General features: G+C 37.8%; 5 protein-coding genes and 1 pseudogene across 5 annotated transcripts; 3 read left to right on the forward strand and 3 right to left on the reverse strand.

The window, feature by feature from the left end:
• The first annotated feature begins 19,094 nt into the window (after positions 1-19,094).
• LOC137722262 (uncharacterized) lies at positions 19,095-23,380 on the forward strand. The gene is made up of 3 exons (XM_068461230.1): positions 19,095-19,248; positions 20,057-22,755; positions 22,852-23,380. The coding sequence occupies exons 2-3, from the start codon at positions 20,203-20,205 to the stop codon at positions 23,128-23,130; spliced, it is 2,832 nt and encodes a 943-aa protein (XP_068317331.1). The 5' UTR covers positions 19,095-19,248; positions 20,057-20,202; the 3' UTR covers positions 23,131-23,380.
• A 127-nt stretch (positions 23,381-23,507) lies between these two features.
• LOC137722061 (F-box protein SKIP8-like) lies at positions 23,508-24,182 on the reverse strand (annotated as a pseudogene).
• Positions 24,183-33,455: 9,273 nt separating this feature from the next.
• On the forward strand, positions 33,456-37,939 carry LOC137722263 (phosphatidylinositol:ceramide inositolphosphotransferase 2-like). Its single transcript, XM_068461231.1, has 12 exons — positions 33,456-34,141; positions 34,300-34,389; positions 34,879-34,965; positions 35,084-35,152; positions 35,910-35,990; positions 36,550-36,621; positions 36,784-36,841; positions 36,929-37,031; positions 37,134-37,229; positions 37,336-37,382; positions 37,480-37,607; positions 37,707-37,939. The coding sequence occupies exons 1-12, from the start codon at positions 34,109-34,111 to the stop codon at positions 37,785-37,787; spliced, it is 945 nt and encodes a 314-aa protein (XP_068317332.1). The 5' UTR covers positions 33,456-34,108; the 3' UTR covers positions 37,788-37,939.
• A 3,747-nt stretch (positions 37,940-41,686) lies between these two features.
• On the forward strand, positions 41,687-46,807 carry LOC137723002 (serine/threonine-protein kinase BSK6-like). The gene is made up of 10 exons (XM_068462155.1): positions 41,687-41,895; positions 41,998-42,273; positions 42,366-42,586; positions 42,697-42,966; positions 43,154-43,259; positions 43,640-43,725; positions 44,260-44,448; positions 45,529-45,693; positions 45,860-45,973; positions 46,341-46,807. The coding sequence occupies exons 2-10, from the start codon at positions 42,192-42,194 to the stop codon at positions 46,581-46,583; spliced, it is 1,476 nt and encodes a 491-aa protein (XP_068318256.1). The 5' UTR covers positions 41,687-41,895; positions 41,998-42,191; the 3' UTR covers positions 46,584-46,807.
• Positions 46,808-48,214: 1,407 nt separating this feature from the next.
• On the reverse strand, positions 48,215-51,295 carry LOC137723597 (uncharacterized). The gene is made up of 2 exons (XM_068462794.1): positions 50,384-51,295; positions 48,215-49,010 (listed from the first exon to the last, which is right to left on the reverse strand). Exons 1-2 carry the CDS (start codon positions 50,818-50,820, stop codon positions 48,773-48,775), a joined length of 675 nt encoding a protein of 224 aa, XP_068318895.1. The 5' UTR covers positions 50,821-51,295; the 3' UTR covers positions 48,215-48,772.
• Positions 51,296-55,517: 4,222 nt separating this feature from the next.
• On the reverse strand, positions 55,518-57,954 carry LOC137723595 (transcription factor MYB1-like). The gene is made up of 2 exons (XM_068462793.1): positions 57,504-57,954; positions 55,518-56,824 (listed from the first exon to the last, which is right to left on the reverse strand). Exons 1-2 carry the CDS (start codon positions 57,793-57,795, stop codon positions 55,950-55,952), a joined length of 1,167 nt encoding a protein of 388 aa, XP_068318894.1. The 5' UTR covers positions 57,796-57,954; the 3' UTR covers positions 55,518-55,949.
• Positions 57,955-70,753: the final 12,799 nt, after the last annotated feature.

Here is a 70,753-nt window from a genome sequence, read left to right on the forward strand (position 1 = left end):
CACTTAAGGTGGACTTAAATAGGCTTTGAGAGAAATTTATTTCCCTTTCCTAGAAGGATCTAATTTCCTATTAAATAAGGAATCCACATCAAAATAGGAAGCAGTCCAAAGTTTCCTAAAGCAAGAAAATCTCTACCCCTGTCGCCCTTTTCTGCGAGCAATCCAACAGGTGTGGGGTCATTTGTGGAGCTAAAAATAATCACAAGGCGACACGTGAATTTTTGGATAGAAGAGGACAAAAATACCCTTGAGGCATACCAGGATTCCTACGCGCGAGCAGCGGGCAATCATCCCACAACCAAGTCAAAAGTGCCCAAAATAGGTAACAAATTCAAAACTATTTCATCCACCCTCATCCTATATTCTCCACAAGGTAATTATACCCGTATTACAGGAGACCTTTTTATATTGGCGGAATAAAAAGTGCTACTGGTCACGACAAAATAAGTTCATTAGATGTATCTACATGTTTGAATATTGCAGGACATGACATATTTTCTTTGTTTTGTTAATGAGACAATTCATCAAATTTTATTCTATGACGAAATCAAGCAAGTAAAATAGACAATTTGTCTTCCTAATTTTAGTAGCCTCTCTTTGATTCTCAATTGCCTAACTCTCTAATGCTATATCGTAAAAATAAAGAATAAAGAATTGCAAGATTTTGTTGTCAAGCATCAATATGGTTCTTTATATTTTGATTAACAACTATTATAAAAGAGGTTTGAACTCAAAGAGTTCATCTCATAAAGTGGAAAATAATCATGTCCTATGATATCAAAAATGCTACTCTAATCACATTTTCTATTTGTACTAGTTTATGTATTGATGGGCTCTATCTTCATTAAAAAGATGATACAAATGTGGTATGAAAAATACAATAAGTGTAACATTACTCATTGTTGTAGATGTGTAGCTATCACTACATATTTTATTATTGATGCTAAAAAAGGTTACGTACCCTTAAAAATGTTATCATTTTGACACGTGGCATCACGATGTCCAACTCCAGCAAAAATTTTGTTGAATTAAAAAGAAATTAGGAAAAGAAAACGAGAAAAGAATAAGTGTGTCTGTGACGTGGGAAAATGATGTGGCCTTGTTGAATGAGATTTGGAATGCAGGAGTAACACCAGAAGCCACAACCGTTAATGATAGAGATAGCCATGACGAGAACGATGACCTTCCCTGCCATGTCAATTGTGAAACACATGATTTCATATGTTATGACACAACTCAAAGGAGGACAACGAGTAGTGGTCGAGCCATACAACTCGTCGTTCTTTTTGGTTAAGGTTATGAGCAAATCACGTTGTTTGGGTTAGTATTTGAATAATGGGCTAAACTGAAAGAAGGCCCAAAGATGTCAAAACAAGGAGAATCTACCCGAAGCCCAGCATCAAGCCCAGAAGCAAACTGAAGCCTTCTCAACCAAAACATAAGCCACGTGTTTATGATAAAAGTGACAAGTGATGGAGACCAACCTACTATCAGTCAAAAAACACTTTCTAGTGGCACTACAAGTAAAAAACTGATGACTCACAACCTTCCAAGAGCTTTCGGGCAAGAATAATGCCCTGACCCTCAAGCCAAATCACTTATAAAAGGAAGAAGAGACAACAGAGACAAGGATAATTAACCAATCAAACAAACAAACATACAAACTCTACTTTTAAGCCAGATATGCATTCAAAAAGCTGAAATCTACTAAGATTCAGTCATTTTAGCGATAGTTTCCTTAGAAAATCTATCTTTTATCTAGTATAAAAGCTCTGGTACCTCCTTTAATGTTGTAGTATTAATTCCCTCGTGTAAACTTGTTTACCATCCATCCCTTTTAGCATATAACCCCTGTAAACTCAAAAAGAAGTGGATGCAAGAGGTTCAACCTTGCCAGACAAGGTGAAATCTTGCCCGAGTCTCTTTGTTTGTTCTCTAAATTAGTAGATCTATCGATTAGTGCACTCTTCAGCATGTATTTAAGTCATTTCCACCTGTTTGTCTATTTTAAAAGCCTCATTTACATCTGAATCTGGTTAACTTAATAGATCTGTTGTCATTAAAAATAACTTGGAACCAAACAAATGACTTAAAGGGCTCTGGACCTCCTCCATTCGAACATACAAGATCATGAACTAAAAGTCCTTGTTTACAAGGCAAGAAAAAGATCTTAATGCAAACTTAACCCATCTGTGACAATCATTTGATTACAAGAAGTTTGAGTAAGTTAGGGCCCAAGTAATCAACTTGAAACACACTTGTTCTACATCTGTTATACTGGGATAACAGTGGCATGCCTAAGCATTTAGTTAGTTTTGATTGCGAACCTCAAGGCCTACACCTAAGGCCCCACAAAGGCACCTTTCATAACTAACTTCAAACTCTTATTGCAGCACACAAGGCAAGCAATAGCCCGACCACCAAATATACACATCCAAAGTGCCAATCCCTTGGGGAGCTGTGCTGAGGTCCAGAGATCTTCTCCAAAGAAATCTTGCCCGTACATAGTTTTGGCATGCCCAGTGGGATCCCATTAGTCTTAAATGCCAAGGACAAAGAACAAGAAGCGAACCTTTAGGTGGAATACAAAACACGGGTCACCCCAGTGTTTACCAAGATTAGAAATGGCAGATCATCCACAAGATTTCCCTTCCCTATGAGGACCAGCTATTCTAGGAAGCTCTACTTCATCTGAGAAGTCGGAAGGAAAGGTGACCAATGAAGACTTATAAGCCACCATGGTACAAGTGTTGAAAAGTATGAAGAAGATCTCTCTGGTGACCAGATGATAGGTGAGCAGACTCTGTTCCTTAACAGGAAGTTTACAGAGAAGACTAAATCTAGAGTACTCTATTCCAAAAGACAGTTATACTAGAGTGATGATGAGAGAGGCAAACCCTGAGAAGGAACCAGTTATTCCCCTATTTCCCTTACTTGAGGAAGGGAAGAAAAAGAGGAAAGGAGAAAATAGGGCTTGTGGCCAGCCAGCCAATATTAGAAGAAATCCTGGAGACAGAGTTGGCCAACCCACTATTATCCTTACTACAGGTCGGGCAAGACAAGAAGAAGTACGGAATGAACCAACAAGTTAGAGAATTCAGTGGAAAAGTTGTGTCCACAACTATGGGCAAACTTCTTCCTTATAAGCCACAACCACTGGCTAATAAGGGAGAAGGGGCCAAATGGAAATAGCCAAAACCAATTAAGGAGACTTTCTCATGAAATGAGTGTAGCCCGAAGTGGGAACCTCCTTACAACCCACATAATAATACAGCCAACCAGCAACTTAGAGTTGAGTTAGTTAAGTTAAAAAGAATGGTGGTCCAGAATGCTTAACCCCAGGCCTGCCTGCTATTCAGGATCACTTACCAGAAGCCTACCCTGAGTATATTGATGAGCAAAATCCTTTTCCCCTCAACTCCAAGATGCCTGCGTTTCCAACTTTTAGTGGAAAAGATGGCAATGTATCCTCTAGATATCACATCTTCAAGTTCTCCAACAATTGTGTGGCATTGAAGACAATCCTAATTATAAGTTAAGATTGTTTAGGAACTTGTTGGTTGGCCTAGCATTTCAGTGGTACTCTCTGTTACCCCCCAATTTTATTGTTAATTGGGGGCAAATGGAGATAGCTTTTCATGACCAGTTCTATAAGGTGGAGCCTGATATGACTATCAATGATCTAGTTGAGGGGAAGCAGTATGAGCATGAGTCCATAGAGGACTTCATGATGAGATTTAGGAGGACAAGGATGAGGTGCCAATTTCCTATCAACCATGCCCAACTTCTATCTATTGCTTAGAAGGCATTGAGGCTACCTTTGAGAAAGAAGTTTTATGATGTACAGTTCAATGAGTTGCAAGAGTTGGTAATTGCTGCCACAAAGTATGAGAATCTATTGATTGAAGAACAACAAGTAAAACACTCATCTAATGTACCTCATTTCTACAAGAATAAAGCTGCAATTCACCAAGTAGAGTTTAAAGGAGCAGAGCCAAAAGAAAATGATGGTCATGAAGGAGAGGGAATTGAAATGTGTGTAATAGAGATGACTACTCCCTTTAAACCTTTAATAGTAAAGGGGTTAGTCCAGCCAGTTAAGGATCAGAAAATGATGATGAATGAAGGTGGATTTGTCCCCATGAAGCCCCATAAATACCAGAGTTATTCTTTTCATTTAACTAAAGCCTCGGATATCTATGAAGATTTGGTGCGGGCAAGAGTGATTTGTGCCCGATAGCACTAAAAATATACCTAAGCCCGAAGAATTAAGAGGAAAGAAGTATTGTAAGCTGCATTATGCCTTCAACCATTCCATAACCAATTGTGTCTAGTTCAGGGACTGGATACAAGACCTCATAGTCAAGGGAAAGTTGCTCTTGGAGAAACCCCAGGCCAATATGATGATTGACATAGATCCATTCCTAGAGGCCCCAATAAACATGATCAACCTGACTTGGGCTGAGAATGTGAAGGGAAAAGCTATTTGGGAAGTGAAAGCAGAAAGAAGGCAAGTAGACAGACTTACAAAATGAGCTATCAAGTTGCCCGGAGACCCAAAGTAGCTACAGTTAAATAGCTGGTGTTGTGTAGCAAGTGCCAATGTGAATGTAAGCTAAAAGTGTCAGCATCATGAGTTGTTATTGATTAAGAGTAAATTAGAAGAATACAGAAAGAAGGGCAAGAAGCCCGCAGATGCATCATGTGGGTAGCTAAGAAAGAAACCTCCAAAAATGTTTTACAAAGATTATGAGGAAATTCTGAACCAAAAGGGTTGCCCGAGGTATTCAGAAACTATGAAGCCTCAGAAGAAGTGGAGGATATATAGGCCAAAATGCCGAAATTGATGGATGTAAGGCATCCCCAACCAAGTTATAATGATGTCAGAATGAAATGAAGAACAAAGAACCCAGTATCCCCAGTCACTAAGAAAGATTATGCCCGACTCGGGTGAAAATGGTATGTAGTGGGGAATGATTGAAAACCAGTAAAGGAAATGAGAGCTTTTATGATCAGGAGGGTCCAGAGGCAACACAAAGCCCATATGAAATCACTAAAAGTCCCTGTTACATCAGAAACCTCTGAAAACGTGAAGTTTGAAAAAGTGCCTTATAGAGGAAGAAATCAACTTCAATGGAGAAGCAAAAAAGAAGTAAAAAGAGCCAATAGAAAGACTGAAAGAGAGGGATATCATGTTCTACAAAACCCTCATCCTGGAAAGTACAGAATCTTAATGAGAGCTCAGTAAGATATGATAATGATGCCAACCCCAAGATATAGTCCATAACCAATATGTTTTGGGACTATTTCACCTGAGAGAATAATACCTTCACCTTTGTTGTTTGAAACCCTTTGTGAGATTCCAGGGTAAGTGCCAAACTTCGGTATAACTAGGGAGGAAGAAATGCTTGAACTAATGTTGCCAAAAGAAGCACATTCCTGGTTAGAAACAGACCATATTAGAGGAAAGAATGAGGATATACCTAGACCTAGCAACTTCCACGTAAACATGACATATGTACTATCTGCTATGTTTTGTGTCGAGCCTGATCAACCTGCCACAATGGAAGGTGATTACTTGGCCACAGAACCTATGATGGCACATGTTAGCGTTGAAGAAGCAAAAAAAGAAAAATCCAGCTAGACAGGTTTGCCTGCACTCTCAAGGAGGAAGCCCGAGAAAGTGTATTCTGACATAATGGTCTTCAATCGCCCGAATATGTCCCTAGCTAACCATCTCAAGCCCATATACGTAACTGCTCAACTGGAGGGAGTACTCTTCAAGATGGTTCTGATTGATGGAAGAGTTGCAATCAATGTAATACCACTGAAACAAATGAAGAAGTTAGGAAGAAGTGAGGAAGATTTTATTCCTACTGACTTGACAGTTTCTAGCTTCTCTAGAGCCATTAATAGAACCCATGGGATACTGCCCCTTAGAAGTTTACTTGGGATCCAAGCAAATCATGCTAGCTTTCTTTGTGGTGGATAGTAATTCCACTTATGGAGCTTTACTTGGCAGGGATTGGATTCACCAAAGTCTGTCTGTGCCATCTACACTATATCAATAGATTACAGTTTACCATGAAGCTAAGACCAAAGAACCAGGGTTTTGGGAGATAGTAGAGACCGAATCACGACCATTTCTCCCTACAGCCAATGTTGCAGAAGCCAGCTTTTATATCCTAATGTTACGATTCTGCAGTACCTAGGAGTTGATAAGAACAGCTGCCCGACTAAGGTGACGACCTAAAAGCTCTTGGAACAAGGATTGTTTCTCACTAGGGAATAAAGGGATAGACCCCATGTCGTCCCAGCTCCCCAACACCAATAATGTCAGAACAAAGAAGAAATGACCAAGTAATTGCAGTCAAGTCCTTAATTAAAAGACTGTTGGTGTCTGGGAGAAAGGAAGCAAGAAAGGGAGAACTCAACCTTAAGTAACTAGAATGCAGGAGAAGAATAGTTTTTTGAGAAAGAGATAGAGGCAGCCATACACATGGCTGAGTGTATATATGACTTGGATTGGCCCGATGACATGCACAAGGGCCCAGAGTCAATTGAATTTTTGTGTACAAAACCTGACAAGCCAACACCAGAGGTACAAGACCCATTAGAAACCACTAATTTAGGAACTAAGGAGGATCCAAGGCCTATACAGATCAGTGGCCTGTTGGAAGCACAAGATAAGGCAAAGATAGTTAGCCTTCTACACGAGTTTACAGATTGTTTTGCTTGGCATTACACTGAAATGCCAGGTTTAGATTCAACCTTAGTAGAACACAGGATGCCTATTAAGGAGAGATATAAACCTATAAAGAAAGCATCATGAAGAATGTCAAAAAAAAGATAGAAGAAAAAGTTAAAAAGAAGATTGAAAGGCTAGTAAAGGTTGGATTTATGTGACCTGCCAAGTATGTTGAGTGGTTGGCCAACATTGTACCTGTATTAAAAGTTATAACTAATGCAGTTCGATGTTGTGTTCACTATAGAAACATTAATGGAGCCACGCCTAAATATCAATACCCCATGCCCATGACTGACCTATCCATAGATGCAGTTGCAAAACATAAAGTTCTATCTTTCATGGATGGGAATGTTGGTTATATTCAAATAAAAATGGCTAAAGAAGATATAAATAAAACAGTTTTTAGATGCCCAGGACATGTCGGAGCAAATGAATACTTGGTAATGCCATTCGGACTTAAAAATGCTTGTGCAACTTATCAAAGAGCAATGAATGCCATTTTTCATGACTTGATTGGCCATAGCATAGAAGTATACATTCATGACATCGTGGTGAAGTCTAAAACTGAAGAACAGCACCTAGTAAACCTTAGACAATCTTTAACAAGAATGAGGACCCATAAGTTGAAAATGAATCCTAAGAAATGTGCTTTTAGGGTAAGATCGGGCAATTTTTTGGGGTTCCTTGTTCATCAAAGAAGGGTGGAGGTCGACAAAAACAAAGCTCGGGCAATAATGGAATCACCTCCTCCTACCAATAAAGTACAACTACAAAGATTGCTAGGAAAAATCAACTTCCTGATGAGATTTATTGCTAATTTGGTGGGCAAGATTCATCTGCTGACTCCTCTGTTAAGATTAAAAGACAAAAAAAAGTTCAAGTGGGGCCAACAACACCAAGAGGCCTTTGACAGAATAAAGGCTTACTTAGCTTTTCCACCAGTGCTCATGCCACCTCATAGAGGGAAACCTTTAAAGCTTTATGTTTCTGCCTCGAGAAGTCAATAGGAAGCTTGTTGGCTCAAAGCAATGAAGGTGGGAAAGAACATGCAATATATTACCTCAGTTGAATCCTTACTGAGGTAGAAATAAGATATACCCCAGTGGAAAAGTTGTGCTTGGATCTGTTCACTGCTTGTAAACTAAGGCATTATATGTTGCCTTGCCACATCCACATTATTGCCAAGGCATATGTAATCAAGTACATGTTGTCAAAACCAATGCTAGTTGGGAGAATTGGAAAATAGATTATAACACTGTTAGAGTTCAATTTTCAATATGTGCCTCAAAGAGCAATGAAGGGACAAGCAATTGCAGATTTCTTGACCGAGCACCAAGAACCACGAAATGAACTAGTCAACGTCCCAAGGATTCTAGAGGTGGCCAATCTTTGGATCCCACCAAGCAGAGCTCTTTCAGGCAAAGAAGAATGGATTCAACAAGAGATAAAAAGGATAACCAGCCTCTGGATCACTCCTTGGAGGTTGTATTTTGATAGATCTTGTACTCAAAACGCTGTTGGAGCTGGGATCGTCATTATTGATCCCAAGGGTGTTCACCACTATTATTCCTTCTTCCTGAATTACCAAGATACTACCAACAATCAGGCAGAGTATGAGGCATTGATAATTGTCCTGGAAATCTTGATAGAGTTGGGGGCAACTAAAGTTGAAGTATTTGATGATTCAGAATTGGTGATCAATCAGTTGAATGAAGAATACAAATGCAGACACATCACTCTGGCTGGTTACTATTTCGCATCAACATAGCTATTAAGCTTTTGGGGCACTGAAATATCAATCAACCATATCCCCAGAGAATCAAATTCCATTGCCAATTAGATGGCATAAATAACTTCTGGAGCATAGAGTCAAGAAAGAGAGTTTAAAGTAGATATGGAAGTTCAAAGGAGAAATCTCCCCTCTATCTTTGAAAAAGGATTTAGCCTAGATGTGATGACTAAAGAAATAGAGATAGAAGACTGGGGAACACCTATTATTCAATACTTGAAAGATCATTTTTTCCCCATAAGTAAGAAGAATAGACAATAAGAAACTAAGCATGTCATGTTAGATAAGTCTATGCTAAGAAAAACTCCATATAGACTATTGTTAAATTGCCCAGGCCAAGAATAATAAGAGTGATGGCCGAAGTACATGAAGGAATCTGTGGAGCACATCAAGCTGGAACTAAGATGAGGTGGCTGCTAAGAAGATATGGCTACTTTTGGCCCGACATGGAGAATGACTGCAAGGCCTATGCCTGAGGGTGTGAAGAGTGTCAAAGACATGGACCTCTTCAACACGTGCCCTTAGTAACCTTGAACCCTGTGGTCAAGCTTTAGCCATTCAGAAGATGGGCCATGGACTTTATCGGGCAAATTTACCCAACTTCTAGCTAGGGACACACATTCATAATTGTGGCAACAAATTACTTTACCAAGTGGGTAGAGGCTTCAGCTGTAAAGACTATCACTTCAACTGCTGTCAAAAAGTTCATTGAAACCAATATCTTACACAAGTATAGGGTGCCCGAGACAATTGTTACAAACCGCGAGACAATTGTTACAAACCGCGAGCCATCTTTTATTTCAAAAGAAGTAGAGGAATTTACAAGTAAGTTCAAGATAAAGATGATCCAATCTAGTCTTTACTACCCCCAATCAAATGGTTAAGCAAAAGCTAGCAACAAGATCTTGGTGAGTATTATTAAAAGAATGGTGGCAGGTAGTCTAGAGAAATAGCATGAGAAGTTGGGAGACACTCTATGGGCTTATAAAACCTCCAAGAGGCTAGGAACTGGAACTACTCCTTATGCCCTCACCTTCAGGCAAGATGATGTGCTTCTTATTCAAAACTAATATGATCTGCATAGTAAAGAATATATTCAAGGTATGTGTCAAGGAGTCGAAGATCTAGATGTAGCACGAATTAAAGCTTTAAACAAGATTCAAGAAGGGAAGAGAGTCGTTGCCTGAGCTTATAATAAAAGGGTAAAGTTAAAAGCTTTCCAAGAAGGGGAATTAGTATGCAAAGTGATTCTGCCCTTAGGAGCTCAAGTTAAAGGCTTTGGGAAATAGAGTCCCATTTAGGAAAGCCCCTGCACTATCAACCAGGTACTGGATAATGGAGGATATTACTTGGCAGATTTAGAAGGAAACTTGCAAAGACATCTAATCAATGCTAAGTTTTTAAAACAATATCATCCAACTTTATGGGATGTAAGAGATTGTTAGATCGAATAGAGTTAAGCAGATCAAGAAAAAATGAAGTTAGTTTATAAAGGAAAATGAGACAAGTAAAAGTGAAGAACGAATTTATTTAATTCCATAAGAAGAGAGGTTACAATGACCCTAGCCTAACAAATTTACATCTTTACCCAAAGTGATTGTTCTGGAATAATAAGTTTGCATAATTGAAAAGATTTAGGTAGGCTCGGCTAAAACAGTATTACTATTGGTAAGTTGAGACTCAACATCCTCTAGCTCTAGGTTCTTCTTCTTCACTTCTTCAATTTGCTGAGAAGAGTCGCTTGTTCAGCCTTCAGCACAGCCAGTTGCTCCTCTAATTTCTGGATTTTAGAAGCCACCACCTTGATCCTATATTCTGTGACTGAACCTTCATCCATCAATTGTTGAATATGAAACGAAGTCCTGGATTGTTTCTCTTTAAAGCACCTCACTCGATTGGCTTGCGTATCAACCCGCTAATGCTGATCCATCAGTGTTCGCAAGTTCTCAAAATAAGAGAGGAATGACTCATACTGAACCTTTGATAATTGATCAGCCTTGTGCAATTCAATAATGGCCTTCTTTACATCGTAGAGAGCCTTGAGACTAAAGGAAGCTGAAAAATCCTTCCTAGCCCACTCTTGGAAGATCCAACATTAATCCTAAAAGCCTTGAGGCTCGGAGAGATGCTTTGAATACCTTAGCCTTGTATTATGTTGCCTAAACTCTTTAAAAAGTTCGAGCAATGATGTTGTTACAGAGATGGGTACAAGGGGCGAATGCACCTTTCCAGCTCCTTCAGAGGTTGCAACGGTGGAAGCAGTCTTAGCAGGAGGAGAAGCCCGAGGAGTAGAGGCAGTAGTCTTGGCTTTCTTCTAAGGTCGAGGGATAGGAATCCCCGTAACCCTAGAAGCCAAATGAAGAATGGGAAGATCTGCCATGCACACTAGAGGTGGAGGAAACTAGCCTGAGCCCTCGCCAAGACCCTGTTGCAAACAAAGGGAAGGTAGATTAGGAAGATAGTCTACAATAAAAATAAAAAATAAAAAATAAAAAAGCTACAAAAAAGGAGTTGGTATACCTAAATTAAGCTTGGAGCCTTGGAAGGTAGAGGATGAGTTGTTTCCTATGATGGTTGATAGGGATCATTCTCACTTACTGGAAATGAGGAATGATGCCCGACCCTTCACCAGAGGCCTATAAACAACAAGAGAAAAGACAAGTGTTAGTAAGTTAGTTTGTACAAAATAGAAAATAGAAGTCTAAGTGCTCGTATACCTAAGGTAAGACTTGAGAGGATAGGTGAGGCGCTTCTGTTGCCACATCAGTCTCGGAAGCCCAAGGGCTAGTTACCTCTGAGACCACTGGGCTCTCAAGGACTATTGGTTCTCGAAATGAAATGGTTGGTGGTTGATTGGTCTCCTGTACTGAGGAGGACTGAAAAGAACAAAGTATAAGTACAAATAGAGAGAACTTTAAGCACAAAAGGGTCAAGCTGAGAGGCTCACCGAGTTACTGTTGTCCTTCACAAAGTGTAGCATATCCCCAGTTGAAGGATTGAACTGGGAAGTTGGAGTCACCACTAGTGAAGGAGGAGGAGTCGAGGGGATAAGAGCATAGCTTTGCCCGATTGTAGGCACAGGTTCCCCAACTTTGGCCTATAGAAGAATAAAGGTCGATCATTAATTTCAAAAGTGATAAAATTGCAAGCTTAAAGCCAAGAATAAGAAAAAACATACCTTTGAAGGTTTAACCCGAGAATAAGAAGCATGTACTATTCGGGCTGGAGAAGAAGAGGCTTCAGGGTGAAAGATCCCTTCTTTCCTTGTGTCCTGTTTCAAGCAATCGGTTACAAAATTAATGCAAAAGGAAAGAAAGGGTAAAACTTCGAAGGGGTTACTTGAGATACAGGTCATACTTTCAACTCTTCAAGGATGGTATCAAAAAGATCATTGTTCTTCTGGTACATCTCCGCACCAAACGGTTCCTCCTTGAAACAAAAGTAGGTTTCTTGGTTGCTAAAGGCCCTAGTTACAAGGAAGAAGAAGTTATTAGTTCATGGAGTGAAGATTGCAATTAAGAAAATAATAAAATGGAGTTAACTTACTGGATGACTTCTGCTTCTTTCTGCCCACTTCAACTGGATGAGCAGTGGAAGACTTGGAAGATTTGGATGCTCTGGAAGTTTGGGCTCTGGTCCTCTTCTTCGTAGGGGTTGCCCGCGGACCTGGTGTAGACAAGAGAGGCTGAGATTAATCCTCGGGCTCAGACTCAAAGGATTCCACCACTGTTGCTCTTGTCTGCCGTGTTGCCTGAGTTTCTGCTACAGGCTTAGCTTCATCCTCAAAATCTCCAAACAGCTCTGAAAGGTTTGCTACATGGCTAGATCCAGCACCTTGCCTCACAGCCTCTTGAACAACTGAGGCATTTGCTGCTTCTTCATCCAGCCCGACGTCCATTTCTTCAGTGATGCCTTAGGTTGCAAAGATCAAGTTAATCAAATAAATGTTAAGAGAAGATAAATTATGGAATGTTATAAAATATAGGATAAAGTAATGGAAGGTACTTATTAGAAGAAGCTGGTTATTTTGGTAAACTATATCCTTCCAGTTTTTAAGTTCATCGGGCTTGGGATAGAACTTGATGGTTAGCTGCCCGAATAAGCGGTCGTGAGACTCCTTGATATCTCTTATGTACCTCTTGGTCCATTTGGCTTCCCACCAAGTGGAAAAGAAGTAAGTACACTCGAAGTTTAGTGCCACGGGTTTGTGGACGATTTTGCTCATCACTTCTAAGCTACGTTGAGCTGCCTGAAATGTAACTTCTGAAATAGAACAGAGACGGTAAGAGGTGCCGCAATTCACAGAGTCAAAAAAGGGGACTGGAATGGTTGCCTGCTGCAGAAGTTTAGGTGGTAAACCTCTAGCTCGCGTTGATAACAGTGGCTCCTCACCCCCCCCAGGCCAGGTCTCTCGGCTGAATGCAATTATGAACCTCTCTTTACAGAAGGCACCGGCATCATCCCTGAATGCACTCTGGAAGATGTGGTGTAAAAACCAAGGGTATCTTCTTAGTATTGAAGCTCCTCACTCTAAGTCTGCCCGAGTGCAGCAAGTTCTGAAGAAGAACATGCAGGAGAATGTAGAATGGTTGGTGGGAGAAGCCTTGGCCAAGATTTAGGCAGGAGCAACACCCTCAGGGAACTCCAGATTTGGTGCCCGAAGCTCAAGGAAATACCATTGCAACCACAATTGGACCATCCAAGTTGGCCCATTAAGGTTGGTCTGGAAGGGTTCACCCTTAGTCATCTCAAAGAGAAGGTGATAAAGATGAGCGAATCAAAGTGATGGAAAGCTTCCACAAAAGGGATTCACTCGACCTTTACTCCTTTGGATTTGTTGGGGAAGACTTGTTTGTTAAGCCAGTACAAAAGAAAGTACATATGCTCTTGATCTCTGTTGGCATTACAAGAGGATAAACCAAAGTTCTTCTTAACAAACGGGATAAAGCACGTGAAAAAAGTCTCGTAGCTCTTAAAAATGAAAGACTTGTACTTCAGCCAAGTCATGAGATCAGAAGTGTCCAAGCTCTCAGCAGTCAGGCGAGAAGAGGGAGACCAGTCGTGGGTAACATCCACAACTCTGCCCGAGGGCCTTAACCCGAAAACTTGAGCCATGTCAAGGATGGTTAGAGACATGGTACCTATCTTGAAATTAAAGGTGTTGGTCCCTGAATTCCAGAAAAGAAGAGTTGTGGTTAGTAGCTCGGGCTTGGCAATCACGGTGGTCTTGGAAAGCATTATCAGCTCGTATATGTCGTTATTCATCCACTTCTTCTTGAAGATGGGCTCGAGCTCATTTATCCACTGCGTCCAACAATAGTCTTTCATCAAAGGGAAGCCTCTTCGATAGTTACACCACTTGGAGGCCAAAATACCAGCCTCGACCGAATATGGGTTGGGAGTGAACCAATTGACCTTGGGCATATTGTTCTCTACTGTAATTGGGGCCTGAAAGTCCATGCAGATCCTAGGGAGTGCAGTACTCCCTCTTCGAAGAAAAGTGAAGTTTGCAGGCCAGCTCGAGGGTGATGAAGGTCGTTGAGCAAACAACGCATAGTGGCAATGCCCTCGCCAGATTCACAGGAAGATTGGGCAACTTTAGGTTTCATTGGATGATTTTGAAAAGAAAATGAGAAGAAAATTGGGACTAAGGAGCAAGAACTGAGAGAACAAGAGAGTTTTGGGAAATTTGGAAATTTTGAAGACTCTGGAAATTCGAAGGATTAGGATTGCTAAGGTATTTTGGCCGAGAGTTTCAAGTGGAGGTTATATAGTAGATAGTTAGTTAACGTTTAAAATCATGGGTTAGTGCAAAGGTTTAGTTAACAAGCGGCTTTTTTGAATGGCGCAAATCCCGAGTGAAAGTATGCGACGGCTGTTTAATCATCATTAACGCCTCAATTTGTAGACTCAACAATGATTAAAGGGGGCACTGTTTGGGTTAGTATTTGAATAATACGCTAGATTGAAAGAAAACCCAAAGATGTCAAAACAAGGAGAATCTACCCGAAGCCCAGCATCAAGCCCAGAAGCAAACTGAAGCCTTCTCAGCCAAAACATAAGCCACGTGTTTATGATGGAAGTGACAAGTGATGGAGACCAACCTACTATCAGCCAAAAAACACTTTCTAGTGGCACTACAAGTAAAAAGCTGATGACTCGCTACCTTACCAAATTGTAAAAGCACTAGAGTTCCGCCATCACCTTAACAATCCTATGTAATTTTACTAACTACTTATGAATTACACATGCAACTTTAACGGTTAGGTTTTTCTAATGCATATTTTCCTCCTGGTATTCAAGTAAGAACGTATATCTAACATTCAATCCGTCTGTGATACTCAAATCAAATGTAAACATGCAAGACTCATTAAATTTTGTCAAAACCCTTTGAAAAACCATGCAACACAACACCTAAGAGTGTGATATTCGCCTTAAATGAAATTACAATTATCAATCATAAGAAGCCATAGTCACTCCTTCGGCAAAATTGCGACCGAATTGCATCCAATTACTTATCTAAACATCCTAATGGTGATCAAGCACTAAGAAATAAAGATAGTTTAAACACAATGATTAATAATTCAAAATATGCATGCATAATATCATAAGCAATTAAATAAAGACTACCTATTCATGCTAAGGCTCATGGCCTCACCCTAGCAAAAGAAATTAGTTATGCACAACCATACAACAAAATATTATTGAAAACATAGATAAAAAAACACCTAGTAAATAAACTTCAATCGGCAAAAGCTCTCTAAGTCGAATTCTCCAAAGTAGTACGTAGAGAACCCTAATGGCTAAATAGCCTTATTTATACTAATACAAAATAAAATTCTTTCAAGAAAAAATCTTCTAAAAAGTAGAAAACAAATAACTTAAGAGAAACTAGGAAACTTAATCCTAATCAAATATGGAAAATCTGCTCAACCACAAATCAGTCACGTTTCTGGACCTTCAAGGTTCCAAAACAGGCCCAAAATGACTTGAAGTAAAGATTATGACATCCTCTCCAAGTTCCAAGAAGAGCCCAAGACCAAAAACCATCATCTTCCAGCCCAAAAGTTGCAAAGAAACCCAAAAACGTCATTTTGATAGTACTGAGCACTGTTCCTTTATTTCATCGCCATAAATTATCCACTTGGTAGAAAATTTTGAAACTTTAATACAAACAAGTTGAAAGACTAACGAACAACCTCCAATTAGAATCACTCCAAAATTCATCCGTTTGATTACTTTTTGCTTAAGAAGAACTCGAATGTGCTACATTGAGAATATAAATCAAAGTATCAAAATCTCACCAAAATAATTACTAACATATACTAAGAATAGGGTACAATATATAATATGAAATCGACACATCAACAGTCCACCTTATGGGAACCGGAAAGATTCACAGAGACATTTCGGCCTTTAACATTGAGTTGAGTAGAAATGTCTGCAAAATTTATCAAGGCTTAACGTTGAAGCTTGTTAGAGGGTTAAGAGAGCTTAGAAAGAGTTCATGATTCTCTTTTTTAAATAATTAATAGTACGTACCAAACAGGTTTTTATTTTCACAAATTGTTGGCGATATAGTCTATGAGAACAAATCTTTAAAATGACATGTTCTTGTTTTAATTCTCAGAGAATGTTATAGAGAAATTATTTCAGAAAACATCGAAGACGGTCCCAATTATTACTTATTTTCAATTTTTCTTGGTGTATTCAATTGTGATTTTGATGGACTTTAAAAGAGTTGATATTTTAAATGGTATTTAATCAAGATTTTTAATTAGCGAGTCCATGAAAATATAAGAGTATGCAATCAAGATTCTATTTATGATTTGCCACTTAGTACTATGGTCTAACGGTATTCCTATGCACTTGTAAGTAAGAAGTCTTAAGTTTGATTGTCGCTAAAGGAGAATTTAAACCACATTATTACTAGCCTATTATGAGGAAGAAACATAACCATTCCTTTCCGCCATCATGAAATGATGACATTTTGTTTCTCATTTTAGTTTCTATTTCACTTTTATTAATTTTTAGGACAGCACTACACGAAATTATAATGAATTTTAAGTCCTTGTTTGCCGAGGAACATAAAATAACTTAATCAAACCAGCGTCCTACTCGATACACAACCATTTGGTTAAAAAGTCAAATTAACGCTCAACTTTCACACACACACACACAAAGACTTAAACACAAATATTGTCTGTTGGCAGCCTTCAACAGTGGCAAGCCTATTCTCTCTTTCTCTCAAGCTATCTCATGGCATTGAGACCAAAAGCAACACTCAAGATAAATACATGTTAAGCCAGTCTAGACTCTATCCGAGTTTTGACACCAACATAGATGATCTTAGTTAAGTACTATATAAGATGACAAGTGGGAGGCGCTTTTTACTTCTAAAGAATTTTTTACATAGGCTTGCTCATCTGTCTTTGTTAACGTTGTATTATGTCATTATGTTTATTGCAGTTGTTTGCTAGATCACTTGAATAAAATACAACAAAAAATACAGTATTTTTATTGAAGATTTGTATGTAAAATTTCAATCAAGCAACAAGAATATAGATGAGAGAGAGAGAGAGAGAGAGAGAGAGAGAGAGAGAGAGAGAGAGAGAGAGAGAGAGAGAGGAGGGAGACTTGATCCCCATGTACATGTGCAAGAATCCACAAACTCTCGTTGGTTTTCTGTGCAAAAGAAATTCCTCTATTTACAATTAATGGTTGGTTTTGGTAGATTAGGAGATGATAAATTAGGAGACCACAATCTCTTAAGCATTGCAATGATATATAACGCTTAGTGGTACGAGTCTTACAAAAGATCTAATTATTGGTAAAGTTCATTAAATCTCTTATGCAAAATCTAACTGACGATTTTCTAGATTACTCAATAGTGCATACCATGGAAGAAAATTTGATAAATAGAAGCATGTCTTGGTTCACTTCTCCTTGCATAATGTTGCCAAATCTACAAACCAAAAGCCTAAAAAGTCAAGTGAAGCTTGGAGAGGAGAAGCTTTTGCGGTCCTTGTGTTCTTATTTCAGCTTTTCACTTTAAGTTATATGCTCTTTAATCTTTCCCCTTTAATCATGGACAGAGAGATCTTGCTTTACTATGCACAAAAGGGCAAATACCGAATGAAAAATGTAAAGACCATCTACATGGTAAAGTTAATTGGAAGAGGACGAAGGCTATGGGAAAAAAATTTGAATTTAACACTTTTATTTTCTACTTACGACTCTTTCTTGAGTTTTGAGCTAAAACTAAAGGTCGAAGAAGGACAGAGATCCTCATCGAATCTCACTGTCCGTAGCTCAAAGACCAGACAATCTGCACCACTCAAACTGAATGCGACGGTCCCAGTTTAGGACTAAAAACGAGAAGTAGCTTATAAGAAGAAAATGAATGTGCAGAAATCAGTTTCCATAACTTTCTTTTGACTGATTTGTGAGTGGTTTCCATAGTCTTCTAGATCTAGAGTTTTTTTTGGTTGTAAAAAAAAAGAAAAAATTAAAAAAATTAAAAAAGATTGAATGACATCAAATTTCAACACTGTCACATGCACGGACCAGTTCCTACCAGTGGAATAATGGACATGTAAAAAAGCAAAAACCTCAAATGAAATGTGGGAAAATAACTTGGACTGATCTTAATCTCATTTTTCGGGATCCATTTCTTTGTGTCCTGTCCTTGTCACATTCCAATCTTCTATTGCTGGTAACTTGTATGTATTCCAATTTGGGAATATTGGGTAGCTTCATTCACACTTTTAGTTTCTTCTTCTACGCTCATTTTCTTTTCTTTTATTTCAATGAATTTGGATTGTATCGGGATTTTACTGTCCGGAGTTTAAAGACAAAAATTTACTTTGACTCGATTATGTTAGTTTGAAGGTTAAATCAAACGCATCTCAATTGTGACGTTACACTAATCTAATGTGTAGCATAAAGTCTAAAGTGAACCCCAGGTGTAATTTGATACCTAAATTGAACTCGATCTGTAATTTAGGCGTAAATTGAACTCAGTATGTAATTTGAGACCTAAATTAAACAACAATGGACAATATTCCCGCTTATACAAGATATAAACCAACCAGAATAAGGCAAACGCACCTTTATCTTTCTTTAATGGTTTACATAATAATTGGAAATGTATACTTTGGGCTAGATTATATAAAGAAAAGAACAAAGGTTAAGTCAATGTTAAGGAACCCTAAGTCCGAATAAAACCAAAACAAAGCAAGAAAATCCCCTAATCCTAAAACCTAATCATACAGCAGGCGCCTAAAGCCATAAGCCCAGCTCCAATCAGAGCGGCCCGCTGACGTAAGCCAGGAGAACTTTTCGGGGCCCACACACATCGTAGGGATCCGTGATAAAGAAAGAAGTCGCCTTGTGGGACCCCCCCCTACAATGATGTGACCCCCTTTAACATCATAGCCTCATACCCACACACGCTTCGCTCCATCTCAGCCGTCCGATCAAACAACCCTCTCTCTCTCCCTCTCTCTCTCTAGCTCAGGCTGAGAGAGTCAGTAAAAGCCCAGTGACAGTGTGAGAGTCAGCAGATTTGTCTCTGTCCTCTCTCTCTCCCCCCTCTGAATCCTCGCCTCCGGTGGAACCAAGGCGCACCATTTCCCGCGCACACGGATTCCACGAACAGCCGTATTGAACGGACCGCAACAGCGGCGGCGCTCGCGGCTTTTTTCTGGCGGTAAAGTTCTTTTCTTTGCTTATAATCTACGTCGCTTCGCGGTTTATTTACTCTTGGTTGTTAAGTTTCGGATCTGTATCGGAAACGCCGCGTTTCGGCAAATGCGTTTCGTTGCTAAAAGAACTTGTGCTTTCTTGAGTTCCCAGAAAGTTCGTCGCGAAATTTATTAAGCGCATTTGGAATTCTTTTGTGTATTTTGCGCTCTGGTTGGTTGCTGAGAAAGTGGATAAAATAAAAGGCTTATTTTGTGCTCTGTTTGGTTGCCGAGAAAGTGGAAGGAAGACAAAAGACGATGAATTGTTTTAGCTTGGAATGTCGCTGCTGCGAACGTAAAAAACTTTATCTTGATTCTTGCGCGTTTTGCATTTTCCTTCGTTTTCTTTGCAACCAAACAGAAAATAAAAGCTTCAAGTTTTTTCTTTTTCTGCTGTTTGGTTGCAATTTGTGTTATGCTTTTTAAGATCTATGAGTTTCTTGCTGTCAATGTGGCATTCATGTGCTTTGATCTTGCATTTAATCTTCGAAATTCCATATTTGTAAGATGAAATAATAGTTTCATAGAAATAGTTATATTTCCTTTTAGACAGATCTCTTATTTTGTTCTTAATCTGTGACAAAATTGGAATGTGATAATCGTTTTTCGCTGTTAAACTGCCATCTGAATTTGATTCTTAGAACAAAATGCTCGTAATACTGTAGTCTCTTAACTGTATTTTAGATCCCTGATTTGGTACCTGTGCTTAGGATTTGATTAGAGGAAATGTATCTCACATCAATGTGATTATTTGCATATTTTTTTTTTTTTCAGAATTTAAGGTTGGATTAGAGAGAGAGAGAGAGCAAATTTTCGCAATGATTTCCTCAGTAATATGTGAAAGTGAAGCTCGAAAGCTACAATGCAATCGGATGTATGTCTAAGTAGTCACTTTGTAGAAATAGAATCTGCTGTTGGATATGGGATTCAGTTTAGAGCAACGAAATACTTCAAAAGAGCAGAACAAATTCAGCATAGAGGACAATGTTGTACAGCCCCAAACGAGTCGAAGAACAAGGCATATAGAGAAGGCGAAAGTGAGAACTGGAGCTGGTTTGAAGCAGAATGATCTGCATCAGAAAGCAAGACAAGATGCAGGTGATGGTGCTTCAGGCCAAGATAAATTTTCGGGATATCAATATAGAGAGAGTATGGAGGGGAATAATGCAGGTAAAGTTGATGAGCTTGTCAAGCACATGTCAAACTTGCCCGGTTATCTTCAGCGCCCTGAGAGAGGAGAAAAGATCCAAGAAAAGGTTTTGAATGTTGGAGTTCTGGATTGGGGTCGACTAGAGAAATGGAAGCACAAGCAGAAGCCTTTTCCCATAAAAGGTAGCGGTAGTTCATCCTCGGAAAGGATTACTGGAAAGTCTACATCATCTGTTGTAGTTCGCAATGGGACAAATGCTGAAGAACTCTCTTTAGGTTGTTCTAGTCTCAAGTCGTCTCAAAAGGATGGCCTTTCGCAGGGTGTCAAACCATCTGTGCATAAAGATGTGCGCTTCCAAGACTCTAAAACTGCTTCGAAGAATGCCGTTTATGGGCAGAAAAAGATATCCTTTCCCTATCGGTCCCTTGGAAGAAATCACTCAGATATGATGCTCGATAAGGGGAAGGCAAAAGATTCAGATCAGAAGTTCACATCAGAAACGGGCAATATGGCAGCAAACTTGAAAAGCTATGGAGTCTCCCTCGATCAAAAGCACGAGGTGAGCAATAGGGATGGTCGAGCTAAAAAAACCAAGGACCTGCAAGAATCGGATATCAAGAGGAAGGATATTGATCAAGGAATCATTACGGAAAAGGGAGTTCCTTCATCTAAGCTCAAAAGTTTTGATGTCTCGCTCATTTCAGAGGGAAAGACACTTGCTTGTCATGGTACAACCGAGAAAAGGGTGGAGGAGCTGCACAAATCAGATACCAATCTAGCTCATCAACACTGCCCTTCTGCGGAGAATCCCGTTGTTGTCTCACCACCAAAGGAACTACCCCAAAATGACTTTCCAGAGGTACTCCAGCTTTCAAAACCAAGAGCATCATGGGATGAGTGTATGGCAGAAGCTGATAAAATTAGCTTCTCAGGCAACTTTTCGACCAAAGAGATGGACTTTGCCGAATTCTCTTCTGAAGTTTCACACTCATGCCCACTGCCTTCTGCAGTTGAGACTAATACAGTATCAAACATGTTGCTAAATAGCACAATCAACGGTAACAGTGTGGGGCTTTCCTTTGTTCCATCTCACATGCGTCGATGCTCAACACAAGACCTCCTCTATGATGATAAATTTGTACATAAGAAAAAGTCAGAGAAAATGCTTACCCGTTCAAGCTTTGATACTTCGAGTACATTGGATCAAGAAGATGTTGAGCTGGCAACTAGAAAAGGTAGAAGCCCAACTCCCATTCGCCGGTTTAACTTCAGCTTAGGCCGGCTTGGTAGAAGTCTAAGTTTTAAGGAAATTTCAGATATTCCACAGTTGAGTTCCACATATCTGACGGTCAAATCAGGTCCTGTGAGATCTGGAACTTCCGATTGTCCGGATAATCCAAACAGAGAGAAAGCAAGTACTCATAACAGAGCTAGGTCAAGCCCGTTAAGAAGGCTACTAGACCCAATATTAAAGCACAAGGAGGCAAATCTACACCATTCTGCTGAAGCTGTTAGACCCCCGAAATCAAATTTTAATTCCTTGATCCCCAAGCCAATTAATATCAGTGAGTCATTGGAGAATCTGAAGGCTGAGGCATCATGGGTTAAAGCTTTTTTGCAAATAACAATCAAGAATGGACTTCCTTTGTTTAAGTTTTGGGTTGACAACAACAGAAACTGTTCTGCGGCAACCATGAAGAATTTATCATCTGGGAAGGATGATTTCTGCCAGTATTTTACATTTTACTGTATTAATGAAGTTAAGAGAAAAAGTGGTGGCTGGATGAGTCAAGGAAGTAAAGGCAAAAGTTGTCGCTATGCTTACAACGTTGTTGCTCAAATGAAAGTTTCTAGCTCTGACTTATCTGATGTTAACGGGCAGGACTTGAGCAAGTATATGGTAAGAGAGGCTGTTTTGTTAGATGTTGATCTAACACAAGCAGATCAAGAAACACCTAGCGTCGTACCACATAGGGAGCTTGCTGCTGCTGTGGTCAAGTTACCTAGGAAAGACTTGAGCCATTCTGAACAGCAGAGTGGCGAGGAAGTTATGGAGAAGGGCTGCGCAAAAGGTTCATCCGAGGATTACAGCTGGGAAGATAGTGCTATAGTCATACTTCCAGGTGGAGTCCATAGCTCACCGAACACAGGAGAACCTTCACCATTACTTGACCGTTGGAAATCTGGTGGGTTATGTGATTGTGGAGGCTGGGATGTTGGTTGTAAGCTGCGTGTTCTCTCCAACCAGAACAAATGCTGTCAGATTCCAAAAACATCCTCCGCATGTTACCCTTTTCTAGAGACTTTTGAACTATTTGCGGAGGTATGATTTTTGTTTCAGCAAAGCACTCTGTCCATATCACACAATTGATGGTGGTGTTTTAACCAATTTACATGTTGATTTTGTATTTCATTTCAGGAGGGAGCTCAGCAGAACAGACCAATCTTCAGTTTGACACCAGGGAAGGATAGAAGCTACTCGGTCGAATTCAACACATCACTTTCTTTATTACAAGCATTCTTCATCTGTGTTGTCGTAATCAGCAGTTGCAGACCATCAGATCTTTCAGAAGTTAGTAAAGTGTCAGAGGCGAAAGAATTCCAGGAACCGAATCTGAATCAAAGTAATGGAATCCAGGTGACAGGTCCGGCAAAGTATGCTCCAAATCCACCCATGTCACCTGTTGGGAGGGTCTAGCTTTGTCCGAGGAAATCCTTTTTGCTGTTCGAGTCCAACAATCGATGGTTTCAAACACAGCGGGAAACATCTCGTAGCCAACAAACCATTGTCGTGTGAATCCATGGATGCTCAAGTTTTTTAGGGAAACTTGCATGTTATTACAGAAAACATGTATGAGTTCGGCCGTTGCTCGTTTTGTGCTGCTTTTTTACTGCATTACCATGTGTAAAGGGAAAAAACTCAAAAACCAAACTTCAACATCTTCAAAGAATGATGGTGTAAATATGCCTATGCTAGGGCATTTCAGATACGATAGTACCAATTCTCCATATCGTGACTTCAAGTCATTATGTGTAGAAGGAGAAAATAGACGTGCGGAAATCATTTCCTGCACAAATTTTTTTTAAGTAAAGGTTCTCAAAACCACAAAAATTTAGTTTAACTGAAATTTGAAAATGCAATATAAACCGTGAAGTTGTACATTATACATGTATTTGAGTTTGTACAATTCACAAGTCAAGAACTGAAGCATGGTGAATACAGATAAACCATTTACCATCAATTTTCTCAAACACATTTGTTGCAAACAGTCCCCCCCCCCCCCCCCAACTGCTACCCTTTGTCTTCACCAACTCGACACAAGAAACATACCCGACATCCCCTCTAACGTAAACATTAACATCTTTCAGCTCAATCTCTAGTGGAAATTCGTAGTTTGCCCACACCTAGTCCCAGCTAGTCATAACATCTTCGTAACCATAGATTCCACGAGCACCCGGGTGCACGCAACAGACTTCTTTCCTTTGGGCCCAAAGGGCTTGCATTGCAGCTAAATCCCCAATCCTGAATGCCTCGTAGAATTGTGCATTTGCTGTTCTAACAGAAGTTAGACTGTCCTGCATCAGAAGTTTGAGGCTATCACAAATTTGTGCTGCTTTGGCATCGTCCTCCTCTGCAATGGCAAAGCCTAGATCACGCTCCAAGGTTTGCGCATCCAATACGATGCTTTCGCCACCACTTGAGCTTTCCCTTGAGTCATCGCCTATCACATTACACGGTCTTAGGGACCACAATCAAGAGGCCTGAACAGAGGATACTGCACTGAAAAAAGTAAGAATTAAAAGTATTCAAGATAATGCTACATTGCATTAAACGTCAATGGACTCCATTTATGGATCACGCCCTAACAAAGGTGCTCGAGAAAAGCACATAGTTTGTTGTTGCAGGGCAAAATAAACTTACTGGATTCTTCAGTTCGCAATTTGAGCTGACGATAACCAGGAAAGAACGGAACTTTATGCCCCCTTTCGAAGGTCTTTGCTACAACTAAGTTGTTTTTCCTTGAATAGGGTGAAGAAGGATGATGAAGCATCCCAAAAGTATAAATACAGGAACACAGCAAGCGATTAAGCTCTCCACGAGAAACATTGCCCTAAAACATATAGATCAAAATAAGTCTAAATCAAACCAACTTGAAATCGGCAACGAAATAACAATGTAAGCAAATATGAAGGAAGTCGTCAACAAATTCAAACATATTCCACTCGTTTCTTTCGTAATCTTCAAAAATCCAATCCAAAATATGAGAACACTCAATCATAACATGGAAATTCAGAATCAATGTGAGCTCGTTTCACAGTACAAAGATCAAAACTTGAAATTATATGCAGTCGAAGCAGACGTGAGTTAGGTCAGTTGTCTAGGGCAACGTGCCCGCCACATTGCACTAGAGTTCGAATCTCACTCCCCGTAAATTAGAGTAGTTTGAAGCTAAATAAGCGTCCTTGGATTAATCATCATTCATCATCCACTTTGAAGCTAAATACAATTGAATTTTAGCAAATAGAAACTTAATTAAACATTATGAACTAATATATCTCAAAACGGGGAAACATACAGAGCTAAATACAAACTAAACGACATTGACAATTAAGCACAACTCACATTTAAGCAGAAAAAACCAGATCCATGAAGCGCCATGAAAACAGAAGGATTTCTGCAATCCAAGCACAACCCAGAATTATATATTAGAAATATGAAAAGGGTAAGGATAAGGATTTAGGTTTAGGGCTTGGAGCCTAGAGCTAGGGTTTTGAGCTGTCGGAGCTCCTGCTTTTAGGGTTTTCGCAGAGATGAAGTTCTGCAGGAACTGGAAAATTTAGAGTAGTATGGAGGGCACAACAAAATCGGCCCAATAAGAAGATATAATGGGCCAAGCAAGGAGCCCAAACTTTAGCCTACTTTGGACCTTCCAGAAAAGAGGAACTTTCCAAGAAACTTCCAAGGCCGAATAACATGTTAGCTTCATCGTGTAATGGCTCCAGAACATTCCAAATATTAGTTGATAATTACACAATTAAATAGGAATAAACACGTGAATGTCCACCATTTTCCTTGTCAAGGACAAAATTGCACCATAAAAATAGCATAAGATATATCCATTTGCTTTGTTTTTTGTTATCTTTTTCTAGGAAATTTCAATTGCTCAAACTTACTTCATTGACAGCCAATTTTCTTGTTATTTTAAACTTCTAAGGGATGAACTATGAGGGACGAAGCGTAGTTCTTTATCTTATTTTAGTTTTTTTTAAATTAATATTTTTCCATTTCTATGTATGCAGGGTTATATTTTATTACTTGTTAAAGTCAAACTTAACCTACTTTTGAGGCTACATTTTGTTTGCCCTAGGGTCAAACTTAGCATGATTCTTTTAGTCCGATTTTTTTAGCCCTTTTGTTGGAGATTGATTTTGAATATTTTAGGGCTAAATGTGACCTATAGCTTTTGACTGATAATGCCTAATCCCATATTCTTTTTTTTTTTTAAGGAAAAAAAAGGGACTAGTCGGTGATTTCGCCACGTCAATCCACCCTTCTCATGATCGAAAAGACTTCTAGAGGCATTTTGGCCTCCCACTGACAACCATCGTGCAATTTACCAGCAGCAAAAATCGAATTCAGAACGTGCCATGTGAAATACGAGTCTGGAATTCATCACTAACCACTAGGGCATTCCGTGGTTGTTGCCTAATCCCATATTCCAAGATTTCTGTATAATCGAACTTGTGTATGTATATGTTTTGACCAAGTAACTTAATTGAGTTGCTGAAATTGTACTCTGCCATATGTCAATTATGACATTTTGGTAATTGAAATAGTTTTGTAAAGAGCACCAACCGTACATCCGTTGTCTGGATAGACCATGGTCTTTGAATCAAAAATATAAAAAAGATAGAACATGGTCAAAACTGGAAAACTATTGAACCTTGAACGGAATGAATGACATCTGGTAAACGAAGATATTTTTGGCTATTTTTGTAAATATGTTCTGTATGTTACAGTCTCCGTCATTAAGCGGCAAACACTAGATTGTTATTGTTGATATATTTCTGTTTCTTTAAAAAATTATCAAGTGTCGTTCACTAATACTTCATTTGTAAGTGAAAAAACCTTAAGTTTGATTTTTATTAAAGATAAATTTGAACCATAGTATTCCTATCTCATTGTGAGACTAAGTTCACTTTTCTTCCTTAATAATATTTTTTGTTAAAAAAAAAAAAATGATCATGAGACTTGCAAGAGCAGAGCTCGCTATAGGCACTCCTAGGTTGTAGCTTAATGCAATTCGAAAAAAAAAAAAAATTATTGTAGAGGAAATTAATTTGACAGAGAATTTCACATATTACAATGTGAGGCATAGTCACCTTTATATAGCAGTGTGACTATCCTGGTAAATTACACAAATACCCTAATTCAATAGAGAGAATTAATTGCCTAATCAATTGAGGAATCAATGGCCTAATGGTTACACCAATAAGTAGACAGACATATATATCCTTCTACATTTGAAATTACTACTAATATTTTTTTGACAAATGATATTATCTACTATTATCAACACTAATGAGAGGGGGTGGGTTAGCCTCACAATGAGCTACCAATAATGTGATTCAAATTCGTCTTTGGCGAGAATCGAACATAAGACTCTCACTTATATTTGCAATTGCTACTAATATTTAGTCTAAAAGAAAAACCAAAATCTTATCCCATCTTAAATTTAGTCTACACTTCATGCTCCAGCAACATGTAAATATTAGCCTAGTCCTACACAAAGTGGGAAACGAAAAACACAAAAATATTTAGCTTCTTATACACTGCTTTTAATTTATGGCCGTCAAATTTGATAAATTAAAAAAATTAACACATGATTTAATAAAAATGTGTGAGAAGTTAAACCGGTGTATATTAACATTTCTCAATAAATTTCTAGTTTCATTCTTGACTTGGTCAGTGTTTTAAGCCATGTGATGAGTTTTACAGATAGAGAGAGAGAGAGATGGGCAATCAGGATGGGGATGTAGGTATCTACCAAGCAATTTTTTGGCAGGCAATGGGATCTTTCGTCGATGAAAAGTTTTGGGCAAAAGAGGGTACTCATAAGGAAAAGCTTATAAACTTTTTACCCAAAATCGTGGAATTGCAGAGTACGTAACAAAGACATTTGTTTTGGCAGTAAATTGACTATTCATTCTGCACCAACAAGTGGTTTGTTAAGTGGTCCTGATTAAAAGCCACTCTGACCCTTCAATCCTTTGGTTGCTTGCCTCGCCTTGCCTAGCTTTGACACCAAGAAGCTGATGAAACCTAACAAATGGAGGACTAAATCATTGCCCATTGAACTACATGTCATCAATGAGCCAATAACAAGCCTCCCATAACTCTAGGGTTTAAAAGATGTATGTAATTGTCGTCCGACGCTAACCACCAAAGTATAGACTACAAAGTAATAAAGTTGTAAGTGTGAGTAACATTACAAGAATTATAAGAAGCACATTTTTTTACTCATCTTCGTGTTTTGACAAAAAAAAAAAGGTTAGTTTTCGAAAGAAGCTCTCAGTTGCGTTTGATTTTTTGGTGGTAAGCAAATTAAGGTCATGGAATTGGGAAAGAAAAAGGATAGTGCTATTTACACATCAATTTTTTTTACTAACACATTCTTTTAATCTATGATCGTTTGATTGAACGAATTGAAAAAAATCAATAACAAAAAATTAACATGTGCGAGATAAAAATAAGTGTGAAAAAAAATAAAATAAAATAAGATACGGGAGTACTGGGTCTCATTGACATGGGATGGAAGTAAGATGCGGAGAGAGAAGAGAAGGCACGTGACACGTTGCAATCACGTGGAAGAAGCCGCCTTGGCCGTTTATTGTCTTCAACCTTAACCCTAACCACCTGTCGAGCGTTTGACCACTTCTTTACACGTCCCAGGCTCCCAGCCCCTCCTAATTTTAGTCCATTTTGTACTGCCCATGCTCATATGACCAAACTACCCCATGCCTAGTTACTCTCTTTTCTTTATTGATGCCCAATAAGTGGCTTTATTACACTATTTGATTATTCTAACGCATTACTTGGTCATCCATTTAACGGAGTGATGAAATAAATTGATATCAAATGATCTACGAGATTTGATATCAAAATTTTACACTTATAAGTGAATAAGTTACCAGTAGACCGTAATTCTAAATAATAACTTACAAATTTAAACAATTTCTAGCAAAAGTCGCACACTCTGTGTGTTGAGATATATATTTTTTTAAATATTTTTTATTTTATTTTTCTACTGAGATGAGTTATTTGCTTTTAACATGTTGCTAGCATCTCAAAATAAAAAGGGTTGGTAGATAGGAAAGAGAAAGAAAGAGAGATAATAAGTAGAGGATATTGATAAAGTGACATAGCTGTGAAGTTTAGAGGAAAAAAAAGTAAAAACTTGTTTTTACAAAATTACTTTAATGCCCACATTGTTTTCCTTTCTAATTCTTCTTTCAGCATTGTATTAAAGGGTATATTAGTAATTATATTAGGGTTTTTTATTGACAAATAATATTTTATTAATACGTAGCTTAGATATCACTTATCGATTCAAAGACAAAAAAGTAATACGCATTCCTTAGAATCTTCATTAACTTTTCAAATATACATATTCAAGCTTCTTTCTTTGTTCTCCCTGCTTATCTGCAAATTTTCGCCAATCAATATCGCACAATATGCAAGGATTGTGAAACTGAACGATATTATTTCGAAACTGAGCGATATACTAATTCGATTCAAACTAAAAAAGATGGCACAGGCAAACAGAAGGCTCACTGTCGAATCCACCTATGTTATACCGGGGTTGGTAATTTACACAAAAACAGGTAAAAAGAAGTTGTTGGAAGTTAGCGGGTACCAAAAAACTCCCAGTCAGACAGACATGCAAATATGCTATACCATTTTACCTTTTTATTTTATTTATGCGCTGTACCAACAATAAATTATGTTTATGTTATATAGACTTCAAATTAACCCCCACCACCAATCAACCCCCCTAACCTCTTGGCCTTTGCCTGGCTTGAAACGGCATGGCATGCCTTGGCTTCCACATGCTCTTGTTTCTCTCTCTCTCTCTCTCTCTCTCTCTCTCTCTCTCTCTCTCTCTCTCCTCCCTCCCTTTTTGAGTACTCTCTCTCTCTCTCTCTCTCTCTCCCTCCCTTTTTGAGTACTCTCTCTCTCTCTCTCTCTCTCTCCCTCCCTTTTTGAGTAGTTCTAGAATATGGTATTCGGATTACGTGTCTGTGCATCTTAATGGTTTGCCGCCTCTTGCTTTGAAACCATCACTATTGAATATAATGACTCTATCTCCTAATACGAGATTTTTCAATGCATTCACAGCACAGAGTGATACGCCACAAGTGGAATGAAGTTTTTTTATTTTTAAGTATCCCTTCAGTTGTATAATGACATATTGCGTATGGTCCGTGTTCTGCGTGTTCAAATATCCCACATCAGCAACATGAAAGAGAAAAGAAGAAATTAAATATTCTAACCTCATTCCAATTAATACCTAAGCATTTGGTGATAAAACTCTACACCTGCTACTGTGACAGCCCGTTCCGGATTTTCGAACCGTAGGGGTGAAATGAGGATTTTGCCCCTATTATGGTTGATTCGTTGTGTGGTTGTTTTTGGGTGTTGCTTGACTGGTTTTGGACCACACTCACTCACTCTCTCTCCCTGCCCTGTCCTGAGCCCTCTCTCTCTCCCATTCTTATTCTTCTTGGACGGACGACAACCAAAACCATTGAAACCTTCACAGATCGATGAAACAAATTACATATTCGTGCTCGTGAGGTCATTGGGAGTTCAACCATACCTATTTCAAGTAAGGATACCTTCATTTTCACGTCGAACTCGGGATACCCCGATTTGGTCACTGTTCATGCACACGTTAATTCTTGTGTTTTTTGGAATTTCAAGCTTATAGGAAGCTTGGTGAGGTCCTTAGGAGGCTCGGGGTGGTTCGTTTGAAGGTTTTGGACGTCGAGATCGTGAGTTACAAGCTTGGCCGGAGTTGGTGATGTTTTCCCGGCGAGATTCCGTGGATTTTAGTGCTTGAAAGTGGTATGAATTTGTTCCTCTTGTTGTAAGCTTCATTTTGGTACCAATTTTGTGAAATTTGGTTGAAAAACGAAGAAGATACAAGGTTTTAAAGTTTTCCATTTTCTGGCGCCGTCGGCGTCAGAGTTTCACCGAAGAAGATAACGGAATATTCCGTCAGTTTGGACGAAATATTCCTAACGGTGTTAACAGAATCCGTCAGAGTTAATGGAATATTCCTGACGGCGTTAACTGACGCCGTCAGTGTGCCAGGCACGTGCCTGCCCGTGTGGCCGTGCCTTGGCCGATGCGTGCGGCGTCGAAAAATTATTTTAAAAATATGGGGATGTTCCTGAGGTTGAGTAGATCACGTTGGTGTATTCATACACCTCATTTGAGCATTGTATGAGAAGTTATTTCGTGATGTTGGTTATGTGCTTTAAAATTAACGTTTTTATAGTTGTTTTGCATATAGGTGAGACCTATCCCGAGGACGAGCGCGATCACTCGAGGTAAGGGGGTTACAACCCTTCTACATACCAGTGAGTGGGCTTTTGGTTTTCCGTATATACCTATATACTTACGCTTTTCCCAGAAAGTGAAATGAAACGTTTATACGTTTACATGCCATGCTTATTGTTTGTCATTTATTTACGCATTATTAGTCGCATATGTATATATATGTTTGGTGTTGCGGACGCACAGGTAAGTGCCAGGTGAGTTATGATTTATGTTTATGTTCAATAGTGATTTGAGATGCATAGAGAGCTCATAACCTGCACCCCTGGTGTTAGTACTCCCGCCCAGAGTTGAGCACAGTCCTTCATGTGATGTTCACCTTCCTCACCACACGCTCATCTTGGATCCAAGTTAGGTGCACAGTCCTGTTGTACAGACCACTTTAGGTGGTTCCGACTCGTAGGTGACCTGCGATTATTCGCCCAACCTTCACGTGATCGTAGCACTTGAGCGTACTTATATTACACCCAATCCTGTCGTACAGACCACTCTAGGTGGTTCCGACTCGTGTGCAGGTATAGTTAGTGATATGGAGATTTGAGCTCTAGATTCAGCCGTACAGGTTACGTTAGGTGACTCCGGTTGACAGATTACATGGCGTTGATTTGACATTACCTGAGCACTTGCATTTTATTTCGAGGCTTTTGGCATGGCATACTTCTGAGCATGACTTATATATATATATATATATATCTATATTCTATTTTTCTGGGAAGTATACAGATTTTACGGCGAGGGGTTAGAATGTTGTTTATGAAATGGTTTTTGAAAAGTTTTGTTTTTGCCCACTCACACTTTTTGTTTTGCGCCCCTTCAGGTTCTAGTTGGCTTGCACTTTTGGTGGTTCCCCAGAGGATTTCCCCCGCATATCTGACAGATTATCACCAGTGTAGGACCACCTTTGGGTGTGTTTTTGTAGTGTTATTTCTCCCGGACTGCATTAGGTCTTCGAGCTCTGAACTTTGTTTTTCACACTTACGCTTGCACATGTATGTTTTTACTTTGTGTAAAGCTGGTTTTTATTTATTCGTACTTTATTATTATTTTATTAGCTTCCGCACTGTGCACATGGTTACGTCACTTTCACGTGACGGCCAACATGCCCTGATCTCGGTCGGCGTGTGTCAGCTACACTGTGCAGGTGGTAATTAATAAGTTGAAAACAATACTGGTGTTGTTAGAAGCCGACATTTAGCCCGTCTCTCTAATAATTTGACCCCAAACACTGAAAAATCTCTATCGTTACATCACCTCCATGACTCAATGGGTGCCACACCCAAGACCTTCATCTCTTTTTGCCTTTCACATTTTCTCCCCTGTTTATTCTTTCGAATCATTATATGCACAAAGAGTTGGTTTTGTATAACAAGGTTGAAGAGACATGAATGTGTTTTTCATGAAAAGTTTTCATGTCGTCTTTATTTTTAAATGTTTTCAATATATTAGTAATTATTAGTATTTTTGAAAATATGCATGACGTTGTGAAAAGTTTTCATGTTGTCTATTTTTTAAGAGACATGAATGTGTTTTTCGGAAAAAGTTTCAACGTCATCATGCATATTTTCAAAGATACTATTTTAGTTTTATGTCTTTCATATTTGAGTTTTGGATAAAATGCTTTGGGTTATGTTTTATTTTGAGCTCAAAATGCTTCTTTTATTGGTTTATATAAACGATATATTTATATTAAGATTTGATGAATAAGTTAGTTTTCAACTCATCACTTATGAAATTCAAACCTAATACTTTTCATTCATCAATATAGTAGAATACTATCAGACTTCGTTTTAATTAAAACATTTTCCTTAAAAGTAACCGTTCTATATGTGCTTACTTGCCCTTTTTTCCACTTCCAATTTTTCCCTAAAATTTTAAAATTTACTTTTTTTTTTTTTTTTTTAATGAAATGGAACTAAACAATAACGAAACTGTCAAATTTAATGAGCGGACGGGGGAGTGTGCCCAAACGCGGGGGACAAGAGCCAGTCATTTCCCACTAAAACCAAGGACATAATCGTAATTCACCACAGCCTCCAACCTTGATCCCATAAACCATCATTTGATTAAGAAACTAAACAAAAATTAGTAATATCTTAAATCTGAATTTACAAAGAGGAAAATAAAAAATAAATAAAATTAGCGCAGGCCGTGGCCGGACGATTTATTTACCGCCGCCTTCCTCCGCGGCCGCGAGCGGTAAAAAAAAAAAAAACTGTAATACAAAATTGCCGCCCTCTTTTATTTCTTATCCTTTTTTAAACCGCAATTTTCAGTTACAGTTTCGAGAACGAGAATATCTGCTTTTACCTCGTTTTCTCAGAATTTATTTAAAATTATAAATAAAATTACGGTTGAAGAACAAGAGAGAGAGAGACAGGAAGAGGAGAGAGAAAGTAAAATAAAAAAGAGACCCTTTTTCTTTGCTTTCTCCTTTGCGCTCACTCTTTTTCTCTAATCTCTGTGTTTTGGGTTTCTAGAGAGAGAGAGAGAGAGAGAGAGAGAGAGAGGAGAGAGATAGAGAGAGAGAGAGAGAGAGTTTTGGAATTGGGATTTGGGGATGTGAAATTTGAATTGAATTTGGTGGCGTTTTTTCTCCGTTTCTCTCTGTCTCAACTGTCGCCCCCGTGTTCAACTCGCGTGCTGGCCCAGCACTACTTGACAGACGAAGCCAAACACAAAGACGAAGAGAGAGAGAGAGAGAGAGAGAGAGAAGAGAGAGAGGGGAGAGAGAAAGCAAGGCAGAAAAATAAAAAATTCGAAAGGCCTTTCCCTTTTTCCTTTTCTTCTTCTTATTCTTCTTCCGTTTCCCGATTCATCAGAATTTGTACGCGTTGATTGCCCTCTCTCCAGATCTCCAGGTCGCAATCTGTGATCCCCCTCAGAACCCACCTTTAAAACGACCGCGTTTTGCTGCCCTTCGTCTTCCTCCTCGCATTCGATTCGATTCTGGAGGTGCCCGGCTATCAATCATGGAGGTGCTGAACCTGTGAAGTAATATGGAAGTTGTGTTTACGCCAATAACAACAACAACAACGACGACGAGGGGAAGAAGATGACGCTTTACATTGGCCGCGAGTCGTCAAAGGTTTGCTCTTTTTGTTCACTTTGCATTAATACCCTTTTGTTTTTCCCCTTTTTAAAATTAAAAAAAAAAAATTGAATTTTTTGCTTTTTTGTTCTTTACTGATGGTGGTCCTTTTTTTTTTCTCTCTGTTTTTGTATTTGGGGTTCTGATTTGTGAAGCTCTGGAAGAGAATCTGCGCCGAGGTAGTCACCGAGATCAATCTCCTCGCCGCGAATTGGAAGTATCTTCTCGCCGGTCTAGTTTTTCAGGTGCTTTTTTGTTCTTCGATTCGTTTACTTTTTCGGCTTTTCGAATTGGAGGGTTCTGGTGAATTTAGTTTAGGATGATGAACAATGGGTCGACTTTCTTTTTCCTGATTGGAAAAGTGATATAGCATAACAGGATTGGGATTTTCGTTTTGATGGAGAAAACAGAGAAAGTAGGAAGTTGGTTTTGGTTGAGAGTTTCGAGCATGGTTAGTTACATTGTGAACTTTGAGAGAAGGTGTATGCTTTTGAGCATTGGTGGAAGTTACTATCAGTTTACCACTGTGATTAGTGTTAAACACTATTTTCTAGCACATTTCATCTTCTAATGTATGATTGGTTCTATCAATTTCAGTCCTTTGGATGAGAAAAAGTTATTTGTGAGAAGATGTATTGAGCAATGTAGTCTTGTTCTGTTCGTTGCAATTTTTTTCTTCTTTCTTATGTTAATTTGTTACTGAGTTTGATATTTGAAATTCATCTGATTTGCAGTACATACATGGTCTAGCTGCTCGAGGAGTGCATTATATACATCGGGCAGGGCCAACGCTCCAGGATGCTGGTTTCTTTCTTCTTCCGGTTTGTACCTAACATTTTTTTCATTTTGAAACTGTATAGTGTGAATTTGATCATACGAAGTGGTTTCCTATATTTAATTTTGGGTGTCTGGAATAATTGAGTTCTGGTGTTTTTGTAGGAACTTGGGCAGGACAGAGCCTACATCAGTGAGACCCTTTTCACCTTCATCTTCTTATCTTTTGTATTGGTAAGGTTCTTCTGTGTTGCTTTGTCATATTGTTTTCATCTGCATCACTTAGTTCTATGTGTCGGTGTTCTGTTCAACTTAATTTCTTGGAGGTTGTGGTTTTGGATATATTGGAGAAAATGGTGTGTGAAATAAAGTACTTGTTTTTGATATTAGGATGCATGGAAGGAAACAATTCCAATATTCTAATTTACACATTGAGATGTTATAATTTATTGTTTGAAGGTTGATGTAAAAAGTGTTTATTTTTTCAATGACTATTTATTTATCGGTTAGCTTTGATGCATATTCGTGTTCAGAAGGCCTGGATATAATGTGAAGAAATATTATCAGTGGGGGCTTAATCAGAAGCTGTTCTACGGCACTAAAACTTACGCGCTTCAGAATTTAATAGTATTTTCCTGATTAATTTTTCCCAATTTCATTAACAGAAAACACCATGAGATGTTTCCCCTGTTTTGATAGTTAATTTATTTAATATTCTTCTTTCCTTTATGACTTTGAAAAGTTTAGGCGCGTTTTATGCAATATTTTTTTTTTTTTTTTTTTTAATAAAGCACTTAAACTTACCATGTTATCTGCTGTTTTTTTTCCCTTGTGAACTTTTACTGTGTCTTTTTCTTTGATTCATTAATTTATGGCTTCATCTTATTTGTGCACTATTATTATGATTTATTCTCTATCCAGTCAGGCATGTGTGCTTTACAGAAATGTTTAAATTTTATATTTTCCTCATGTGGTGCATGTTCTGTTGCAGTGGAGCTTCCATCCTTTCATTTTCAAGGGCAAAAAGTTTTACACGGTTCTCCTTTGGTGTAGGGTCTTAGCATTCTTATCGGTAAGTGGTGATAATTTCCTTTTTGTCTACACTGTATCATATTTTTAAATATTATTTGTTGTTTTATTTGTTACTTTAATTGAATTGAGATCTGGACTCATGCTGGTATATAAACTATTGAAGGTTGAAATTGAAATTTACCTCGAGTAACAGGCTTTGAGAAGTTAGATCTGTGATAAATATTGGTTTATTTTGGTTTGATTTGTTAAATTTTTATTTTTCTTACATTAAATTGTACCTTTTCTGATAAACTCATAAGAAACTTATGACAGTTAATTTAGTTATTATGGTTCATTCGATGCTTTGAACCATTAGATTTACACATTTTTGTTCCGCTGCTTTTGCGTCATTCATGAATTCCTTTCTTTTCTAAGTGCTGCTAGAGAGATAAATTGGGTAAAAAGAAATTGTTTTTCAAAAGAGAAAACAAGGCTGTCATTTAATATGTGCAGTGAACCCATGGTTTATAATTTGAATCATGTAGTAGTAGTAGGCACGGGGCTGTTGATGAATATATTCCGTACTTTTTGTGTCTGACAGTTTCCACTGTGTATTGCAGGCTTCTCAATTTCTCCGGATTATCACATTCTATTCCACCCAGCTTCCTGGTCCAAATTACCATTGTCGAGAGGTAGGTTGGTTGTTTACTATCCTGTTGGTTTTGTTGTATAACCTAGGATGTTGTAGAGTAGAGATTACGTTTTATTCATGTTTGAATTTATTTCTCTATTGGCGGGGTACAAAATTCTCCGTATGTTGTAATAAGCTAAGATGCTTTATTATAATTGTGCAGGGTTCTAAACTTGCCAGGCTGCCTCCTCCGGAAAGTGTATTAGAAGTCTTCTTGATCAGTAATATATCTTCTTGAACTCAGGTCATTTGGCATATTGCTTCGTGTAATACGTCTCTCTGCTGATTTGTTTTCTCTAAATATGCAGTTCCGCATGGTGTACTTTATGGTTGTGGTGATTTGATTTTCTCATCACACATGATATTTAGTCTAGTCTTTGTGCGCACTTATCAGAAATATGGTACACAAAGGTAAGCATAGCTTTGGTTCATGGATGACATCAATTTTAAGTGATTGTTATTTGACTTACTGCTGAGATAAATGCGTGTCTTTTGATTTGTTGATCGATGCAGGTTTATAAAGCAGTTAGCTTGGTTACTCGTTGTGATCCAGAGCTTCTTGATTGTGGCATCCCGCAAACATTACACTGTTGATGTTGTTGTTGCCTGGTATGAAGATTTTTGCATGCTTTCATCTTTGTATGTGTTTTAAAAGCATATACAGTAAGTATTGTTTCAAACTTCCTTATTTGGTTGAAAATATGATCTCCTGCAGGTATACTGTTAATTTGGTCGTATTCTTTATTGACAAGAAATTGGCAGGTAAGGACGGTTGCATTTGTTTTTGCTTCTTTCTGTTTTCTCCATATTTTTGGTTGTCAACCAATGAGAAGTGATACTAACATAATTATTAATGCAGAATTACCTGACCGGACCAGCGGAGCTGCATCTCTCTTGTTACCGCTAAGCACGAAGGACAAGGATGGTAAGACCAAAGAAGAGAACCACAAGCTATTGAATGGAATTGTCGGAGACCCTGCTGATCGGGTAAAATGAACCTTCATTTTGAGTAAATTCTATTGGTATCAGCACCATTTTGTGATCTGGGCAATCATCTTACAAAATTTTGCTGTTATATATATCCAGAGGCAAAGAACTCAAGTTAACGGCAAGACTCTTGATGATGTAAACACAGTACATGCCGATGCTCCTATGAACGGTGCATAGAACGGAAATATTATGTCGCTGCAACAAGGTGAATTGACATGATTTGTTTAATAGGGCCCTGGGTTTGAAAGGTTATGTATCGAGTGTGTACGGGTTCTGTGCTGGAAACACATGACGTGATTTGTATTCTAATGGAAATGGAATTTGGTTTAGTTTTCGCGTTTTGCAGCCCCGCTTTTGTTCTACTTCAGATCATTATATAACACCAGCATGCACAATAGATCTTAGATGAATATGGTTAAAGAGGATTTACCTACGTTCGGGAATGTTTCTATGGCAGTATCCCAAACCAAAACACATTATCCTGTTTTTTATATGTTCCACGGTGCGTTATTGACTTCAAATACTGCCACAATAGCTTCCCGGAAGTTCGACATTGCATTAGATGTGGACGACAGGGAAAGAGAGCACATGATGGTATATATGCCCCCGCCCCCCACATTGCTCTGCAGTTTTTCCTTTCGAGCGTGGGGCACCACATCTGAGTTGGAAGGACCCCCTCCCCTACAAAATTGAGACCTCACCCTCACATGCGTCCTCTTCTCTTATCACGTGGAGGGATAACGTGCTTCCTGTACCATACCATACAATATCCATCAAATCTCAACTGGAGTTTGGTGACACAGAAATAAATCTTGGACTTCTGTATCTCTTTATTATTTTTGTCTCGGCACGCCGGCGGCGGATCTCAGCCTGTCTAATCGCACCGAACCAGAAATGGTGAGTGGCTTGGCTCAAACCGAACCAATTCATACCATACCAAGCCCCAACTCAAAACTCCGACTCCAGTCCCCAGTCATCTTAAATTAGATTAGTATTAATATCCACATTTAGAAACCTTTTTAAGTGAATGGTGTACAAGAAATTAGGTTTTTAGAAATTAAATTAAATTTCTCAAACTGTATACTCAAAATTGAATCGCAATCCTGTAATCTTAGATTAGTTATCAGATGAATAGACATGTCAATAACTAAAAATTAATCTTATATGTATCCCAACGCATTACGCATGACATTCATAAGAATCATATAAATCCTATTTTCATGCAAGCTTCATGATTGTATTAGTGCCTTGACGCAGTGCGCTCAAAAAATTTATCATCCCAAACCACATTCTTCGATTGAGCTCATGCAAGGGTGAGCGCATGTGTTTGCATACATTAGATCATGTAATTAATCATTGCAAACACGATCTTTAGATCTTGTAATTTAATTAATATATTCTTTTTGCTTGGTTATGTTGTAGTTTGACAGATATGGGCTGGATCACAGCAAAAATTGCTTGCTCGGCCATGTGAGCTTTTTCTGTGATATTTGACAGCATGGAGGCCCCAATGTGCCCGCCTCATCTCTCTCTTTCCTCATGAGTTATATGAGAGGAATACTACCCCACTTGCTGCCATGGCCATTGGCCAGAAAGAACGCAGGCGCAATTTCAGCTGTAAAAGTTGGTCAATAAAGAGACATGTTAAGTATAATTATAATGTGTGATGTGGAAGCTATTCTCTCACGCAACTAATTTTTAGTGACAGTGGCATCATGGTGTAACAAATGTTTTTTAAGCATTTAAGAAGTGTAATTTATCCGTCTAATGCACGATTGTCAATTTGTCGTGTGGTCTGGTGATATGGAGAGCAATATGTATGCATGAGTAGACTGTAACTGTGTTGTCTTGTGTCAATGAGATAAAATTACATAGACAGAAACATACAAATACAATACATCATTGATATAAAATGATACAATGACAATATACCCGTTTCGTAAAAATCCTTGTGGTATGATGTAAGAGGTGAAATATCATGATTGAGGCATGTCTAGGCTCTAAAAAAACCACCACTTTTCTTCATTGATATGCTCTTTTCCTTATTTTTAGTGGGAAAAGAAAGGGGTCTCTAGACACCCATATGGATGCATGTTACACTGCTGCTACTTATAGCAACACTTGTCACACTCTTGTCTGATCAAGCATGCTCATCTTTCATTGTCTTGTTTGGAGAAACCTGCAATTGGTGAAAAGCTTGATCTGGTTTTTCCCCAAAAAGAAAAGGGTAAATTCGAACTGTTAATTCTCTAATACAAGTAAGTTAAAAAGACTGTTAAATGTAACAATGGAAAGTTGATTTTACCTAAGATTGGACTTTGTATTTGCTAAAATGTGAAGACGGGTAAAAAGTTAGAAACGATTCTCTTTCTATAAATTAGAATTGTCGCTATTCCAAAAACCAAAGGAGATGATACACTCTTTGTTTTTCTTTCTTGTCTCGTAACGTAAACGTGTCTGTATCTCACCAAACTTTCTACTCTTAATAAACACATTATTATATACAATTGATTATATAACAGGTTTTCTCGCATGTACCAACTACGTTATGTTAAAAAACAAATTAATCACATCGTTTATGTATTTGTATTAACAAATTAATCACCCCTAACCGTTATATAATAAGTCACTTTATGCAATCTATGTGCAGAATCTCTACCTCTCATAAACACTTTATTTTATACCAGTAATATAACAGATGTTTTCGTGCGATCGTTTTTATTGTGTAGAAATCGACTAATATTGTTGGAGCATAAGTCAAAATTGCAATGTTGAATTACTGGTGTGCCCCCTAAAGTGTTTGGGAGTCCGACTTTACCTCCTGAAACTTATTGTGATTCAACTTGCCTTCTTAAACATGTAAGTGTGTCGCACTTTAATCTATGATGTCATTTTTTTTAAGTTTTCCGTCCAAAAAACACAGTGCACGTCTCTTCTTCTTCACTCCTCTAATTCATTTCACTTACCCTTAATCTTGATAAAACAAGGATCATCTGTACCTTCAAAAGTCATATCTTTTAGGCACAAAGAAAGACCAATTAGGCCAAATGCTGTCACGCATCATATCGATTGTCAATAAAGTTTGTTTAAGGCCAATATTTGTCACCACCAACTGACATCAATTCAATTGTTTGCCAACATTTTGTAACAGAATAATTTAAGCCCTATTTTCTTTCCCTCCTGGGTCCCTTGTCAACTTGTGAAACAAGGTGATCATGTAAAGAGTATAAACTGATGGGGACTAAACAGAAGATAAACGGGTGGGTTCGGTTTCAATTGATTTGGTTTTTTGTCAAAAAATTGAAACCAAACCGATACTATTGTTTGATTTGGTTTATGTTCGATTTTCTTCGGATTAACTTTGGCTTGGTTTTTAACGGTTTGATTTGGGTTCGGTTTGGTTTTTCTTTTTACAGACATGAAATTGTTTATTTAATTTTTTTTTATTTTTAAATCTGTAACAAACATTCTAAAATTCAAATTTGTTAAAACTTCATTTGTTCACTAACCAGCTCGCTCATTGGTTTGTTGAAGATATTTCAAGTCAAGTGATAACACTAATCAACATGTTCATAATCTTCAACTCGGTTTCTGAAATTTAATTTACTGGTTTTTTTTATTCTTTCCAAGATTTAACGTAGTTTCATAAAACTTTCAGCACCAAAGTAAGAAAAATAACATTATATTAAAGGAAAAAACTCAAACTGAATAAAAAGTGGCCAAAGTCCAAACAGATATCTGATAAGATGAGAACGAACTGCATCATCTTGGGTTAAATACCTAGAAAAATGACGTCGGTTAAGGGTAAGGGCTAGTTTGGTTCAGTTCAGTTCAATTTGGTTCGGTTTCTAAATCATTAAAATTGAAACCGAACCAATCAACTTTGGTCTGATTCGGTTTTTTAAATTTGGTTCAGTTTTTTCAGTTTGGTTCCTTCGGTATTTGGTCCGATTTGTTTGGACTTTCAAAATTTCGAACCATATTAAATTGAGAGAGATTATTGAGGAGTGATTAATAAGAAAGAATTTTTAAATTTGGTTCATTAGTTTGCTTGACTTTCTTGACCCCACTGAAGAAACAAGGCAAAACGGACATTGAATTGACCACTAATCCACTCTCTTGAAGAAAAAAAACAGAGAGAGAGGAAAAAATCATGACTTTGCAGAAGAAAGTGGAAAGAAATGGAAGAAAAAGGCCGTTTCCTTTTCGTTTTTGCATATTCTTTTCTGCAACACAAAACGGAGTCACTCACACTCTCTGAAACTCTGACACTCACACGCCAAACGTGAGAGACACACATTCACACTGATTAATTAACAATTTAGCAATAATAATCATCTTAAGCACTAATTAATATATATATATTTTTTTGGTACTTTGATAACAGTGAACTTGCTGGGGGCAGCTACTAGGACTGAGAGCGCCTGAGAAATGAATCAGCTTCGGATCCAGAACTTTACTCTCTGAAGATTCAAAGACTGAACCCTCCTCTGTTTTCCTCTGTTTCTCTCTGATTGATGTCCACCGTCTGATCATCTGACTTTCCCACTCCCACACTCGCTCTCCGACGCTCGATCTCAAATGGGAGCCCGCTGCTCCAGATTCTCCCTCTGCTGGTTCCACTCCCACCTTAAACCCACCGTCCTCGAATCCTCCGAACTTGGTAACCGGCCCCTTCTTCTCTGTTTTCCATTTATGTGTATTTTTTGAGCTTCTGAGTGTGATTCGGACCATTCGGTTGCTGTTTTGTTGCAGACAATGGGAGCAAAAGCGACAAAAGCATATGGCCGACCTTCACGGAGTACAGCCTCGACCAAATGAAAGCCGCCACGTCTGGCTTTGCCTCCGACAACATAGTCTCCGAGCACGGCGAAAAAGCTCCCAACGTTGTCTACAAGGGAAAGCTCGACAACGGCCTGTTAATCGCCGTCAAGCGATTCAACAAGCTCGCCTGGCCCGACAATCGCCAATTCCTCGTCCGTCAAACTCAACACTCCCTCCACTTCTCAACATTTTGATAAATCCCAGTCCCAGATTTTTTTGTTTTCTGGAAAAATAAGGAAAGGTCGAATATTTTTGTTTGCAGGAGGAGGCGAGGTCGGTGGGGAGCCTGAGGAGCGAGAGGCTGGCGAATCTGATCGGATGCTGTTGCGAAGGAGAGGAGCGGCTGCTGGTGGCGGAGTTCATGGCGCACGAGACGCTGGCGAAGCACCTGTTCCACTGGGAGAGCCAGCCGATGAGGTGGGCTATGAGGCTGAGGGTGGCGCTGTATCTGGCTCAAGCTCTCGATTACTGCAGTGGTAAAGGTCGTGCCTTGTATCATGATCTCAATGCCTACAGGGTTTTGTTTGATCAGGTAGATTATAAAGTCTTCTGTTTTTTTGAATTGGATTGATTTTTGTTTTTTTGGGGTTAATCTGTTATATTTTTCGGTTTTAATTGAAAAGTAGGGTATGCAACACGAGGACTTCCCGTGAGGTTGTGAATCGCGGGTTTATCTGTTTTTATTGTTTACCATTTGGGTTTTCTGACTTGGTACACAGGATGGTAATCCCAGGCTGTCATGTTTTGGCCTCATGAAGAATAGCAGGGATGGCAAGAGTTACAGTACAAACTTGGCTTTCACTCCTCCTGAGTATCTCAGGACAGGTATGATCACTTCGATTGAAATGCTTGCGGTTTTATAAACTAATAGCGACATTATGCTTTTGAATTTAGTAACAGACACCACACGTAAAGACTCATTTGCTTAGAACTGAATTCGAACTCGCTGAATTGGGAATTTGTGTATTGAAAAGTTAATTAACAAGTTTTTGCGCCACCTTTATTCTTATTAAGAATAAGATTTTCATCAGTTCCGTTCAATAAAATTCAATGTGAGAAGGATGCCAAGTTGTATATTGGATCGTTGGTGGAGCACATGGAATTTTTTTCCCCTTGCCTTATTACGAATTCCATTGGGTTTCAAGCTTTCAATATGTTCAGAAGGTACTATAACTTTATAAATGTACATGTGCTTTGGTTGGCAGGTAGGGTGACGCAAGAAAGTGTAATTTACAGCTTCGGAACATTGTTGCTTGATCTTCTAAGTGGCAAACATATTCCCCCCAGCCATGTGAGTTCTATGGCGATTATTCTTTACAATGACGTTTCACGATATATATATAGTAGTGGGGAATCGTGGGACAAAAAAATAAATCTCTCATTGGAATGAAAATTAATACTTGAGTTTGTTTGGATACCTAATAGCAAGCTAGGGTCACAGAATCTTTGCATAAATATGCACTGTGTTTGGCAAAAGAAAAGTGAAGATATTTAAAAAGTTTGGTCCCAACTAAACAATTCCAAAATATCATTTATTTTAGCAGCTATTGGTAAATTTCCCCTAAATACGCTTTTCTTTGTTTCATTTGATCCCAAGTAGTTATGGATTCTTTTGTAGCTTGGTGTTTGGTTAATAATACCGGTAAGCAGTTTCACGCTCCTATGGCTAACTTTTTTGCTTCAAAAGTTGGTCCTTGGTGACTGCAGAAGTAAACTGAAGAAGGCTAACTGTTATTAACACCCATAAGACCCCTTGTTTTAGGACTCCAAATGTTGATTTGAGTATCAAATTAGGGGTGACCATGTTTGCATGTCTTGTTTGAAGGCGCTAGATCTAATTCGCGGCAGGAATTTCCTGATGCTAATGGATTCTGCTTTGGAGGGTAATTTCTCAAATGATGACGGAACTGAGTTAGTACGATTAGCTTCTCGTTGTCTGCAATATGAAGCTCGTGAGCGGCCAAATGCAAAGTCCCTCGTCACTGCTCTCATGTCACTTCAGAAAGAAACAGAGGTAAGGATTCTATCATTATTGTTAGTGTGTATCTCACATATTTCACATAATCTCGTACAAATATTAGGTCTAGATTCTTACTTTTCCTCATAATGCACTACACCCTTTAAACATATAAATAGACTTTCCCTTGTACATGCATTATTACTCAATCACAACATGCATAATTTCCTATTTCTTTCTTTTGTGTCCCTATTCGAACGTGATATCAGAGTCACCAATTAATGGCTTGTACTAATTTGTTAGCTCATACCAGCCATCACTGTCACCGCCGCTGATCTATATTGCAGCCAACCATCTCTGCACACCATCTATATTCCTCCTCTCTTTAATCCGAATCTTTGTTGGTCAAATCAGTTTGACAGTATCTCCATTTACGTATAGTAAGAATTTGGAGTTAATCTGTGTCCAGATTATTATATATATATAATGTGAGGAATATATCATTAACAACTTCTGAAACTCAAAGGTGATACACGAGAAACCATCTTGAGCCTACTTGTATAAACAAGCTAGATATAGGTTAGAGGCGTTGGACTCCGACTTGAAAAAGATGCTATTGTAATATCTGACATGTATGGCTGAGATATTTCACATTATAATTAACCTAGAGTCCTAGACATGAGTTAGGTTTATATTCTTCTAAACTAGTATCGTCTCCGGTACCATTGTCTTCGACGTACAGAATACTATCCCTCTCTTATGTTATTCTTAAAAGGGAGGTGTTATTGGCACTCCAAACAAGTCATTTTGCAGTCCTCATAAGTTTATTTTGTTTCTGAATATAGAAAGTTTTGAGTGCACAATGACTTTTTTAGAGTGCCAATAACATCTCCCTTCTTAAAAATGTTTTACCTATTTTAGTATTGATAAAACGGGTAGCCTTTTATTGAGACTAACCACATTTCTTTTTCAACTTTAGAAAAACAGATGCAGGGAAGGAAATTTTATACTTAAAAGTGAAATTTAATTTCCCCCTCATCAATTGTGGGCATGGCATTGTTAATGCTAGCCTGCCATTTAAGAGCTTTAAGTTTGCTTGTGAAGAGTATAATTTCTCATTGCCTAGTTTTCAAGCAGGTTGCATCACATGTTTTGATGGGTATTGCACATGAAAGCGCATCCTCAACGCAGCCATTGGCATTAACACCCTTTGGAGAAGCTTGTTTGAGAAAGGATCTCACTGCCATACATGAAATATTGGAAAAGAATGGATACAAGGATGATGTGGGGATTGCTAATGAGGTATGTTACTGTATGTCCTGTACTCAGTTCTTTGAACTCTGATCTGTGATATTTGATAAAAAAAGACAGCGTGCACGTGTTTGAAGTATGACCAGCAAGAAGCGCTTGTTTTAAATACAATTATTCCTTATAGTGCTAATCCTGCTCGAGATATTTGGCCCTGCAGCTTTCATTCCAGCTGTGGACTAATCAAATGCAGGAGACTTTGAATTCTAAGAAGAGTGGAGATTCTGCTTTTCGAGCTAAAGATTTTACAACTGCGATTGATTCCTATACACAAGTGAGTTTCTGTTCGGGAATAATTTTAAACTGGTCTTCACAATCCATGCTTCTAACCAGTTCCGTAACTTAAAGACATCGCAATTTTCAAAAACTGGCCTTGTATCTGGATTTTTTATTTTATTTTTCAAGAATGCACACTTACAGTTTAGTAAGCCTCAGAATCTGATAGTGGTTTCATACTTCGTTAATTTCTGAACTGTTTCTGTACGTACATTGTTGATCATATGATATAAGTTGTCAGACTGTCTTATACACAATGCTATTGAGAAAGATCAGGAGAACAGCATTTAGGGTGTCTGTTAGGATTTTAGAACTTGTCACATCAACGCTGATTTATGTTTCTACCCTTCTGATTGCTTTTGTAGTTCATCGACGGCGGGACCATGGTATCACCCACGGTGTATGCTCGGCGCTGCCTCTCTTACCTGATAAGTGAAATGGCACAAGAAGCTCTGGGGGATGCTATGCAAGCCCAGGTAGTTTCTCCCGAGTGGCCGACAGCTTTGTACCTTCAAGCAGCTTGCCTCTTCATCCTTGGCATGGATAATGATGCACAAGAAACACTCAAAGATGGCACAAATTTGGAAGCCAAAAAGAACAAAACCTGAAGTGTATAGCCTCATTTTTTTTCTTCCTTCTTTTCCTCTATACCTCCGTTAACATCCGGGCGACGCTTTTGCCTCCGTTAACATCCCGGCGACGCTTATATTAGTAGTCGTTTGTTTAGCCTTGTATCTATTCTTTATTGTTATGATTTGGGTATTTGAAGGCTTTAAGCTTTGCTTGCTTCAATTCAGGATTTCTTGGAAGATTATTCTGTTGGTTTTGATTATTTTTGTTTCTGGCCTCTGCGAACGAGTATTGGAATTATTTTGATTCCCGACTTTCCGCGTTTACTAAAACATGAGCTGTTGGGTTATTTCAATTCTGAGTTACTAACACATATGGATCAAATACGAAGTTGGTTCTGTGTTAAAATCTGCAATCGAATACCCAAGAGTTTATGAGATTTTCGAAAGCTGTTGTAGGGGCCGGCGCAAATCACCTTTCCTACTCTACCATTATTGAATCAAAAGCCGATGTTTTTTTTCTCAAATTTGAGACCGCCATCGCTTGATCGCCGGCGAAGTGACCAATTTGCTAAGCGTTGACGTAACTACGAGCATGCTGAGTCTCTTTTGAGACCAGTGTTATGAAAAGCTAGTTTTAAGACTCGCTTAGGTGGTTTTGGGGTGGGCTATGAAAAAAACACTTCTGCCCAGAGGGAGTGGGCTAAAGACTAGCTTAACTGCCTCAGGAGTCTAGACGACTTGGGCATTTGATTTTTTTTGTTCTTTAAAAAACAAAAGCTCAAACATAAAACGACGTCGTTTTGGGCATGTTTTTAACAAAATTCATGCTAATTTTATCTTGCTACTTAGTTTTTATTAGTTTATTATGACTTTATGATTTGAATTAGAGAAATAATAAATGGGGTGAATCCGTGGCACTACTTTTTTATACAACTTTTGATAGACATTTTTGAGACCCACTCGTATTTTAACAATATGAACGCCTATCTTTTAGAACATCATTCATAGATCATCCTTCCGAAAAAAATAGACAAATCCAAAACCATTAAGATATTCATTTATAGTGAAGAAAATGGACGAATACGGTTCTACAAAGAAACTCTAAAACCTTAATCCAACGGTTATATGGTTTTAGATTTGGGTGAATTTTGGTAGGTATGATTTTTGAGAGATGATCTAAAAGATAAACGATTCCAATTGTTGAAATTTATTAGAGAGTGGGCCTCACAAAAATGTGTCAAAAGTTGTGTAAAAAAAGTAGTGACATAGATCCGTCCTCATAATAATAATTGTCAAATCTTTGATTCCTTTTTATGCTTGCTTGATTGTTTTACAAAGTATCATCACACACACATAGGAAGCCATTAAGTGAAGGGATCCCCATTTTTCAAAAAAAAAGAGAACATCCTTTTGACCGTTAGATTTGACTTTTTGAAATCCTATGGTTGAGATTCTGTGGCGTGTGATTTAATCTTAACCACATAATTTCATTAAAGTCAAATCTAACGGTCAAGGAGGAATCCCCATTTTTTTGAAAAATGAGAATCCCTCCACTTAAAGGGTCTGTATATATATTATTATTTTTTTTTTTAAGTATCATACTACTGTGAGGCTATTGCCTATGAGAAGATTTCCATGAAATGTCTTGGTTTCACCTCCGCCTTTTAAAACATTGTTTGAGACAAATTGAGCGGCTATGTGCAGTAAATCTCTGCGAAAGAATTGATCGATCTCATACCAATTCCTTCCTTCCTTCTCCTAATTCATGACTTGTTCGTACCATAGACATGCCATATAGGTTTGCCGAGCAACATATGGTAGCTGAACTTGATGATGTGGTTGGACAGAGTATGATCCAACAGCAATGAAGCAATTTTACATTTCAATTCAGCAATTTTCTTACTCTGCAGAGAACACCATATCCTCTGGCCAAAAGAAAAAAGAAAGATATATTTTATATAATTATATATGGGGTTAGGATCGAAGGACACTCAGTTTTTGACACATAAAACGCCCTGAAGAGACCCGAAAAAGCCAACTTATGAACAAGAAACACTCCAAGAGAAGTGGACATGAAGCAATATATGATGTACTACTACTAATCTATATAAACGCTGCAGATTTCGCAACTATGTGTTACTAATCATCCAGCAGATTTTGCAGCTTCATTTACACTTGTTTTTTCTTTTGATTATCCAAGTTCTCTTAACTCTTTGCTCGGAATTTCACGACGGAACGTTGAAGTGAAAGAGCCACGATATGACAAAAGCAAATACCATGCAGGCAAGAAGGAAGTTGAGGAAACGGTGACCGTGCCAGAAACTTCGAGTCTCTGTGGAGGCCCCTGGGGCTGCAACTGCGGCAGTTGCTGAGGCAGTGCTGGATTCATTTGACTGCTCAGTGAACTCGATGTCATTTGGCCCAACGACGTTGCGTGCAACTGACTGGCATATCTCACAGGTCCTGGAAAACATGGAGTGGAATTAATATATTAACCTAATGGTTTTCGTTTATGAATAACAATTCCGAACGCAGCAGATTAATATATTAACCTAATGTTAGAAGGCCACAATGGTAACGCTCACACTTCGCAGACGTGAGATATAATTTAAGATGAAAAGGAAGGAGTGTAACAAGACGCACATCATATGTGACATCATACGGTAAGATTTCATAAAATCCCGTCAGATTCAAACATCGAAATTATCAGATTTCATATGACGTATCTGCCACCATTATCAGAGCGTCACCAGGACATGTGCAATCAATGTGATATAAAAGTGGCAATGCCACCGCACATCTTACTGTCAGCATCTATGCAGCCATTGCTAATATGTAAGTGACATCCACAAAATCGAGAGATTCTCTCACGGAATCAAGTTTTAGTTCCAGTGATTTCACTGTTCAATAAACGTTTGTCATATATTTAAAAAATGCACGATCCATCCAATGAACAATCGTCACATGGTGAAATAGTGATACATGGCAATCCGCCAAAAGCTCGATTACTTGTACATCTATCGTACTCGAAATGTACATGAAAAGCGATTTGTCACTAAGCATGCTGGATGAATAGGGAATGTGGATATGAACACAGGAAATATCAATTATTTAGCGCGTCGGCCGACAAAAGCTTTTGCAAAAGATTAAATCTAATTGGAAAAATCAATAAGATGTCAAATCCCCACTTTCATACAAGAGAAAGAGAATCACATAGGAGCAGAGATTCTTGGACGAAAGACAGAGCTGTAAGGAATTCTAGTTTAGTACACATTTCAATGCTTTCACCTTTTCCTTTACTTTATCTCGTCCATTGCCCTCTTTAGGAAAGGATCCAGATCCTTTCCATTAAATTGAATTTTTAAAATTTGATCAAGTTATTATAATTTTTAAAAAAAATTTATATTTTTAATCGTTGGATCAAATTTCAAATATTCGGAGTGATGAATTTGGTATCCAAATCCCTTTCCCCTCTTTTAATATTATCTTTTACTTTTTATTTTTTTTGACATGATAATATTCTAAATTACTTTAGTCTAGTTTAAAAATACTAACCGGCCTAACTCACGTCTAAAATGTATATCTTCTGTCTAGAGCCGTTCTATAGGTCATCCAACTATTACTAGACTTACTTCGACATTAAGAATCGGGTAAGCAGGTTAGCCAACGAACCAAAGATATAAACTTTGCATAATGCTAAAAAGTAAAAACTAAAAACCGAGGTTCTGTCTTCGTTTCTTCCTTCCGCCTAAGCAGGTTAGCCAACGATTTACCGAAAGGGCTCGAAATTTAATATATATAACAAAAAAACAAAAAACAGATATAAATTTACTTACTTGTTGCCCCTAATCTTGAACCACGTATCAGCACAATTCTTATGGGCAGCAGCCAAATCGTCCTTGCAAGAACAACCCAATTCAATCGGAGCTCCGGATTCGTGGCTGTTACTCTCCAAACCCAGATGACAAATCCGACAATCTCTCTCTACTCTATCCAAATGAACCTTAATTTCCGGCACCCCAATCTCACTTTCGACAACCTCGACCGAACTGTCCGAAACAGACGAGGCTCTCCGAGAATCCGACACCACGCCGAGCTGAGGATCAGAGACAAAAGCGAAATTGTACTCGTCGTAGGAGCCGCCATTGGTCGAGAAGAACTGAGAGTAACACGACCCGTCGTCTGCGTCGGAGAAGCAGACGCTGCTGCCGCCGTCGGCGCTTCCGGAGAAGGAGCGGCGGTGGGTTCCTTGCTCTAAATCGACTTGGGACATGTTCGGAGGTTAAAATTTTAAAAACCCAGAAGCTGAAACTCCGGCGGAAGGCAAAGAACAGAGCATTCGGGCATTAAAGTTTGAAGCTTTGGGGGGTTTCGAAAACTATTGAAGAAATATTTGATGGAATTTGAGGATTTAAGGAAGTGGGTTTTGTTGGATTAGGTGAACTTCAACTCCATTAAGATTGTTTATGTTGGAAATTTGTTACCAACAAAATTAAATGCACCCAATAAAGTTTGATCAGTTTAAGGACAAAGGTTTAGGCTTGCAAGCTTGAAGAATGTAGAGAGAGAAAGAGGAGAGAAAGAGGTCTCAGAGAGCAAGAGTCATGCTTCAGAGAGCTGGGACTGAGTACCCCTCATGGAGGAGGAAGAGATATAGAAAACGTGCGGTGGGTGCACTGATTTTTCGGAAGCGAGATTTCCATTGATAAAGACAACCTGCAAATTTGAAAAAAGCAGTGATAAGTGGAAAAAAGAGAAAACAAAGAAAAAGTTAGTGAAATATTTGGTGTGCTGTGTAATTTTATACTAATAATGCTAAATAGATTAATTTTTTAAATTAAATTTAAAAATTATTTAATTTATCATAAATAAAAACATAAACAGGTTAATTAATACTTTCTTAAAAAACAAGCTGAATACATACATAAATTTTTATTTTAATTTCTAATTTAAAAAAAGTGGTTTTTTTTCCAGTTAGAAGAATATTGGCTCTTTTTTTTAAATCAAATTTTATATCAACTCATAAATCTTTGAGTCAACTACAAGGTCTTTTTCAAATTATTAATGATACCTAAATCAGATTAATTGTTTGATATAATACATTTCCTATTTCTAAACACAAATAATACATACATTTATTACAAGGGCAATGCTAGGAAACTTCTTAAAGCATCTCCAAAGAAGATGTCAAATATAGTATGTCAAAATTTTATTTGATAGTTAATGTGGCAAATTGAATATAAGTGCTAAATTCTTTTTTTTTTTCCAATGAATGTGTCAAATATTTATTTTATTATTTTATTGGACCTAGAGTTACATTAACTATTAAAAAAATAATCAAAATTAGTATTAGTTTTTATTCTATTTGTTGTTAATGGGATCCATGCATTAAAAATTAAACTAAATATATTTGACTCCTTCTTTGTTTGCTGTTAAAAAAAGCAGCTAGAAAGTAAGGAGTCAAATGACTCACATGCCACATCATATATGGCATATCCATTGGAGAACACTTAAATGTCTTTTAATCATATTTGGCATATTACTTTTGCATTCTATCTTCTTGACTTTTCTTCTCATCTTTATAATAAAGCTCATGTCAATGATTTGAATCCTTTATTTTTTAAATTATCATTTAAAGATCGTATTTGCAAAAAAAATTAACTAAATACAAAATCACGGAGTCATCTAACGTTATCTAATAAATAGGTGAACAATATTGCTTACTTGAACTTTGAAATTTTGTCAACGTTAATTAAATGGTTAAACAATACTAATTTGGTTGATTTTTGTAAAATTAATCTTTAAAAGATGATCTAAAAGTTAGACATTCAGATTAACAAACAACATTATAGGATTGAAAAAAACTGAAAAAATAAGAAGAGAAAATTCAAATAAAAGGATGGTTAGCATGTAATTAATACCTAGATAGTGATAATTGCTTGTTTCCTTAAAAAGATCGATTTGCCGCCACAATTGTATAACAAATGAAAGAGAGATTTTTAATGTGTTGAAATCAAGAATCGAAACACCGACTGTTATAATATAACTGATTAAAGACTTAAAAAAATATTTTAACCAATTATATTATGACATTTGATATGCTATACGATTTGCAAAAGCATTGAAAAATTTTACCCAAACAAAGGCAAAGAAAATGAAGATTCTTAGAAGATGAGGCGGCAATGTGTCAGAAACTACATCCCAATTATTTAGTGCTTTCAGTTACCCATTACATACTTTAATCAGTGGCTGCTCCTTCTCCTAGAGTACAAAATAATTTTAGTACCAGCAACTGCAAGCAGGATTTCTCTGTGCATCCCTCACCTTTGCCATGCTTTCATGCATGGATCATGGCCGTCTATTTGAAGGGTAATGTAACCGAACGATGAAATGGATGAAATGATGAAATCAGGACCGTAGATTGTGGATATAAGCAGCACTGCATCAGCAATATTTATGGACATGCATCCTCTCCTGATCCAATTGTCTTAATCCTAGGAATTCATCAATTCAGACCGTGGAAATTTGATACAACGGTTACAAATAGAAGCTCATTTTAAAAATTATAATAATTTTAGCCGTTTGATCAAATTTCAACGATCTGAATTGATAAATTTTTAGGATTACGACAATTGGATCCGGAGAGGATCCATATCCAATATTTATGTCCCCTCATTGTATTTTATAATTTTGTAGTTATGGAATTTCCCAGTCATGATGCAGTTGACTGGAGGTGGGACCACCTCAAGGTCAGTGTCGCTTATGTAATATTGCATTTGCGTGAAGAACAAAAAAGTAAAATAAATTTACTATAAAAAATTAATCTTAAGGAAAAAGGAAAATGGAGTGGAAAATTTGGAAAGAGCTACATTCCAATTATGGTTGTTGCCTAAGATCCAACGAACCAAATCAGAATTGGTCTGCCCTTTAAATCTCCTTTCCCTTTTTCTTCTTTTTGGAAAGGTTTGTAGTATCAAGTGCTACAATGCATCGTGGTTGAAGCAAAATGCTTTGTATTCCACAAGGAGTCATTCTTCGTTATTTTCAATCTTTTGATAAGTTTTCGTGTCTGAAAATTTGTATAAAACAACGAATAGATGAAACCAAAATGCAAGAGTGCGAGATGATTTGTTTTTTCAGGCAAACGACCATATAGTTCGGAATTTGCATCTTGGAATATGATTGGCAAATAAAGAAAAATGAGTTACTAGCATATAAAGAACAAAACAGTATTAAACTGTTAATTTCATCTCAACATCCTAACCATTACAAAGTTGACCAAAACAAAAATTCCAAGCATTACAAAGGGCAGTCTAAAAATAATAGGAAACAGCCAAGACACGAAACAAAGGACGGTTTGTGATTCGGTCAAGGAGTAAATTGAGGAGGAACTCCTCTTCAATCTTAACTAGCGAAACTCCTCTTTTCTTGTAATATGTTTTTGAGGTATTTGTCAGTTGCTCCCCCGAGGAACTTGTATAGAGCATCCAATTTTTTACCTGAACTTTAATTTTAGCCTACTACCTCTGAAGTTTATAATTGGCCAATTTCTCCACTGAACATAACTTTGGCTGATTACCCCCTAATAATTTATAAATAGCCAATTCCCCCTCCCACTCCCCCTAGCGTATAGATTTTAAAAATTTTCATTCTTTTTGTTCTCATACAGTTGTCATGTATTGTTGGCGTGATCAAAATGGATAGAAAGTTGATGAAAATTTTTAAAATCTAGCGTCAAGGAGAATTGACTATTTATAAAAGTCCAGAAAAGTAATTGGCTAAAATTAAAGTTTAAGGGGGAAAATTGGCTAATTATAAAAGTTTAAGGCAGTAATCAACTAAAATTAAAGTTTGGAAGAAAATTGATAGCTCTATATAAATTCGGGGGGACAAATAAACAGATATACCTATATTTTTTTTGTTGATAAACTTGATAATAAGGCAATAGGGGTTTGAACACAAAATCCCAAGTGCAGGAAAAATCCTTGACCGCCTGAGTTACAAATGTCGTAATTGCAAATATTGTAATGGAATTAAAAATATATATACTTATGGAATTGGAATCTCATTCTTTCTTCTACTTTTCTCTTTAGCTTTAATGTTCTTCCCTCCTTGTGTTGTGGGTCATCCTTTGATTCTTCCCTCTCATATCTGAAAATCTTTGTCTTCCAATATCCACTCTTACACGACAAATAATTAGCTAAACAAGCGCACCGTTTTGAATTGCTTTTATATCTCTCTCACATGTGATTCGAGTGGCAGGTGGAACGACCCACTTCCTCCATCTACAAATTGAAAGAGGAGCAAGTAATCCTTGAGGACAACGAGGAGGGTCATATGGTGGGGCTGCCCTATATCTAATATCTTACCCTTTACTGGGGCAGTTCGTCGACTCGACAGCTACACTACACTGAAAAAGGAGGAGGCTTGGAGGACACAGTCCAATATCCATCTTCTGGGGTCCTACAAATGTTTTTACTTGTTTCTTTGTTTCCCCTTCCACACTTTGGCGCTATTCCTGTTGCTGCTCTCAATAAGTTGAATTCGAACTAAAGCCAGTCTTCCTAGCTATCCGTTTGGGTTGGACCATAACTTCGGTAGGACTGACTGACTAAAACAACTCTTAGGTTCGATGTGATCAACGTGAAGTCGGGGGTGATCAAAATACAGGGGTCCTATGTATTTCTGAGAGGTGGAATACCGAGGCTTGGTTGGACCAGGGTGGGGTCAATTGGACCAAATTGCCGAGGCTCATTGTCTTGTGCATGTGAGTTGTACAGGTGACCTGGTGCTCGCAATCAGACCTAAGAATTTCTTCTTGGGTTGGCATTAGGAAAGAAGAGATATCTTAAACAAAATATACATGTCAATAGTTTAACTTCACGTGTGAGATTTTGTAGCCATAAATCTGAATAAACGCTCATGGCAAGTAATGAAATGTCAAAAAGAACTTGAGTTTTGAGGATGCTGTTAATGTATGCAAACTCGCTTTTCATATGTCAGAAATCTGGAAAATGCACAGCAGCTACAAGGGAGATTGATAGGGTTTATGGTTATACAACCAACAGAAACAATGAAACATATTTTCTGAGCCGACAGCAGCTACAAGGGAGACAGTTTCTTGAGTTGAAAAGAGTTGCTTCAAATTCTGTTCAGCTAAATAACTAGATGCATATGGTATTAACGAAGAGAAGAGATGCCACACGTTTCAACTGGATTAACAGTTATTGAAAGGTTTATTGAGGATAAAAATTGACCTCTCGCTTCTCCGTGACTCTTAGAGTAGTGACGATTCTCAGACTGGGAAACAAGTATCTTCGTTGATCCTACTTGATTGGGCGGTGACAGCAACCTGAATCCCCTGCTTTAGATTGTAGTTGTAGAACATTCGGTGCACCAGTCTTAGGTTGATAGTACATTGGTCTTCATGCCCATTAGCCTATCGTTTCTCTCTTCAACAGGAAAAAGATGATTCGTTCTACTATCTTCAAAACGCCCCATTTTTCCTTGAGACTTATTAGTTGTTATTCTACCAGCTGCATCACTCATTCCTCTTACACTGTTATTCTCCAACCCACTTTTAAGCCAAGCAAGGTTACTTATATCTGTGGCAATTGCAGCCAATTCGAAACTTGGAAACGAGGGAGGCTCGGAGAATTCCATGAATTCTGGCCCCAACAACGAGTTTTGAAAGTTCATACCATTCTGTGCACAGCAGCAACCGTGGGCACACTGATCAGGCACTGAGAGCTCACCATAAACTCCTTCGAGAAACTTACTGATACCAACATCTAGTTTTGATTCTCGAAGAAGAGGTCCTTGCACTGGAATCGGCCTTGGGAATGATGATTCAGGCTCCTGACTATTTGATTGGTTATATACACTGAAAGCACTGATCCGCGCCACTGGTCTGAAAAGATTAGGCTGTTCAGTGGCTTCATGACTAAACTGAACCTCCGATGACCCATTGTATTCATCTTGATCATCCATATGCTGAAAAGAACTGACTTCTCTTCCTTCCATAGATTTAGATGAATTGATGTCCCCGTATGAGAAAGTCTCTTCAGATGATCCTTTTGTTTTATCCAAGCTAACATCTTCAACCATATTGCCAGATTCTAACTTTATTTTCTCAGGGTCCATGCCCCGGCGCTTTAATGTGGAATTCCAATGGTTTTTTATGGCATTATCAGTCCTCCCTGGTAGAAGCCGAGCAATTGCAGCCCATTTGTTTCCGTGGACTGCATGGGCTGCAACTATCATCCGATCCTCCGCATCTGAAACAATTCAAACCTATCAGCCTTCTTCTCCAGGAAGAATCATGTAGACATGAATTCATGACAAATGGGCTGGAATAGCCGACGGAAGAAAGTGATAAAATTGAAATTATATGCTATCAGATTTCAACATAATGCACATTTCCACTAACCAAATATGTATATCACATGTAACAACTCAAATGTGCCTATTCTTTAGGTAGATTCCTCCTACTGTACATCAACGTATTACACACGTCTTACATACAGTAGTTTAATTCAACAATGTACGTTAAAGAGTGATGCATTCTAGAATTTTTGCTTTAGGTAAACAGAAAAATCCTAACAACATGTGAATAACAACAGTCCAATTCCGCTATCGACTGAATCAAAATCACGACCAAACAAAACATCACATGAAATTCTGCAAACAGATGGATCAAGAATCCTGTCGGAATCATGCTCAATGCAAAAAACTGAAGCTTGTTAACAATGTGCTCAAACGGATAATGCAAAAACCCAACTTGAAATTCAAATTGAAGCTTGTACAGAAACCCCTTAAAGTTAAACACTTGAAAAAATAAATCCTAATTAAAAAGATGCAAAAGCAGCAAAACCCTCAATTCGAAATTCAAAGTCAGAAAAACATACATGTCATTAAAGAATTTCAGGGTTCAGTTCACAACAAAGTATATTATACCAGTAAAGGGTTTGCGCTTGACGGCGGGGTCGAGCTGGTTGCACCACCGCAGGCGGCAAGACTTGCCGGATCGTCCGTCAATTCCTCGGGCGATCAAGCTCCAATTCCTAGCCCCGAAATTGCTCACCAACCGACTTAGCACCGCGTCTTCTTCTGGAGACCAAGGACCTTTCACGTTGTCCCGCCCCGATTTCCTTCGGCTTCCCGCTCCGCCTCCCGCCGCAGCCTCTTCACCGCTATCTCCGGCGTCTATATCTACGGCGGCGGGGTCGTCGGCGACTTCCTTTTCCATCTCTATCCTGTTTTATTTAGTTGGTGTTTGGAATTGGCTCACACATTCACACTGCTCGTACTCGACTACGCACCTTACTTGACCGCAAGAGTAGACTACTAGTACTACCATTGTCGCCGTTGACACGATAAAAAACAGCTCCCAAGATTTCCACGACAGTTTCGAATCTCTCATGTGTCTTGTCCTAAATTTACCTTTGTGCCCTTTACGGAATTTTAAACCAAATTTGAAAATTAAATGATATGTAATTCATAAAAAATAAGTATGTTAATCAACATTTAAGTAATAATTTAATCATCAACCATCGTATCATTTCACTTACGTTTAAGAATCTGGTCTCTATATCATTCCCCTTTCAATTAAATGTGGGTGGATTGGGTTACTTTTGGGCCAAAATCGAAACGAAAACAAACTTGGCGGTTTGGCTAAAATTACAAACCGAAACCCATCAAGTCAGATCTAAAACCGATTAGGTTAGTTAACTGATAATATTGAGTTGGTTTGGTTCGATTTTCGATTTGTGCATGATGTCGGGGGTTGCTGCTCTCTCCTTTTTTTGCTTTATGGGAGAGCTAAATGCTCTCACTTACTCCCAAAAACGACAACTGCCTTTTTAAAACAAAAGGCATCTGTTGTGAAGATCCTTTCCGGATCCTCTTTGTGAAGATCTCGGGAATCTTCAAATCGTGTCTATTTATAGTATATTGTGCGGTTAGTTTTCATCAGGTACTATTTATGTTTAACTTTAAATAATGATTTCTGACCGCACGATGTACGATAAACGAATACGATTTGAAGATCCCAAGATTCTCACAAAGAAGATTATGAGAGGATCCTTATTCAAGGCATATCTTTCTCCATTCAACTAAAAGCATACAAAAAAAAAAATGAAAAAACAACACACCACCTTTCTTTCCCTTCAGCCGAATGCAAGGAACCAAAAAACAAGGGCCACAAATTTGGCCAAAATTCAACAAAAGCCACTCCAATCTTCCAGAACCCATGGGTTCTCTCATGCCTCCCCTCCATCCATCACCATTTTCAATATTTTTATTCACTTCGTTCTTTTCGTCAAGTTTTAGAACTCTTTCTTTCTTTTCCTTTGCTTTATCTCTCTTTCTCCCACTCCAGTTCCTCCATCACTCTCTCTAGATATAATTCCTCTTTTTCACTCATTTGATTATTACTTGTTAAACAAATAAGGATATCAATCAACTGAAGAGGCGGCAAGAACAAGGCTGGGGTTTTGACGACACAAGAGTGTGAGCAAATGCAAGGTAAAGGGACTCTTATGATCGGTTTGGTTAACCGCTGCTTGAGAATTATGGGAACCTCTTGCCAAACCGACTATGATCAGTGCGGTTCGTTTTAACCATTAAACCAACCTTTCTATTTTTTTTTTTTAAGTATCAACCCTACGTCAATATTGAAAAAAAAGAAGAAGAAGGAATAACACTGTTGTAGACATAATTTACTGAACGATTATGAAGGCCATAGAGAGAGAGAGAGAGAGAGAGAGAGAGAGAGAAAGGTGTGGCAATAGTGGAGAGAAGAGAGATATGTATAATTGTGAGCTATGTTCTATTCCACCCCATTTTACCTTTATTTATAATAGTAGGAAAAGTTAATTCCTTACCTTTTTAGGATTACAACTTTTAATAGGTAAACAACTCCTAATAGGAATATGAGAGATATTCTAAGATATACTAGGATTTATATAATCACATTCCTAATCTAATAGGACTGCAACACTCTCCTGGAGTGTGTAAATACTCAAGTAAATGGTGCATCAGGTCTTCAATGATGAAGCAAGCACAGTTGATGAAGTCTCGACACAATGAGCGAATGCGAGTCTCAAATCAATGGAAGAATGCATAAAAAGTAAAACTCACAAAACCTTGCTATGGCAAAACCCAAGGTGGGAGAAAAACTCATAGACTAAGGAGAAAAGTGAGAAGTTGCATTAAGTCAAAACTATACGTCTTTTGAGCGCAAGTATAAGAGCTTACAAGGGTATGATCAGCCTAGGATAGGTGCCTCGTTAAAACCTAGTGGGAAAAATGCTCCTAATAGTAGAGAAAAAGAGTACATTAAGATCAAGTGAGTTTACTTCTGGATACTCCATCTGAGTTTGATAGAACTTCCAGATGAGAACTACAGGCATTGTATATGATTATTAGGCATACCAATTCCTCAGACAAGCTTTTGGAAGGTTGACTTAGGCGGTGACGTCACGGGTCGACAAGGTTGTCTGGGATCGGTTTGCATGACTTCAATCTCCTGATGTTTTGCTGATGTAAATGTAGACGCAATATGTCTTGGCGTTGATTTCGTTGATGTATCATGTCTTGGTCGGGTGGATACATGCGGCATAATCTTCATGGATCGTCATTGAGACTCAACGATGAATGAAAACAGCAAATACTTCGAATATGCTTAACAAGAACTTCTAACTATGTCTCATTTTTGGCTTAGTGAAGTAAGGTGAATCTTGGAACGAGTCGAAGATTTCGCAACAAAGGTCATATCATGGACTTCCAAGATATTGCGATATCCCTTAATGGTAAAGACATAACCATTCAGGGATTTTGCCTTATGTGGGTTTGATAAGTAACCTGCGTTAGCATAACAAACAAGGCAAGCATCATTCCGAGGATTAGGAGCGTTGGATTCGCTGGAGATATGTTGGGATTTGATTTGCCCAAATTCATAGTACATTCAGGGTACATCTTTAATACCAATTCAATGGTTGCGTGTAGGTGCGGTGTTATATCTTTACCAATAGATCATCAGCGAAGGAGATGTTCTGTCTTAATACAATGAGCTAACTACAACGAAGCGCAAAGTTGAACTTAAATATGGAATTTCAGATTCCATAACCTCTTCAAGGTCTCATTTTCATATAATGTATGGACGAACATGGGAAAACTTAAAGGTGACACATTCAAGGTGTAGTTCGACTGGTAGACCAAGGTACCATCAGAACAACGCTTGAACTTCAGGTCAAGGCATAAATGAGTTTTCCCAAGATCCTTCATCTCAAATTCCATCTTCAGGTGTAACGCAGTTTTCTCAAGCTCTTTTAGAGTTTTAATGAGATTCATGTTAATGACATAAACTGTAACTCTAGCAATTCAGAATAAGACTTCATAGTTTAACACGTAATGGCATAATTCATCCCTAACTGATCAAATAGTCACTTAGACGGGTATACCATATCCGTCGGATTGTAAGTGAACGCCTTAAACAAGTTAAGAAGGTGTTCCGTGGTTTTGAAATTATTTGAACCAGTCCATGTAATTCTTCGGGAACTTACATGTAAATCTCCGTATCTATATCCCCATAGAGAAACATTAACCACATTTCATAATGTTGCTATTAATCATATGACGTTTTGAAAGAAACCTTGCGTCATAAGGCATGCATTATATCGCACTATTTCATTCATCTCATAACGCTTCCTTTCCCACTTGTAACACTACAGGGTTACTTTGGGCAATGTAGGAACGACAGGTCCAAACACACTTTGGTTAGGAATTTGACCTGGATTGTAATTTTGGTTGTCCAATCAGTTCTACGTTGTCACTTAATCAACGGAACACAGTTCGATATCGTCGCTTTTCATTTATGTTGGTAGCTACTATATAAGTGAAAACATCATCGATAGTAATCTCATTTCAATTCCATTTAGCTCATCCAAACTAGTATACTGGACCAAGAACTTCAAGGCTCGAGAGTAATCCGAATTATTTTTATGAGATGGAAATGATTCGAGATAACGATCATGTATAGATTCATTATTGTGATGTGTCTTCCTCTTCTAGGGAAGTGAATCTTATGAACCAAATGATCGATCATGCTCCAGACCAAGACAGATTGATTGGCTATCCGTCGGTGTACCAGACCGTCCAACAGGGACGGCACACCCTCCAGGGATGTTGACTAGACGTTCATTGAGTATGTCTATCCTTACAAGCATGTTTTCAGTTGGTAAATGCGTTTGGAGTAACATTCTGAAAGCTAGACTTCATTGCATTTGCTTATCATACTTGCGCAGTATGGGGATCGAGATGAGACATAGTGGGCAACGTCCACACAAATTTGCGCCGTTCTTCAGGAACGTTGACGTTCTTATCTCCCCTAACCGTGGGAAGACTATCTCATTAAAGTGACAACCCGCAAATGAGCGGTAAAGAGATAGCGTGCAAGGGCTCTAAGAGAGCGAAGGTGAAGGAGAATCATAATTAACAAAGATTCACATCCTTTTTTGAGGACCCATGTTGGTATGTTGTGGCGGCGGAACTTGGCACATGGAATGCACACCCAAGTGCGTAAATACGAAAATTGTCAAGTTCGTACCCAGTAACCAACTGTAATGTCATATAGGTTGGGTGGTAAGGGATCTCAAGGCGGACCAACATAACTACATACAAGATTGCATAACCCTAGGCAGAAACTGAAAACTTGGTACGTTTACCAAAATCCAGGCGATCATTTAAATTGCGCTTTATGATCACTAGGCGAGGCTATTTGGGGTGAACATGGATATTTGATGTTCAATTATAAACCCAAAATACATGCAATACTTTATCGAAATAGGTCAATATAAACTTTCCAGCATTATCTAGTCTCCCGGACTTTAAGGGATAAGTAAGGTGGTGAACCCTTAATCGGCCATAAGGTTTAGCAGCAATGTGTGTGGACAAAACATGTGACCATTTTGTCGATTCATCAACCAAAACCATAAGTATTTATATGGTTCGCATTTTGGTTGGATTAATCCACATATATTCCCTTGAATCCACTGTGAAAAGAGAGTCGTTTCGTATCTTTGCTAGGGATGATTTAGAAATCAAATTTCCCTAATGAGTAAGCTTGGCAAAGTGTGCTTGTAGGCACAAGATCCTTACTTCAGGTAAGGAGATACGTTGTAGCATCATTGTTCGACCTAAGTGTCCCAAATGGTCGTGCTAAAACAAGTAAACTGCTCAATCACCAGGCTCCAGGTCGGTCATATATGGTGTGTTCCCAGTTGGGAGACAACACATTGGCCTTAAAGCAAAGCTTCATGCTTATTTTTGGAGGTGGTGCAAAGATATTTCACTCTATTTTCTTTAGTGGTTTCATTAATGATCATTGTGGTAGTAATCAGATCCAAGAATTTGGTAAACTTCTACTTTTTACACTGCTGCTTCAGGAGCGAGTTAGAAATATGGAAAGAGAGAAAAGTATTCTCTAGTCAAAATTCGATCGGATTTATAAACTTCAGAATCGTACTCATTCATGGACGTAATCATGGTGTGCTTCAGGCAATGTCTTTCATGATTAGATGGTGTATAGGAGTAAGCCAAAGAGCCATGGAATCCTCGTTTGGGAGGTACTTTCGTTTATAATGCTTCGGGCACAAGTCTTCGAATGAAGATCATGGCAGAGGCTTATTCAGCTCTTCCATGCCATTGTTGGCTACAATGGTTTCTTAACTTCTTGATAGTCAAGTGGAGATTCACATCGTGTACCCCACATAAAGTGGTTTATGTTATAAACGTCCACATAACACTATGTTTGGGTGAAGAAATTTAAGATTACTAAGGAATTTAAAAATGACGGAAATTGAAATGACGAGATTTTATTTTCTAGAATTTGTAAATTTTCTTGTTTGGTTAACCTAAAAGAACAATGGAATTGAATACGGAAATTGTTAATTTTAAACTCTCAATCACAGAAATTGAGAAATGACACCTATTTACATGGAATTTGAACTTAGGATTTGGAGGTCCCAAATTCCAAGTTTTTTTTCCATGCGGAAATTCTAAATTTCTATGTTTATGAATCCAAACAAGAGAATTGGTGCCTGTCAATTTATAAATTCTGACTTTTACCAAAATTCCATGTTTATTTTCCTCATCCAAACATAGTATAAGGGAAATCAAACTTGTGACGGTTCGACAATTCATTGAATTAGAGGGAACACTATTATGATTGGTGCTTATGTGAATGAATCATCCATATGCATCTAAGTTAGAATGTTTGAGTTCTAAGACATGGTGTTCATGAAAAACGTCGGGTTTTCATGGGTGCATTTGTTTTATGAAATATTCGGGTTACAAAGGCACTAAATTTGAAACTACAGATTCAATTTAGGTTATGAATGTTTAGTTCATAAAAGAGAGGTTCCTGCAAGAACACATAATGCAATATACAACTAAGTGTAGTGGATTTGAGTTTCTTCGGGAACTCAAGTGTGAGAGCTTCGTTACTACGAAAGTATGTCAACGGTTCAAAGTATAAAATTAAATTATTGAATCATTAATGTCCAAAAGTGATCTTCAGGTCAATAATTTTAGATTCATTATTAGATTAATAGACTGCAGATCACTTTTAATTAATTCAATGGATCGTGACCAAACATGGTCGATTGTAGAAGCAAAAATAATTATAACATTTGGGTTAAAATTATCTAAAATACCAAAAAAAAAAAAATTAGCATTGGGTCGAAAAAGGACCATAGTCCAGCATGTCATTGCTTACTGCAGTACATGAGACAAGGCTGCAGGCTTGTTGGGCCACAGGGAAACGGCTGCAAAGCAGCCCAGTTCGCTAAAGTGCAAGCTGTAGGCTTGCTGCAGATTGGGCAGAGGGAATGGGAAGAGCCCAGCATGCACTGGCATTTTGGATAAGAGGCCGGGGCGTGAAGCCCAGCACTGAAGAACCCAATCAATCGGGCTTGGTCCACTACTAGGGTAGAAAGCCCAAACAGAAGCTCACCCATTCGGCTGTAGGCTGATTGAAGATAGGCCGAGTGCACGGACAAGCCCAGCACGGGCTAGCTTGGTCCTGCCCGGGCTGGACCAGGAGAAAACCCACGGGCTGGTATGCTGCTATATAGGTCTGTGGGCCCAGCAACATGCAAAAAACCCTAGGCCGTGGCTCAGTCGAAGTTGTTTCCATAAATCTTAAATTCATTTTCAAAATTTATAAGGTTTAAAAAACCCTAATATGCTTCTAATTTATTTATATTTTTTGACTCACAAATTCTATATAGTAAAAATTGCGTAATGTATTAAACAAATATATGAACTAGGGATGGGCACGGGCAGAGCATTTCAGTTTTCAATGTAGAAACCGGATCTTACCCGGCCCGATTGAAACTGGCAGGGTCCACAAGTCATTTTTTTTTTTTTATAATTTTAAAAGCTAAAATTTGCGCATATTGCAATTGCACAGATTCTATCATGCAACCACTACGGCACTACCAACGTCCAAAATAACAACACATCCAAATTCCGAGAGTCCAAAATAACAATATTACATGACATCGTCCAAAATAACAATACATCGTCCAAAATAACAACACATCGTCCAAATTCATAGATTAAAGAAAGTTACCCAGAAGAGTCTTTTGGAAGCCGATCCACTCCCCAAGCAAGCAACTCTGACACAATCTAAGGATCCACCATGAGTAGCTAAGTGAAGCGATGTACTTCCAGGGTAACTTCACATATATGGTACTACAATCAATCTGACTGTCAAAGTATTACTATAAATCTATAACATGAGTAATAATTAATATAGATAATTACCCATATCCACCAGCTAAAGCACAAACAAGAGCTCCATTGTCTAAAAGAATATGAACGCACTCTGATTGTCTTTGGCAGGCAGTTAAATGCAATGGGGTTGCACCACCTCCATCTCTTATGTTCACAAATCTTGCAAATCCCCTGCCAATGCCATTCAATGTAGCGTAAACATCACAAAACAAGCAAGAACTTCAACACAAAACAAACGACCAAATTAAGACAAATGAGTACAACAAAAATGGAGGTAAAGTAGAGCTGCAACAAAACAAGACGAGGGAAGGGACATCTCGAAAAGACAAACACAACACAACACAACAAAAACTAAAGAAATCAATCACAAACCATTTACGATATAGACAAATGATTGCAATCAACAATCCCTACAAACCATTTAAGTACAAACGCAGACTGGATTAAGGAGGGTGTACAAATAGCTTAAAAATAAAGAAGAACCAAATTGTTTTGGGTTCGAAGCAGTATTTAATCTTTCGCTAGAAACCTACAGTATGAAAACTGTGAAACCATTTCTGTTCTGTGTCATAATTTACCATTCACCTAACAAAACCTATTAGTTGTCTAACAACTCTTGAAGGCTTGAACCATACATTGTATAATTAAGGAAGATAGGCATTTACTGTAGCATTTGGAATCAAACATTCACAAAGATCAAAACGCAGGGAGGGACTACTTGAATCAAAGATGATCAAGTAAGATCTCCATGAAATCAAAGAATACAAGCCTTTACTTGAAATCAATGTACAGTTTAGCGACATTTTGTAAACAGAGGTTGGCAATTGAATTTTATAATTAAGGAATTAAAGAGGAAAAGGAAGTAAGTAAAAACTAGAAGAAAAAAAAAACCTAAATCTGAAAAATGCAGTAAACACTCAAATTGAAATCCCGACCCCAATCCCAATCCTGATCAATAACCAAATCCCAACACAAATCCCAAATCTCAAATCCCAAACCCACTCCCATCCAAACAGATCCATAATTTCTTCACCCAAATGTTCATGCATTCATCAAATTACTCCGACCTAAAGATTTAGTCTTTAATCAAATCCTATTATTCATGCTACAATTGCTAGTGCTACTGATCCTCCGCATCAACAAAAATAAAATTCGGAGAAGTAGATTTACGGTAGCCAGCTAAGTAACGGATGTCGTCGAGGTCGGAGGATGGCTGGATGAGTGGTGGTGGTGCCGTTGTGATGGTCGCAGCGGCGGTGATGGGCGTTTTCTGGGATGTCGTCGGAGTTGAGTTGAGGGAGTCTAGGGATGGTGGAGAGGTGGGAGTGAGAAAGTGAGACTGAAAGTCTGAAACTGTTTATGGAACCTAGGTTAGAAATTAACGGTTCATATTGCATGATAGGTTATCATTCAATCTCGACCATTGATTATAATTAGAAACGGGTCAGTCCAGGGCCCTGTTTTTCTAAGGTTTAGGAACCGGCCTACCCCGTAAATAACAATGGCCCGGCTCGGCCTGGCAGTTTCTTCCCAAAAAAAACAAAGGGATCCAGCCCGTACCCGCCTCGAACTTACACTACCCACCCTGACCTGCGGTTCCTCTACTTGTTTGCCCACCCCTAATATGAACATATACAATATTTATATCGGAAGGAAAGTGTAAAGATAGGGGGGTTCATGCATCATGGGGAATGTTTTCATGCTTCAAGGACGTTTCAAATATCTTACTTTATTTTAAACGTACTTGATTGGCAGAAAACAACAAAAGCCTTTGAATTTGTAGAAGACCATTCTTAGAAAATCAGAATTGTATCTCCAATGCGTTCTATCACGTTTAACACAGAAAAATTAAATTGAATCAATAGCTTGTAGATCAATTCCATAAAATAGTAAATTAATCATAAAAAGAATGATTAAAACGTAATACTCCCCTAATTGAAGATCAAACTCTCTTTAGTGCATCGTCAAGAGTATGCTGATAATGTGTTGTAGGCATAATTTATTGAACGATTATGGAGGCCATAGAGAGAGAGAGAAAGGTGCGGCAATAGTAGAGAGAAGAGATATATGTGTAATTGTGAGGTATGTTCTATTCCACCCCATTGTGCCTTTATTTATAGTAGCTGGGAAGGTTAATTTTTTATCCTTTTAGGATTACAACTCTTAATAGGTAATCAACTCCTAATAAGAATATGAGAGATATTCGAAGATGTACTAGGATTTACACAATCACATTCCTAATCTAATAGGACTACAACAAATAGTTCTATTTTCCAAAAAAAAGAGAATTTTTTGTCACGCTACGGTTTAATAGTATTATTTTTTTATTTTAAGTTTGTTTATTTGTTTAACTTTCAGTTTCATATTAAATTATTGTTGATTCATTTTGTAATTCAGTTCGTCTCATGCCGTGAATTGTCATTGACATTTTAAAAATCTCATTGTACACTCTTCATATGTGTAATGTTTAATTATAAAAAAAATTTAGAGTGCATAATAAGATTTTGAAGTGCGAATTAAAATGTATTAATATAATACGAATATATTTTAAACGGTATTTTTTTTTCTTCATAAAAAAAAAACCTATTTAACTGGAACCTATTCTCATCGATAAATTGTAGAGATTATTGTGAATATAATTGTTTCACCTTTTTTTTTTTTATATTCATCTTTAAAGGGGAGTAAATTGGCTAGATTTTTTGATCAAACAGTAGATTTTGCCAGATTAGCCACCGACAGGATTCGAACCTATACTGTCATGTAAGGTCTCAATACTTATAAGGGCCACTTGCAAGTAAATTGGCTAGATGTTAGGAAATCATTTGCTATCTTGTAATTTTGGTCAAATGATAGATTTTGTTAGATTAAATATTAAATTAGTTACCGACGGAATTTAAACCCACAACATCATGCAAAGGCTTAACATCTTTCCACAATTGTGATAAATGGCTACGCATTATTGTTCATTTTCATGAAAAACCTATTTTTATACTAACAAGTCAATTCTGGTACTATTCACTTTACCTTTTATTTTATCCTTATTGTAAAAACTCAAAATTTTCAAGCCCTTTTGATTAGTTTCCTTAAAAAAAAAAAAAAAACGTTTGACACAAGTTTTATTTTAAGAAAAAAACACTTAAACCACTTATTTTTTTTTTTTTTGGAAAACAAAAAACACTTAACCACGTTTTATTAATAATAAGGACAAATTTTAAAGGGTAACCAGGGTAAGAACTAGAGCCCAGCACGCGAAATAAAAGGCCCAGAATTCACTAGCTTTTTAAATTCCAACATGTGCACCTGAAGGAAATCTTTCTCCGTCAGCCCATTCCGTTAACTACATCAGGCCCAAGTTCACATTTCAGCCCTATCAACAGATAGTCCAAAAATAAATTGAAAAACAGATAAAGATGCAATCAATTCTCTCGATCCTTCCCTACCAATCCTCTGTCTTCCTCATCACATACCGCTATTTATTTTAAGAGAATTATTATTATCACTCTAAAAATCTCATTCTATACTTCAAATTTTCTATATTAGGAAAAAAAAATACACTTATGAGGAGTATAAAATGAGATTTTTGGATTGTGAATAACACTTTCCTATTTTAAATAGTAATAAGCACTATTTCTAGAACCACAGAAGAAATTTTTTTTTCTCATTTTTGTTTTAGATTATAAATTGACTAATATTATTATCTAGGTCGTTTTAAATGATGCACAATTGTATTAGTTAACCCAAACGATAGAACACACCCAAAACAATTTTCAAAATTAACATTAAACTCATTGTTTCTAAATTAAAATAAGCATTGTTTCTAAACCCCAAAAAAATAAAAATAAGAAACTCTTCTTTTTGGATTGTAATTTGACTTAATATTATCATCTAGTTTGTTATAAATGATGCATGGTTGTATTTTTTTTTTTTAACCCAAATGACTGGAAACTAATCTAAAAATTTTCTCAAATTAAAATTAAAATAAGCATTATTTCTAAAACCAAAATTTAATTTTTTTTCTCTTCTTTTTTTCTTTCTTGAATTTGTAATTTAACTTAATATTATTACAAGTTTGTTTTAAATTATGCATGGGTGTATTATTTAATTCAAATGACACGACATCAACTCAAACAATTGTCCAAACTAAAGTTAAACCCCTATTTTTAACTAAAAATAAGCATTTTTCCAAAATTTAAAAATAAAAGTTTTCTTTTTAATTTTGTTTAATATTATTATCTAGTTTGTCTAAATGATGCATGATTGTATTATTAACTCACATGGCAGTGCGCAAACTTTTGGTAACTTTAACAATGGGACACAATGTACATTAAAATAAGAAAAATGTGTGGGGGAGCCAGGTCCACGGGTAGCCTATACCTATATAATAGGTTAATTTAGGTACTCATTAAAGAGGGAAAGGGATCATCATATTTCTTTTTCTTAATTCACCAAATTAGGAGATCTGTACGGTTGGAATTTGATACAACGGTTAAAGTTATTATAACTTTTAAAGTGGGTCTCTATTTGTAGCCGTTGAATCAAATTTTAATGGCACGGATTCCCTGATTTGGGGATTACGAGGAAGAGATCCCGAGAGGATCCCTTTCCAATAATGAGTACCTTACATATTCACCTTTTTATTTTGGTCCAATGATATTTTAACACATATTTTATTTATTGTTTTAAATAATAATAAACATGTTAATTAAATTTTCTTAGCCTTCAAAAAAATGAAGAATACATGGCGGCGGATGTTCTTGCATTGGTTGGTTTCCGGAGATGTGTGATAATGTTTAGGTCGATAGGCTCCAATCTTCGTTGGTGCAAGTTTTGAACAAGGATGATCTTCCGTGTCCGCATTAATTTTGCTGTGGCGGTGTTTGGGGTGACGCTTTCACTTGGTTGAAGCGTCTTTTGGATGTATCCCCTTTCATTGCTTTCACCTTAGTCTGTCCATCTTGGTTTTTGCCTCTTGGTAGGCTTTTGTGTACCTTTTTACTTTTTAGCCCTGGAATGAAGTTCCTAGTTTCCAAAATATATATATATATATATATATATATATATATATATCCTATATAATATTTGATAGGAACATGAACAGAAACAGAGCTTACGCGCAAGGCGCGAAGCGTACGTAAGTAGAAAAACCAGGTCTTGGTTGCCACTTTCCACTGAATGAACTTCATAGTCTTATTTCTCATAGTCAAAGAATAAAAAAATTTAAAGTGAAAAAAAAATGTGGCATAATAAGGATAATCACGTTCAACATGAAGTTTTTATTGAATCTCTCCTAAATAATAAAATTGTTGGAAGTAGGAGACTAACTTTCCACACCTACTAAATATAAAGCTTGTTTAGAATTGCTTTTAAAACGATTGATAACGCTTTTTGTGAAAATATTTTTTGAACCC

Source organism: Pyrus communis, chromosome 17 (genome assembly GCF_963583255.1).
Source record: "Pyrus communis chromosome 17, drPyrComm1.1, whole genome shotgun sequence".
In the NCBI taxonomy this organism is placed as follows: domain Eukaryota; kingdom Viridiplantae; phylum Streptophyta; class Magnoliopsida; order Rosales; family Rosaceae; genus Pyrus; species Pyrus communis.

Coding starts and splice junctions, on each gene's coding strand:
- LOC137722262 (XM_068461230.1), top strand. CDS start 20,203: ATGGGATTCAGTTTAGAGCAACGAAATACTTCAAAAGAGCAGAACAAA. Junction 22,756..22,851: donor CTTTTGAACTATTTGCGGAG/GTATGATTTTTG, acceptor ATTTCATTTCAG/GAGGGAGCTCAGCAGAACAG.
- LOC137722263 (XM_068461231.1), top strand. CDS start 34,109: ATGACGCTTTACATTGGCCGCGAGTCGTCAAAG. Junction 35,153..35,909: donor TCTTCTTATCTTTTGTATTG/GTAAGGTTCTTC, acceptor GTTCTGTTGCAG/TGGAGCTTCCATCCTTTCAT. Junction 36,622..36,783: donor CAAATTACCATTGTCGAGAG/GTAGGTTGGTTG, acceptor ATAATTGTGCAG/GGTTCTAAACTTGCCAGGCT.
- LOC137723002 (XM_068462155.1), top strand. CDS start 42,192: ATGGGAGCCCGCTGCTCCAGATTCTCCCTCTGCTGGTTCCACTCCCAC. Junction 42,587..42,696: donor CCGACAATCGCCAATTCCTC/GTCCGTCAAACT, acceptor TTTTGTTTGCAG/GAGGAGGCGAGGTCGGTGGG. Junction 42,967..43,153: donor ACAGGGTTTTGTTTGATCAG/GTAGATTATAAA, acceptor CTTGGTACACAG/GATGGTAATCCCAGGCTGTC.
- LOC137723597 (XM_068462794.1), bottom strand. CDS start 50,820: ATGTCCCAAGTCGATTTAGAGCAAGGAACCCACCGCCGCTCCTTCTCC. Junction 49,011..50,383: donor TTCAAGATTAGGGGCAACAA/GTAAGTAAATTT, acceptor CATGTTTTCCAG/GACCTGTGAGATATGCCAGT.
- LOC137723595 (XM_068462793.1), bottom strand. CDS start 57,795: ATGGAAAAGGAAGTCGCCGACGACCCCGCCGCCGTAGATATAGACGCC. Junction 56,825..57,503: donor CAAGCGCAAACCCTTTACTG/GTATAATATACT, acceptor GAATTGTTTCAG/ATGCGGAGGATCGGATGATA.